At 35.4% G+C, this 60,948-nt stretch overlaps 2 protein-coding genes across 3 annotated transcripts; one reads left to right on the top strand and one right to left on the bottom strand.

Annotated features, from left to right (window-relative positions):
- Positions 1 to 447: 447 nt before the first annotated feature.
- Positions 448 to 8,424, bottom strand: LOC141558860 (pulmonary surfactant-associated protein A-like). 2 transcript variants are annotated; one of them, XM_074296676.1, is made up of 5 exons: positions 8,317 to 8,424; positions 7,588 to 7,799; positions 6,779 to 6,886; positions 4,280 to 4,357; positions 448 to 1,365 (listed from the first exon to the last, which is right to left on the bottom strand). In XM_074296676.1, exons 2-5 carry the CDS (start codon positions 7,784 to 7,786, stop codon positions 989 to 991), a joined length of 762 nt encoding a protein of 253 aa, XP_074152777.1. In that variant the 5' UTR covers positions 7,787 to 7,799; positions 8,317 to 8,424; the 3' UTR covers positions 448 to 988. The 2 variants fall into 2 exon arrangements, with proteins under 2 accessions (XP_074152777.1, XP_074152776.1); XM_074296675.1 differs by having other exon boundaries at positions 7,888 to 8,324.
- Positions 8,425 to 33,043: 24,619 nt separating this feature from the next.
- Positions 33,044 to 43,698, top strand: MBL2 (mannose binding lectin 2). Its single transcript, XM_074296674.1, has 6 exons — positions 33,044 to 33,246; positions 34,914 to 35,109; positions 37,195 to 37,311; positions 39,083 to 39,157; positions 40,395 to 40,469; positions 42,748 to 43,698. The coding sequence occupies exons 2-6, from the start codon at positions 34,923 to 34,925 to the stop codon at positions 43,125 to 43,127; spliced, it is 834 nt and encodes a 277-aa protein (XP_074152775.1). The 5' UTR covers positions 33,044 to 33,246; positions 34,914 to 34,922; the 3' UTR covers positions 43,128 to 43,698.
- The last annotated feature ends 17,250 nt before the right edge of the window (positions 43,699 to 60,948 follow it).

The raw sequence follows: 60,948 nt of genomic DNA, 5'->3' as shown, positions 1-60,948 counted from the left end.
CCTATGCTAACTTCAAACATTACTGTCAGAGAGATGGTACAAGTCTGTATCTTCTCCAACAGATTAATCTGCAAGGAAAGCGAATTCACATTTCTATTAGAGATTGTGGTTGTAGAAAAAAAAAGTAGAATGAGCAGGCATTGAGAACAGAACTGGGGGATACAGTGGGTGGCAGGTGTTTGCATCTATGTACCTGCTTCGTTGTTGTCCTTGTTTTTGAAGAAGAACAAAATGACATATGTTAAAATAGAATTACCAACTATTTCTAATCGGACTAATACAGGCTTGGAATGCTCTAATGGCTGATTGAGTGAAAGCACAAAACATTTTACCCATGTTGGTGACCATCACCTTTCCATCAGAGGGATCTTGTAAAACTGTTCAGGAATAATGATCTATGTCCCTAGGATCATTTTCCAGACAAAAGCAGATAGGAGTTCAAACCAGTAAAAAATGAATTTGTTTTTATTCAATTATTCCACCAGGCTTTGCAAAGTGACTTCTGTTTACCCAGCCCTCTGTAATCTAAGGGAGGAAAAGACAAATTCTTATCCTTTCAAGAGTTTAAATTCAAGACAAAGAGATAGATATATCCACTTGAAAAATTAAGTAACTTGACCAGGCAGTAGGTGATAAATATTAATTTGTGGGATAAAACTCATATAGGCTCCCAAGTGGAAATTCTTGTAGAATGACAATCATGTTTGGCCACATGGGGAAGAGACAGCTTTTTAGCTAAGCCTTAAACAAGTAGGACTTGGTTAGGGAGAGAAAAGGGATCGAGATGGGCAGTCCTAGAAGGGGAAGAAGAAATGATTTTTATTTTTTTATGGGCTAAAAATAGGATTCATTAACATCTCTTCCTCATAGACTGCTACCTGAGAGGGAAAAGATTTAAAGTCCCTTTGGGCCACCAATTCCTGAGCTAAATAGTTCATCCAAGTTCATCACTGAGTCATCCATGCTTTTGTCCAGCTCTTGTAAGGGGTCAGAACTCACAGAGAGTGAGGCGGTTCTTGGAGCAGGATCTGTCGTTCCATGTACCATCTGTGTACATTTCCACACAATTTTCACTTCCTTGCCCATCTGGGGTCCCTGAGTACCAGTTGCTGTAGCGCAAGGTAGTCCCATCCAGATAATGGAAAGTCCCTGGTGTTTTCCCCTCCATTACACCAATGAAGCCATATGTGTTGTGCTTTACCACGAGCTTCAGAATAGCCGCATTCTCGTCCGCGTTCCTTGGAGTGGCGATAGTGCCTCCCAACATGTAGCAAGTCTTATTGGCTGTGATGAAGTTAGAAGCCAGACCACTGGTGGCAAAAAACTTTTTTCCCACTTGAACAGCACTTCCATACAAATCAAGGGCTGGAGATTAGAGACAACAGTAAAGTCAGCTTTCTCTTTGTCCTTCTTATTCTATTTCTCTGTTTTCATGAACATATTTGAATATTTCTTTTCATGTAGGTCTCTTTATCCTTGTTTTTTTTCTCCCTATTTCTATCACTTTATTTCCTCACTAACTTTTTGTGTACATCTCTGTATATCCCACTCCACACAGACAAATGGAATCCTCCACTTGGCATTTAAAAGAATCTACTGCATTCAAATACTACTTCTGACATTTACTTAAATGACCATTATGAATGTTCTTAGACATTACCTAATATTCCCTGGGCCTCAATTTCCTTATCTGTAAAATGGAGATAATAATAGTCCCTAATACCTAGGGTTGTTGTGAGATAAATTGAAATAATGTAGAGAGAGTGCTTTACAAACCTCAAAACACTTTATTACTAAAACTATTAATGTCAAAGGAATGGTGTGAGACTCAAATGAGGCATGAAAATAAAAAGCTTTGCAAACTTTAAAATGCTTTATTTATTGCAGTTATTACTGGACCTTGCCATTGGGGCTGTTGCTTTGTTTTGTTTGATATGACTCTTGCTACAATTGTAGTCTTATTTTCTATTATTCGCCTTCATGTACTTTGTACTGAACCAGTAACTGATCTGCCTGGATGACATTTTTTTTGCATAGTTGGTGGGCCCCACCTCCCTGTCTGAACTGTGCTTCTGTGGCTCCTTTGCCTATTAAAATTTCAAGCTCCCTTTAAAGCACACTTGGGTGCTCCCTCCTCAAAGAGTCCTTCCTTGATTGTCCCAGTTATTAATGCTCTCTCCCTTCCGAAATTTCTTGGAGATATTGTATGTAATTATCTCCATGCTTGCCACTTCCTTCCATTAGAGTGAAAGCTCCTTGAGGGCAGAGGCACTTCATATTAGTCTTTATGTTCTGAGCACCAAGTACAATGGCAAGAGATTCATAACTATTTGTTCAATTTAACAAGTGCTTACAGTTATTCTAGGCCCTGAGATTATAAAGATGAAAATGAAATTGTTACTGTTCTCTAGGAGCCAAATTCTACTTGGCTAGAGGGCAGGGAGAAACATCCTATAGAGAGATATAAAAGACACACAATAAATAATTGGGGGCAGTTAGGAAGAGCCTCTTCCTAGAACTGAGCCTTGAAGGAGATGGCCTCTAAATGGCACAAGAGAAGGGCATTTGGGGATAAGTGAAGTAGGTAAAATAGAGCCTGTGAAAAAACATATATATATATATATATATATATATATATATATATATATATATATATATATACATGTTGCAGTTGAACTACTTCAAAAAATCAATTTATCTGGAATGGAGAGTGCATGGGAGGAGAGGGTTGTGTCTGGAGAATAATATGAAATCAATCTGAAAAGAGACATTAGAGCCATATTATGATGAACCTTAAAAATCAAAATAGTTTTATTTCCTGATGCCTTCTGAATAGAAGAGGTGTATCAGAACTTTGCTCTAGGTATCTAAATTTGTCAGCTGAGTGGGTGATAGATTGGCATCAGGGAGAGACTAGAGGCATAGGGACCAAGTAATCATCCAAGAAAAGTGTTTACAAAAACATGAGCAAGACTAGTGAATGTTATGTGAATGGAGAAAAAAGAATGGCATTTGTCTGGGCAAAATGTGGAGGAATATTCAACAAGACATAGCACCTGAGGAGGTATGAAAGTGAGGGAGAGAAGAGAGGTAGGTTGGACTCTAAGGCTTTAAAACTGTGTTAAAATGGGGGATGCCAGTGCTTTAGCAAAGAAGTTAATGGATTCTTCTTTGGACATGGCGAATGTGAAGAATTCATCTGGGAGCTGATGTGGGATTATTGCTCACAAATAAAATATGTAGATTTTGGAACTATTTGCATAGTTAAACTCATGACATAAAAGGTCACTAAAAAAGGGAGAAAAGAAAAGAGGTTCTATGAGAGCTCTAAGTATATCCAAATATAGGAGGAGAAAGAGAGTAGGAAGGGTACAATTGATAGTCCTATAAGACAGATAGAAATGAAATGAATTGTCACAATATTTATTATACTTAATCTCTCTATTTGTGTTTCATGCTGCTGAATGACTATGAAGTACTGTAGTGTGGAGGAAAATGTGTTGGTCTTTGAATCTAAGTGAGGTCTAAGTTCAAATATCATTTCTTACACTTAATGGCTGTTGCACCATGGATAACTCACTGAATTTCTTTGAAACCTAGTTTCCTTCCCTATAAAGTTGGGATACTTATACCTGTGTTAAGTACTTCACTTTGTGTTTGGGAGGATCAAATTACATAAGGCTTGTAAAATATCTTCAAAACTATAAAAATAAGTGGCATGATATAAACTTTCACTAGTTATAATTATTAGAACTGGTTTGATGAATTGAGAACTCTTTCTGAGTAGGTCAGCCAAGATAATTTTCCCAGAAGCTGCCCTGAGTGGCTAGATCTTACCATCTACTGCCTTTTTTTGTGATATATTAGGGAAAGGGAGGCCTTTTATTTTCTTCCATTATCTGGAAGGTCAAAAGAAATATTTGACAGTTGGCTTGCTCTGCTTAAGCCTTTTTCCAAAGAAGTAATTAAATAGTCTACTTTTTACTCAAAAGGTTTTCCAACAACAACAACAGCAATAAATCACAACCCTATTTTAATCAAAATAGAATATAATTGGGACAAAAATCACTTTGTTTTCCTCACATTTTGTCCTCTGTTATCTTTTCTTCTCTCTCAGTGAAGACCCAAATCCAAGAATCAAAAGATAGTTCTTAGTATATGGGTATTTCATATGCCCCCTAGTTCCATACTCAGCCTGAGAACAGGCACCCTCTCCTCTCTTGGACCTGAAATGGTCTGTTCTAGAACCTTGTTCTAATGAAAAAATGCACATACTTACCATTTTCTAATTTAAGGACACGAATTTGTAATCCTGAGATGATTTTCAGTTGCTCATTAGTTATAGAAGATTGCTTTTCTAGGAAGAAGAAAATCTTTCTTTGAAGCCACTGACAAGGTAAAGTGTCAGTTCAAGTTAACAAATCACAACACAGCATTCATGTACATCCAATCAATCCATCAATAAGCATTTATTAATTAACTCATATACCAGGAAAATATGTATAATATGGACAAAATAAATAAGAAATAATTTTGGGAGGTATAGTGCTAGCAGGTAGAGATAATAGAAAAGAATTCAAGTAGATTTAAATTTGAACTGCTTTCTTCAGAGTTTTTAGAAGGTAGCAATAAAAATAGAACATATTCATGAATGGGGGAAAGCAAAGACATGGAGACAGGAACTAAAGGGTTGTGTGTGAGGAATAAGAAGAAAACCAGTTTAGAGAATACATGGTGGGGGAGGGAAAGAGTGGAACCAAGATGGTAGAGGGTAGACAGGACTTTGCCTGAGCTCTTCCTGGCTTCCCTCAGACTCCATAATAGATCAAAGCTCTGAACAGATTTTGGTATAACAAAAATAAAATATTTTGAGGGCAAGACAGGGAGTACAGGGAGGTCCAGAGTGGAGAGGCCCCACAGAAAAAAAAAAGTGTAGATACAAATTAATTTTAATATGATGGTATAAAAAAAAGAAACTAGGTTGGAAAGAGGATTGTACATTATGTAGCCCTTTGTTTATAAAAAAACACAAAATACAAATTATATTAATGACTGAAAAAAATAAATTGTACACTTCAACATTTCAGCTTTCTTTCATCTTGAACTTTTATGTTATTATAAGATCATGATGATCCAGTGATTCCATAAAGTGAAGTCCCTGTGGCTTATTATCTTTAAAACACAATGGAATATTTCCTACAAATTGTTTTAAAAAGGAATATTGGAAAATCAATGAATAGATCACTGAAATCTTGAATACTGAGCCATCTACTATTGACAGAATTTGTTACCAGAATCATTAAGTCTCAGTAGTTCACAGAGCAACTAGGTGACTCAGAAGGTGCTGAGCCTGGAGTCATGAAGACCTGAATTCAAATCCAGTCTCAGACCCTTACTAACTCTGACTTACTATTTCCTCAGTTTTCTCTTTTGTAAAATGGGATAATAATAGATTTAGCTCCCAAGGTTGTTGAAAGGGTTGAATGAAATAATAATTATAAAGTGTTCATCAGAGTGCTTGGCCCATATTAAGCACTATACAAAATTATCTAATATAGCTATTAATGGATAAAAATGAACAAATCGCTTTTTTGGGTACCCTTTTTCCGAATGTTCCCATGCAATGTAGCTCTCCAGTCAAACTGCATATTTGTCTTTGAATTAATGTTTCCCTGAAGTAATCAATATTTAGATGACTCCTCTGTGTGCAGTAAATACTATGTTACTAGTTAACATTTGTCTTCTGTGGCTACACTGTCGTCAAGATCAAAAGGGTCTTGTAGAATGGGTGTGATACATAATATCCTTAGAAGGATGGTTTAGTTTTGGGTTCTAGATGAGGATGAGAAATACATCTTGGCAGAAACTCACTATCCCTTCCTTCCCTAGAGTAGGGATCCATTTATCATCAAAATGTGCTTTATCATTGACTTCCCTGCTCTTTCTACAGATCTATTTGGTTTGGTGGTAATTGTGAAGGGGGAAAAGAAACACTTTTTGTCCCTTTTAATCTGCAATTGAAGGAGCTGGGATTTTGCAAATTATATTTATATATATCTTTTATTTTCCTTGTAATATTAAACTGCTATTTTAAAAAAATTAATCATCTACTATGAGATCATTTGTCTATGAAGGCATGGAAAGAGACTGATAAATAGATAAGAATTGACAGAAGGGAGAGCTCATATGAAAAAGAGAATTTCATTAGCATACATCTCCCCATCCCCACCCCCAACAGTATATGCTGGCTGGGTAAGGGTAAATCAATTAGAAACTTCCTGTAATGTGTTAATATATATAAAATTATTCATCCTACAGATTTATTTCACTTTGTTTTGAACCTAATGGGAAAAAAGCCCACTAGGTTCAAGCCTATTTGGATTTCAAACTCCTAGGTGGGAGTATGGAACAGGATAGGTGAGGTTGGACCTGATTTTGCCTGAGTGTGCTTTTGGGCAGTATATTGTTCCACAATGCATTTAGATATGGAAGCTGCTGGCTACCTTGGCTGGACTAACATTAAAAAAACACATGGTATTCAGCGTCTCCCCCACCTTATCCCAGTCATTCTTCTCTCAGAGGATATCCTTGCCCCCTCTCTGGGTATTATATATTCATTCTGGAACAATTCTGGCTTTCCTTCACCTAGTTTATAAAGTTATCCCATTAGAGTGGTCTGAACACTCAAAAAACTTGAGAATACTTCCCATTGCTCTACATATAGTCCCTTCCCACCTACCCAGAAACCCATTAAGATAGAAGGCATAGAATTCCTTACCACCTGGTTCTCCTTTCATGCCCTTGATTCCCGGAGGTCCTTGTGGACCTGGATTTCCTGGAGGTCCAGACTGTGGTGGATGTGCCTGGGGGCAGCTAGGTATTTCACCTATTTAATATAAATTTTTATCATATAAATTATATATATATATGCATATATATGTAGTATATACACATAGTCCTTTGCCTATAAAATAAGCAAAATACAATATAAAATTTATTAATTTTTCCTTTAATGAGTTTGAGGGGAAAAAAGTATACTTCAACAGTTAATCTATTTTTCACCTTGCTGTATAGTTGCTGTATAGGATTCTCATAAGGGTTTAGGAATCCAGTAATTGTGTAAAGTGGAGTTGCTGAGCTCTATTAACCTTAAGACCCAATGAAATGTTTCATAAGGTTTTTTTAAAAGAGAAAAGATTCCAGAAAAAATCATCGAAACCTGGACCACTGAGCCACTTATTGGAATATAATGACATCTGTTGGCAGAATCTGTCCCTAGAACCGTTGTATCAGATCACAAGGTATCTGGGTGACCCAGGAGAAAGAGTACTGGGCCTGGAGTCAGGAAGACTTATGTTGTAAAAATGCAACATGATGTGATGGGAAAGGGGTCCAGAGAACTGAGTTCTAATTCTAGCTTGACTAACAGTTTGTGATTCATTTTGCAAAAACCACTCCCCTTCTTTGGACTGCATTTTCCTTATATGTAAACTGAGAGTGGGGACATGTTTCATAAGATCCTTTCTGTGACTGATACTATGATCTTACACTTTTACTCTTACTTGTGCACTGTTGCTTTTCACCTACCTGGGTCTCCCTTTTCTCCCTTGAGTCCATCCCTCCCATCTCGTCCATCTCTTCCACGTAATCCAGCTATCCAAGAACCCTGGCAATTAATGGAAGAGACTATCAGTGGCTGCTCTTCATTTTCTTCTGATTCTAAACAGGATCCAATGAATGGCCGCTCTAGGAGCAAGAGACTGAACAGGTGCAGCAGAATCATCATTTAAATCCCAGACCTGAGAAATATAAAGGAGAATCATGTCAGATGTCTCTTGGGTCAAAAAGATGTTGATCTCCTTTCCCCTTTGCCAGGATAAACCTAACCTCATCTTCCAAATGGAGGTCTGATCAGGAAAGGTCACTAAAAAAAAAGACCCTGAATGAAAACAATCTTTCACACTCAGAAGATCTACCCAGGGAAGAGAAATTTCTTAGAAATCCCCTACTCTGATTTGGCTAAGGAGCCAGGTCAGGCTTCTATTTGAACAAGATTTAAACAGAAAGGAAAAGACAGGAAAAGAGTCTATTCCCAATATATGGTCCTTCACCTTTTTAAATTTGTGTCATAGACCCTTTTGACTTTGGATGAAACTGATGGAACCCTTCCAGAATGTTTTTAAATAATTAAAAGAAATGTTAAAATTCAAATAGGGTTAGTGAAAAGAAAGATGTAATTTTTCCCCTCCAAGTTCACAAACATTCTGAAAATTGGTCCATGGACCCAAATGAAGAACTCTTGCTCTATCCTCCTACCTCTCTGTGATTTCAAAAAAGGAAGATCAGATTCAGCAGGACATGTTGAGGCACCTCTGCCCAGGTCAGTCTGATTAAGATCAAACTTCTGTCCTTGTACAGCTGAACTTAGTACCCTCCTCTCTGTTTACTAGGCCTTGTTGGAAAGCTAACAATGTATTGGGGAGAATAAATATTCTCTCTCTCTCCATCTCCTATACCTGACACAACTTTTCTATTTCTTTTCCTTGAAACTTGTTTTTAACAAGTCACATCATGAGAATTTGCTTCTTTTACTTTTCCTCCCTTCTCTCTTTCATTCATTCCACAATATTCTATGAATTCCCATTCTCTTCTCTAGCACAGTAGAGCATCCAAGAAAGGGAGGAGGCATGGAATCTACTCTCCAGGAGCTAGTTGAGGAGGTAAAAGATAGAAGAAAACTAACAATTCAAATAAGCATCAGGTGACACAATAGAAATGGGACCCAATTTGGAAATCCTATCTCTCTTACTTTTGTATCACCTAAGTAATCTTGGTTACATACATTTACCTCTTTGCAATTCAGTTTCTGCATTTCTGAAATGAAGGCTTGGAAATTATGTCTGAGATTCTTTCCAGATTTAAATTGGTTTGTCTTGTAAAAAGCATTATGAAAACAGAGTTCTTTCTTTTTCCCCTCTGTGTGTGTGTGAGCCCAATACACTGGTAAATCATATCAGTCAGTCAACAAATTTTTTAAAGCACCTGCTCTGTATCATGTACTGAGTTAAGCATTGGGGATACAAAGAAAGGCAAAAGACATTTCCTGCTCTCAAAGAACTCCCAGTTCAATGAAGGGAGATACCATGCAAGCACTAAGTCTACACAACTATTATGCAAAATAAATAGGAAATAGTCAAGAGAGAGAATATACTGGAATTAAGAGGGATTTGGGAAAGGCTTTTTAGAGAAGATGGGACCTTATGGTATATGAAGGTTATGGAATATTATTGCTCTGTAAGAAATGACCAGCAGGAGGAATACAGAGAGGCTTGGAGAGACTTACATCAATTGATGCTGAGTGAAATGAACAGAACCAGAAGATCGCTGTACACTTCAATACTGTATGAGGATGTATTCTGATGGAAGTGGATATCTTCAGCATAAAGAAGATCCAACTCACTTCCAGTTGATCAATAATGGACAGAAACAACTATACCCAGAGAAGGAACACTGGGAAGTGAATGTAAATTGTTAGCACTAATATCTGTCTGCCCAGGTTACTTAGACTTTCGGAATCTAATACTTAATGTGCAACAAGAAAATGGTATCTACACACATATATTGTATCTAGGTAATATTGTAACATATGTAAAATGTGTGGGATTGCATCTCATCTAGGGGAGGGAGTAGAGGGAGGGAGGGGAAAATTTGGAAAAATGAATACTAGAGATAATGTTATAAAAAATTACTCATGCATATATACTGTTAAAAAATTTATAATTATAAAATTAATTTTAAAAAAAAGAGAGAAGATGGGACTTTAGCTGCAACTTGAAGAAACCCAAGAAATGAGGAGAGAAGAAAATGCATTCTAAGCATAGGGGGCACACAGAGAAAATGCTCATTCAGAAGATGGAATGTCTTGTTTGAGTGGATGGATACTATCTCTCCTCAGGCTTTTTAGAAAACTCTGAAGGGGTTGGTGATATCCTTATAATGCCATAGCTCATGAGGCTCTGCCAATGCACTTCCTCTCTTAATTATCAGTTGATATCAATTAATTATTTAATGAAATTAATTATTGATTAATTAACATCAATTAATTATTATTTACTTAAATATTCATCAAGCTTGACTTAATTAGAAATAAATATTTAGTAATGACACAATACATAGTGAGAACAAATAGTGCAAAGAACCCCCTGCTGGGAGTATTTCTATTGTTGTTGTTTTTTTCAATTATATCTGACTCTTTTTGATTTCATTTAAACTTTTCTTGTCAAAGAAACTGAAATAATTTGCCATTTCCTTCTCCAAAACATTTTGAAGATGAAGCAACAAAAGCAAGCAGGGTTAAGAGACTTGGATCAACTTCCACAACTAGTAAGTGCCTGAGGCCATATTTGAACTCTAGAAGATGAGTCTCTAACTTCAGGTCTGGTGTCCTATCCATCCTATCACTTAGCTGCCCAAAATGGAGGGACACATTCCCAGTAGTATATACTGAGTGCAGGGGCAAGTGAACTCAAACTTGGAATAATGTATGTGGCAAAAAAAAAAAAAAATCTCACAGTTCCTGGAAGTCCTTTTACTCCCCCTTTGTGGGGCAGGCTCAATAACATGGCTTCTTTGAAAAATTCTAGAGGCTTTCTTTAGCTAGTCCAATTTTTCCTTGATTTCAGATGCAGACCTTAATGTGGGCTGCTCTGGGGACATTCCTAGGAAGCTGAGGAGTTCAAATCCTCTAAGTAAAGTCCTTAAGGTCCTCTTTTTTTCCAGGAAAGTTGAGGAGATAATAGATTCTTTTCTCCTGTCCCCTCCCATGATTCCTTCTCAGTGACTTAACTGAGCAGATTAGTTTAATGCCTTTAACTGATTAATTGATTGATTAGAAGTGTTCCCATCTGATAAAGTCATTAGGGCTAGAATATCTTGCTAATTGCTTTAAGTGGAGTTGAGATAATTGATTGACTTATTTGATCCATCCCACCTCTATAAGGAAAGCAATGTTTAAACTTTAAAACACTATATAAATGGGAGTTAGTAGTTATTGGGTCGTAGGTTATATAATAGTGAATGTGAAACCTATCTCTGCTTCTTTCTTCCCTTTTTTGGGAAGGCAATTAGAGTTAAGTGACATACCCAGGGTTATACAGCTAGTAAGTATCAAGTGTCTGAGACCCAATTTGAATTCAGATCCTCCTGGTTCTAGGAACAGGGCTTTATCCACTATTCTAGTGAGCTTATTTCTTTTATTTCTCCCTCTCTCAAAAATCAGTGATGTGGCTCTTCCCTATGAAATCTATGAAAAAGATGTAATGACTTGAATAACACTGAAGTGCTTTTAATTAATACTGCCAAGAGGAATGTACATTTTTTCATTTTTCTTGACATATTTTATTTTTATATTACATTCATTCAGATTCCCCCACTTAGTGAATCATATCTTGTAGCAATCTCTCAGATCATATCATACAAATAGAAGCTACATGAGTTTCTAGGTAAAGTATAACCTTAAAAGTACAGGATTCTTACAGAGTGAAGTCTAAATAAAATCTCTTCCATCAACTAAATTTGTTAAGGCTATCCCACAAGGCAGAAGATGGATCATTGAATCATAGGACCATAGGTTTGGAATTGGAAAGGACATATGAGATCATCGAGTTCAACCCCCACATTTTATGGATGGATTATTGGTGCTCAAGTAATTTTCTCAGGGTCACACAAATAGAGCCAAGATTTGTAAAGTTTTCTGCTGCCAAGTCTAGTATTCTTTTCATCATATTACATGGCCTCTCTTAAAAGACAGAGGTAGTTTATTGACATCCCTAGTGATTGTAAACTTTGGGGTCCTTTGTATTTGTTGACATCATAAGAAAATTCTGTTCTCTGTTACTTGTTCTATATGAGATGGGTTCAAGCTTTGAAAATCAATGCAAATCCTGTTTTTGTTTTTTTGTTTTTTCCCAAAAGCCTTCCCTGACCATCCCAATCTGTGGTAATTTCTCCTTCCTCTTGCCTTTGGCACCTAGAGTTTCCTTTTGGTGCTAAATGGAAGTATATGGCATGGCTGAGTGAATAGATGGATGCAAAAACATTTCTTAAGCTTAGTATACTGGGCATAGAAATACAAAAGCAGAAACAATGGTCAGTAAACAGTGACCTAGAGGCACCTTCACTGGACCCCCATGTCCACGACTATAAAATGAAGGGGCTTGACTGTTTGGTCCTAATGTTCTTTGCAGCTCTATTTAGCTTTGAAAATGTCCTTTTGTGGATCTCTTCAAAAGAATGTTGGAAAAAAGATATTTTGCAAAAGTGGACTATTATGATTACCCCTCCTCCATTCTGTCATCCAGCCACATTAGCCTAATTTCTGTTCCTTGAATGTCATCCCCAAACTCTCCCTGGACAAAGGAACAGAGATGTCTGCAATGCTTTTTCCTCTTAAGTCTGGCTCCTGGCTTCCCTGGTTTCCTTCAAGATCCAGCTTTGGCCTTTCCCATTCTCGGTGTGCCAGCTCCTAATGTCTTCTTTCAGATTACTTTCATCTATTCTGTAAATATCTTAAATTTACTTAATTATTCACATGGTATCTCTCCCACAGTAATGTGTGCCACTTGAGAACAAAGACTGTTTTTATCTTTCTTTGAATCTCCAGTGCTTAGTACAAGGTCTGTCCCATAATAAGAGCTTAATAAATGTCTTTTGACTAATTAATCATATGCTGTGCTGTTTGGTTAAAAAAAAATTTAAAGGTGAGTAATTTAGGCTCCATTGGTCTTCAGACTGCACAGAGATAAGTAATAATGATTTCTTGATTTTTTATGAACTTTTTTTCATTATCATAGCTGGCAGAAGTGCTGGGAAGCCCACTGGCTTCCCAGTGTTCCTCACTTGTGTTCATCCAGACTCTTAAGTGGAAACATCTGGAATAATTCAAGGGGAAGGGGAAACAGTGAGGTGGCAAAGTGCTGGCAGTCTGCTGGGGCAATAAACTATGGATTAAGACAAAGAAGAAAAGGAAAATGAATTTTTGATTAAAATTATGATAGTCCTTAGAAAGTAGAGAATTTTACATGGAACAGATCTGGGTTCTATTGAGTTTGCCACTAATTATTAGACCTTGGGCAATTCACTTTCTTGATTCAGTTCACTTAATCAGAAACATTTATTAAATGCCTACAATATAATGGGCACAGAACTTAACACTGGAAATACAAAGGAGAAGGAGAAGGAGAAGGAGAAGGAGAAGGAGAAGGAGAAGGAGAAAGAAGGAGAAAACAAAAAAACAATCCTTGCCCAGGAATTCACAGTCTAATGAGGGAGATAACAAATACACAAACATATGGAGGATTAACTGGAAATAACCGAAGAATTCTGCTCTGGAATCAAGAGGAAAAAAGGAAAAGAATGTTTCTCATAGCAGGTGGGATTTTAGCTGAAACTTGTTTGGATTTAGGGGACAGAAGTGAGAAGACAGAGCATTGCAGGAATGGGAGACAGCCAGAGAAATTTCCTGGAGCTGGGAGATGCAACTTGTTCATATAATATCAAGTAGGCTAAAGTTACTCTATCAAAGACTATGTGACAAGCAATCACATGTAAGAGTATTATGAAGAACTTTGAATGCCAATCAAAGGATATTGTATTTGATTCCAGAAGCAATAAGGAGCCACTGAAGTTTATTTAGAATGGGTGACATGATCTGACCGATGACATGAGGATCCTTAGGTTCCCATTTATCACATGAGTGATTTGGATGAGATGAGATCTAAGATTCCAGAGATTGTATTCAATACTCTCAAATAAGGATCAAGCTTGAGATTTAACTTTTAAGAATGGATCAAGGAAACTCTTATTGAAACATACCATGAATCAAGATTGCTCACAAATCTAGCTTAATTAATAAAACTCTTGATTATGGAATTATATTTTCTTGGTTATTTTCTTTTCACCTCAGAGTGTATGATCCCCATCTGGAAAGCTTATATATTTGCATATTAATGAGGCATCACTGCTAATATGGATCTTCAAGAGAAAATCTATGTTATCTGAGTTAGGCAATTAATTAGATGCTTTGATACAGAAAATGGCACCTGAAGTTGAAGCTTACAAAATTCCAGCATTTATTCTTTGTTTCACTGATGTGAAGTCACAGACAAAGGACCTCAACATTGAATCACTTAATCAGGCAGGTAATTTGCAGTCAGCAAGCAAAGACTTCTTAGAGGAGATAATCCGTTATTCTGCAATAACATAATCTTTCCCAGATATGTAATTAGTGGCTTCATCCTTTTTCCAATTGGTGCAGGTCACTCTTTTTTCACTATTTCTCCTGTCAAGTATGCAAACTATCCTTTTTGCACTTTATTTGTAATACCTATGAAAGTGTGTTGCCTTTGGCCAAGTCCTGAATAGTTTTATTCTCCCCATTCTTTGAAGTTGCAATGGTAGCCCCTAATTGCTCACAAAGATCTTTTATTCTGTAAAAAAATGTTTATTTCTCTATTCACAATAGTTTTTAGGAGATGGTCAAAACTGTAGGTGAGATTCACATGGTTGACAAGCTTAACTTAGAAATGAACAAACATGTTTCCTGGAAATGGCTGCCTTGGGATAGACATAATCGCATTTGTTCAGACCAGAAATTCTTAACTCTTTTTCTGTGTTTTAGGGACCCCCTTCTTGTTTAATAATTTTAAATAATGGAAGAAAATACTAAATTTCTGATAGATGAAAACAAACCCCCTGAAATCTACCCATAGACTCTTTGACTATCTATGAACCCTGATTTAAAAACTCCTGGTTTAGTCATAAGATTCTATGCCAATAGTATGAGGGCCTATTCCATACATTCTAGGGGCCGTGTGACTGGGATAAAGACCATAATTTAAGTGTTGGAAGGACTTGGTTTGTGAACCAAAGGAAAACCTTTAGCCAAGAGCAAGGAGTCTTTACCCATACAACTGAAACCATGGGAGGAAAAAAACATCAAGGAACTTCTGTCCTAGGATAGCCAAAGAGAAGAGAGCAGATTCATTGCAGCCATTGTGGCCAATAGATTGGCTACCTTGAGAAGGGAACATAATGTAGCTGATAGGAGGAACTGTGATTCAAAGTCATTTTGTAATTGGAACTCTTAGCTATTTACAATCCCCTTTGTTAACAAAAACAATAATGAGAAGCAATGTGGTGGAGTGAAGAGAGGACTATCCAGGGAATAAAAATTTGGATTCAAATTTACCTTGAACACATTCTGGTTATGTGAGCTTGGGCAAATCTCATAACTTCTCCATGCCATAGATATATCTCTAAAAGTCTCCATTATAGAGAAACCGAAGTGGCCATTGTTGTCTTGTTAACAAAAGGAATTTCTCACCAGCATTTCCCCCACAATGACGATATCACAGATATAAACTCACTCCTTTTCTAAATCTCCCTTCCCCATTCCCTTAGAAACCAATCCTGGCAAAAACAGCTCACAGAGAATATGTCCCAGTTAGTAAAACACTTGTCTCATTGTGGTCAGTATAATAAGGAGATTGTTAGAATGGGAGTCAGGCAAGACCTGGATTCAAATCCCACACATTAGTTCTGTGACCCTGGGCAAACTATTTAATCTCTCTGAGTCTGTTTCCTCATTTATAAAAATACGGATAATTTTAGGTGTAGCTCCTAGATTATAGGATTGTTATGAACCTCCAAAGGGATAATAAAGATGAATTAACTTTGCAATATCAGAACTCTATAAATCACTTACTACTACTACCTATTACTACTAGCTACTAGCTATTCCATGGAGTTGGATGAAAAGCTCAAACAAAATAATGTATTTAAGGATTTTGTGAAGTGTTCAATTTTAGCTACTATTCATATAGTGATGATTCTGTTCATATAGGATGATGGAAAAAGTCTATTTTAAGGCCAGTTGACTATTTGACTGCTTTTCTCATGAAGTTGGGTGTTTGGGAGGGTTTTTTGGTGTTTTCCCCCCCCTAACAAGTTGCTGCCTCAGGCTTAAAGTCTTCTGAAGAGCAAGTAGGTATAAAAGGACACCTTCATCCTGAAAAGCTAGCTTACAATTTTTGTGTCTGTCCACTTGAGCTTGAAGGAAATGGATTTGTTTTTGTGAAATTGTGACTGTTGAGAAAAGTTAGAAACAAAAGAAATTAAACATATTTATAAACATAAAAATTTATTCTGTGTAGCAGTACAGGGCAGCACAGGGCATGGACCCAATCAATGGAAGTTACAGGAAAGTTAATTTTTGCTTAATATAAGGAATCGATTCCTAACAAAAGCAATTAATCATAATTTGCATAAGATGTCTTTCATGGAAATGTTTAGATAGAAGACTGGGTGATCACCTGTTAAGAACATCACTAAGGGGACTCCTGTATTTGGATTCAATTCAATAAACTTGTCATATACCTAGCGTGCTCAAAAAATTATGTTGGGTTTCATAGATGACCTGTCATTTCCTTCCTCCTCTAAAATATTATGATTTTAGAGGCCAATTTATAACAGGGTTCAAAGACCTTAACTAAGAAAGGTGGATGGTTCTCTCTACTGTCTCTCCTTCCACCCCTTGACTCATCACTTTTTTTTATTTCATTTGTTTTCATTTGCCTGAATTGCCTTAAAATTCAATTCAAAGTCTGATCTATTAAGCACTTCAATAGCTATTGAAGAATTCCTCAAACAATGTCAAATGATTCCAGCAAATTAGATATCTTCCTATTCCACAATGGGGATTTTGGTAGATGGAACATATTTCTGATTTGAAAAACATTTACCTCTGATTTCATTAATGTAGGAAAGTGCCAAAAATGAAACTCACTCTGTCAATGGTGATTGGCATTGATTTGGCAATTTACAATCTTAGAGAGTAGCTCAGGACCTAAGAGATAAGGAAATATTATAGTGACTTGCCTGGAATCACATAGCCAGTATACTACCAGGTTACCTTGCATCTATGGCTCCCTCTTACATATATTACTAGTTCAACTTCTTAAGTATAAATTTTATCTTTTCTATTTTAAGTACTACCAAACTGAAACTGAGGCAGAGAGAGTCCCATAGCTAGTAAAAAGCAAAACCAAAATTTAGATTTTTTTTCTTTGAAGTTAATTGCTTTCCCCAATATATGTAAAATACTATGAATGTTTCTATAATTTACTCAGTATGAAATTATTTTCTCTCAACAACCCAAGAGGAAGGAACATGATATAGTCATCATAATTCTCATTATCCAGATGAGGAAATAAAACATTCTGCCTTCAAGGAGCTTCCTCTATCAACAAATATGTTGATATATCTAAAATATGTACAAAGTAATGTATGTACGTGTATGCATATATGTATATTTGAGAGGAGGCAGGTGCCGGTAATGGGGATAAGGAAAATTTTCTTATAGAAAGGATCACTTGAGCAGAATTTTGAAGGAAAAGAATTTTAAAAGATAGAAGTGAAAGTGACAATGTATTCCAGACAAAGTCATAGAGCAAAGAGAATGTCATATGTGACAATTTGCTTATTTATACTTCTGAAGTTATTGAACTTTAAAACTTCATGGAGATTTTAGGCCCTTGTTTAGCATGAAATCAGAAAAAGACTTTAATTGTATTTTGGCTTTCCTTTCCTCTCTCTTTTTCTTTCTTCCTTCCTTTTCTTCTTTTCTTCCATCCTTCCTTATTGCTTCTTTCTCCTTTTTCATTCCTTCCTTCTTTTCTTTCTTTTCCCTTACTTTATTGTTTTCTCTCTCCTTTCTTCCCTCCCTTTCTTCCTTTATTTCTTCTTTGATCTCTTCCCTTCTTCTTTCTTTTCTCCTTTCCTCCTTCCCTTCATTTTTATCCCAACTATCTTCAGCCTTCATCCCATATCTGAAAAAAAGTTTTGTAAAAAGTGTTTGTCTTTATCAGGGAGTCCACAGGGCAAAAAAAATGTTGCCAATCCTTCAGCAAAAGATCAGGCTGGTTATATGTCCCTTTTCTTTTAACTTCAACAAATCTGGCCTATTTCTTAAGGGTGGCATACTTCCAAAGGAACCAAGGGACCAAAAAGGAGATGCAGAACGCCAAAATGGAAAGGCTCTTTTCATAACTCTCTAGTTACAGATAAAAATTTGCCTGAGAATCTGATGATAAGTTCCCTTCCTGGAACTCAAGTTAAACACACAGATCTTTGACCCAAATTCCACAGGTTGGATTTCTGATCAGAAACTTGCCTGATGTCTAACAGGAAAGAAATAACAGGACAGAGTGTCCTCTATTTTAATCCAGAGAATGCAGGAACAGGCTGGATTCAGCAGGATGTAAAGAATCAGCTCAGTTTACAGGGTAGAGTACTGCTTGCACAGATGAATAAACAACTGAACCAAATAGTGAGCTGCTATTCTCACAGCTCCAAAGAGATACTGACATATTTGGAGAGAAACACAGAGAATTTCAGAGCTGAAAGAATCTTAACTGACAATCCATCCCCAATACCTAAAATTATTTCCTTCAACAACATACTTGAAAAATGGTTAACCAGCTGCTGCTTAAAGACCTTCAATGAAGAGAAGCCAATCACCTCCCAAAACTGTCCAAGCCGTTTTTTTGGTAACTTGAATTATTAGTAAGCTTTTCCCAGCTCTACACTGGAATCAATCTAACTATCCCATCTTATATGTGTAGGAAATAACTGTCTGATACCTAATTCTTTAGATGTGATCAATCTGGATAGTTGAGCCAAAACTAAAAACTTTAACTGCTATAGTTGGAAACAAAATGAGCTAGAATATGAGAAATGGATTCTGCCCTCTCTCAGAGACCAGACTCTCCAAGGCTGATCCTGCTTGGACAATGTACATCAGTTCAGAACTAAGAGGGTCTCTTCAGTGAACCAGAAAAAATAATAACAAAATTCATCTGGAAGAATAAAAGATCAAGAATATCAAGGAAATTGATGGGAAAAAATGAAAAGGATTGTGTCTTTGCAGTACCAAACATAAAGTTGTATAATAAAGCAGCAGTCAGCAAAACCATTTGGTACTGGTTGAGAAACAGAGTGCTGGATCAGTGGAATAATTAGATACACATGATACAATAATCAAGGCCTATAGTAATCTAATATTTGATAAACCCCCAAACTCCAGTATCTGGAATAAGAACTCACTATCTGATAAAAATTGCTGGGAAAACTGGAAAATAATGTCAGAAACTCAGCATATACCTACATCTTACACACCATACCAAAAGAAGGTCAAAATGGGTACATGATTTGGGCATAAGGGATGATACTATAAACAAATTAGAAGAGCAAGAGATAATTTACCTATTAGATCTTTGAAGAAGGGAAGAATTTATGATCAAAGAAGAGCTAGAGCACATTATGAAAGGCAAAATAGACAACTTTGATTACATTTAATAAAAAGATTTTGCACAAAGAAAGCCAATAGATACAAGATTAAAAGGGAAATAAAAAATTAGAGGAAAATCTTTAGAGACAGTGTTTCTGATAAAGGTCTCATTTTTAAATATATAAAGAACTATGTCAAATTTATAAGACTAGAACTTATTTGCCAGTTGATAAATGGTCAAAGGATATGGACAGACAATTTCAAAGGATGAAATTAATGCCATCTATAGTCACATGAAAAAATGCTCTAAATTGCTATTGATTAGAAAAATACAAATTGAAACAACTCTGAGTCTTATACCTCTCAGATTGGCTAAAATGACAGGAAGGGGTAATGATAAATGTTGGAGGAGATGTGGGAAAAATTAAAACAACTAATGCATTCTTGGTAGAATTTTTAAATGATCCAACTATTCTGGAGAGTAATCTGGAACTGTGTTCAAGGATCTATAAAATTCTGCATACCCCTTGATGTAGCAGTATCCCAAGGAAATCATAAAGAAAGGGAAAGGACCCACAGGTACAGAAATGTTTGTAGCAGCGCTTTTTGTGGTAACAAAGACTTGGAAAATGAATAGATGCTCATCAATTGAGGAATGGCTGAATAAGTTGCAGTATATGAAAACAATGGAATATTATTGTTATATAATAAAAAAAGATGAACAAGCTGATTTTAGAAAAGCCTGGAAAGATTTACATGAACTGATGCTGAGTGAAACAAACAGAACTAGGAATGTGTTGTATACAATAACAGCAAGAAAATGTGATGATCAGCTTTGAAAGACTTGGTTCTTCTCAGTTGCCAGTGATCCAAAGCAATCCCAATAGACTTTGCACAGAAAATACTGTCTGCAGGCAGAAAAAGAACTATGGAGATGGAATGCAAATCAACACATACTTTGTTTACTTCTTTTTTCTGTTTTTTTTTTTTTTTATCTCCCATGGTTTTTCCCTTTTGTTTTGATTTTTCTCTCCCAACATGATTCGTAAGGCAATGTGTATTAAAAGTAAAGAAATAATTTTTAAATAGGAATGACAAATTCACTGTCAATGAAGAGAAAACTAAAATAATTAAGAGCCATTTTGCCTAATTATATGTCAATAAATTTGACAAACTAAATTAAATGTGGGAATATCTACAAAAACGTACATCATTCAGATTAACAGATTAATTAGTCTCAATACTATAGAAACCATTTGGAAAACTAGACAAAGAATGAGTCTACCAAATTTATTTTATGACACATATATGCTACTGCTATCAGCCAGGAAGAGCCAAAACAGAGAATGAAAATTATAATCATTTCCCATAATTTATGCTGATGTTAATTTTTTTAAATAGCAAGGAGATTACAGAAATATGTCAAAAAGGATAATGAACAGATGGAATTTATACCAGAAATCCATGGCTAGTTCAATATTAGAAAAACTGTCATCATAATCAATTATATCATCAATGATAAAAGCAATAAAAATTGTCATTTACACCTCTCAAATCTTGCCATCCTATAAAAAAAAGAAAGAAAAGAAAAAAAATAGAGGTATTCTGAGGAGCAATACACCACTGTATAGCAAAATACAGTAGAAATTCCCTTCCTATCTGAATAAGACTAGATGGCAGCTGAGATCTCTTCTGACTCAAATTCTGGTTGGTTCTGGGATCAATGATTCTATGAGTTAGTTTACCATTGATTTGAGTTATAAAAATAAATGGAAATTGATCAATTTTGGATGAGTTATCACAAGGAAGGTCATTGTGGATGTAGACTCCAGTGTGAACAATGTCACAGAGATAAAGAACGCATAAGGATACATGGGTGGACTGAGGGGGAGGGCTGATCTGGTACAAATAAAGTTTAGAAACAAGGGTAGAGTTTTTGGGAGACTGAGCCTGTGTGTGCTGGAATAACATAGATAATGGTTCTATTAGCTGCAATTCTTATACTTTCCAATTCAACCCAAGATGAGTCAGTTGCAATGTCTTACAGTTTTGCAATCTCTGGAATGAGTGGAAGTATAAAGCAAATGTCTTTACAGACTTTTACTTTACTAAAGTATCTTTGTCCTATCCTGGAAAAATGTAGCTTCCTTTTTTGTTCTAGTCCTTTTAGAAAGGGAAATATATGCAGACTTGTTTGGGTCATTCCTAAGTGATCTCCAGGAAAACCTTCTGCTTGTGAAATATGCAAAAGGATTCTTGGAGCCCACACTTTGAGCTCTGACCTGCCTTGAGGTCTGCCAGATTCCCAATGGATTCCCAGCAAGTTGTTGTTGTTGATCCTTCTTTTTGGAGGATCATGGCATCAAGGAGGTAATACCATGACATACAAGTGAATTAGATTTAAAAATGAGGGAGAGTTGTACAAGGTCACTGGCCTCACTTTCCTCTCCAGAACTATCTGAATCCAGTTGCAAGATGTCGCCAAGGTACTAGACCAAAGATGATCACCAGTCAGTCTCCCTCAATGTGTCATCTATAACCTGCATCAACTGAGATCACAAGCTTAAATGATAAAATTACTGGTTTGCCCCCCAGCCAAAAGGACTCCAAAGCTCTAGCTCAAACTGACTTGAGTGTTTGTGATGTATTTAGTGATGGACCCAATCAGTGAATTGTTTATATTGAGCACACCCAGACCTAATAGGGCAAGATAACAACAAATAAAGTTGTGTATGTTTCTTTTTAAATGAAAAATTCTGTGTGGTCACAGTACAATGGTGTATAAAATTGTATTTAAACCATTCAAACCAGGACTGATTTTTAAGTGTCAAGTAAAACTTCTTTTATAATACTGAATTATTCTCTTATTCATTCAATAATAGTAAGAATAATTTTTTCTGCTATTATAAGGTTTACAAAGCAACTTACAATCAAACCATACATTTTTGTATCTCAGCCTCAGAAGCTGCATTGAGCACATAATCGTCTGTGGACAAAAAGTCACATATCAACTCTCCCTCTACTTTAGTTTTGGCTTGAAGCCTTTTCTAGTTAAATAATTTATCATCAGTTCAATCACTGACATTGATGTCATTTTCATCCTTGTTGAAATCATTCAACAACATTGCTGAAAACATCATACTAAAAAGCATGGAGAGCAAGTACACAGCCCAATTTCACTCTGTTGATGACTTGGAAAACACAAAAGCAGCAGGTATTCCAGAGCCCATTATAGCACTGGCAAATAATACTAAGAACTTCTCTGGGCTACCAAATTTTGCTATTGTTTTTCACAAGCCCAAGACTAACATCATCAAATGCCTTAGTCAGGTCAACAAATGTTGTATATAGACTTCTCTTCTGCTTCTGACAATTTCCCTAAACTCATTGGGCAGCAAAAACTGTATTGGCTATTCCTTAGCCTTTTCTGAAGTCACACAGGTAGATGACCATCTTCCAGATGAGGGATAAGCCTATTAGGGAGGACTTTGGCAAGAATCTTGCTGGCAATGAATGAGAGACACTCTCTGTAGTTGTTATAAGACAACAAATTTCCTTTTCCTTTATATAGATAAACAACGGAAGATCCTTAAACACTTAGGGATAACATCCTCTTGCTATATAACCCAGAAAATTTTAGTAATACTTTTGATGAATAATGGACCCTCGGCTTTTAAATCTCAGATGGAATGGAATCAGGAACTTTGCCACATAATAGAAGACTAATGTTATTCCAAACTTCTTCAGTTGCAAATTTGGGTAGAGAAGTAGTGACTTCAACCCAAGGCACACAGTCAATGACTTCAGCCATTGATCAATGATAGTCTATTGAAAACACTATGGAAGTGTTCATACCACCTCACTAGAATCATATTCTTAATTAATAATTTAATAATAATAAATAATAATACATTAATAAATTTAATAATACATTAATAAATGTGGCTCCATCAGCACTGAGTAGTTGAGATGTACCTTAAGTATTTGTCCCATAAAAAGCCTTCAGGGCATTATAAAATCACTTTGGATTGTTACTATCAGTGTAAAACTGAATTTTATCAGCCTTTTTAACTGAGCCAAGAATCCTTTATTACTCTAAGTTTCACTTGTACTTTATTTTTTTACTGCCTTCTTAATGATGGGCAAACTACTGTCGATAAACTCTGTGGAGTTCTAATATTTTTTGTTTAGCATCTTCTGAATTTCCCCATCATTGTCAAACCAATCTGAATGTCTATGAATGTTATGGCCCAGATGAGTAAAATATGGTGCTGTACACCAAATCTCTGAAAGCTGACTACAACTTTTCTGCGCCTCTGTTGCTCACTGTGTGTTGGCTCAATTTTACTTTCAATTTAGCAACAAACATTTTCACTATTAGAAAAGCAAAAACCTTAGGTCAGCTTCATACCCTAATAAAACATTTGATCATAGATACTTATTGTGTGTCATGGACCATTTTGATAGCAATCTGATGACATTTATGTACATTTTCTACAAATAATGTATTATAATTATGTAAAATACATAGGATTACAGAGGAAATCAATTATGTTGAAATAGTTATCATTTTTTAAAAGCAAGCTCATGGACTTCAATTTCAGAATCCCTTTATAAAAGAAAATTGATGTTCAGTGTTGCCCAATTTGTGAGTTACTGACCCCAGATTGCAGAGACAACAAACCTAGGCCAGGGTGCCAGAAGTTTTGACCTTAAGTTTAGGCCCTAGAGTACTAAAATTTAGAGGGCTTTGATAATATTTATATATTTTCAATGAATAGAAATCACTGAGTTTATCACCTAGTTAGCAAAAACTATTTGTTAATATAAGGAATTGACAGATGATAATGGTTAATTATCCCAAATTTTACTAGGTAGATTCCTCCTCAGATCATTCCAACCTTGTCCTGCTTCCTTCCATTGCAGCAACATCACTGAATAATACCTTAAAGCGTTCTGGAGTCTCTATTATGGAGGCCAAATTTTCTGTCTCTACCCAAGAGGTCTTATATCCTAAAGTCCAAGTTCTTCTTTCCCTACCCCAGCAGTCACCCCATTCTTTATTCCCAGCTGCTTTCTCCTGGACAGATTATCAAGAATTTCAGAATTTCTGTCCAGGGCTTTGTAGAATAATTGCTAGAGATCTGTATATCCATAGTTCTTGATTTATGACATGTTCATTCCTAGGATCCCTAGAGTAAAGCTACAAGGAACCTGATACCTTTTCCTACAACACCTGTTTATGAACATGGATTTTTTGAGTACTTGCTTTGAAATCTGTATTCTAAAACCAGAAGGTTATAGAATGATATTTAAGACCGTAATCAATTCAACTAGGCTTTCATTCTCAAAAAGGTCCAGCAACTTCAGTCAAGGACTCTACAAGAAATAAATATACATTCTGGAATCTGATTACACAAGTTTCTCATGTCTCTATATTAATATATTTAAAAATGTAGGATCATAGGGTGGGAACTTAAGAGGTAATTTGGTCCAACACTTACCTTTGATAGATGAGGAAATTGAGACTTAAAGAACTCACAGGATCACAGATTTATAACTGAAAGGGTCTTACCTTTCATCTAATTCAAGGATTTCAGTTCAGACTGTGTGGAACAGGGAGTGAAGCCTATAGAGATGCTGCTGAACAGCATAATGGCATACTAGATAAAGTGACTTAACTTGTCAAAACTTTCAGAAGCTTCAAAAGAAAATTATATTTGGTGCCTGGCTGCTGACATGAGGAGGGCACTGGGTATATGAAAAACATTACCCTACAGAGGAGAGTAGCTTGTCAAAAAGTTCAGGTATTTGCAAATCAACTTATTCCTTTCAAAGCAAACATGAAGAAAGAAACTGACTTTTGGCACCCTGCAGCTTGCAAAGGAAAAGCTAGAAATCTTTTTGAAAAGAATGCTGTCACAAGTTTACACTTACCTGGCATGGATGTGACAGTAGTCAAGACAGATTATCAGAAACAAACCAAGAAGCTGTTGGAAATCTGTTGATGCTGGTAAACCTCTTCTAAGAATAATTTTTGAAATTCATATTTGAAGGGAATGCTAAATTTCAGTTAGATGGTATTGAAAATGAAGATATAATTTTTCCATTAAAGATCGCAGACTCTTAAATCTACTCATAAACCCACTGGATTTTAGGTTAAGGTAGAAATGATTATTAAACAACACATTATTGTGGAGATCCCTCTACTTTCCCAAAACTATGCCCCATCTAAACTATCTTATCTAGGTGAAAGTATTGCCCTACCTAATTAGAAAACCTTACAAAAGCAGTTAATCTAAGGTGAATTTTGCTGTGTTCCCACTCAGGTTGGTGTGAGAGGGGGGATAGATGCTTTGTCTAGATTGCCCAGGGCAGGGAGTGATTTGGAAGAAAATTATGTGCTCAAAGTTGTCCCCAGACCCTCATTAGAACAGGTTTAACACATATTATAATATTCATTCTTTTCATTGTTAACCAATCAGAGTTGATTGACAGCCTCTAGAACATCCATTCTTCCAAAAGTATATAAGCATGGAGAGGGTTCTAAGAAAGGTATTTGGCATTGGAGAGTATCACTGATTCCTATTATTCATTACATGCTGGCATGACTAATGAAATGATTAATTACCCAGAAACTATATCTTTCTATATTTTTCTATATCAAAGTTAAGAATTTCTTGATCTATCATTTCTCAGAGTGATCGATCCAATGTCACACAAGCAATGAGTATTGAATCCAGGCTCTCTAAGTTGATATATAGACCACCTTTCACTGGGTCATGTTGACTATAGATGCTATAGTGCTAAACAATAAATAAATTTATTTAAATAGTTATAAATTCATTTTTATACTTGTGTTTTTTGTTAATCAATGCATGCTCTAAGTAAAACTACTATCATACTGGGGACAGAGTGTAAAATTTTCTTTTTATTAAATTTTCATGACATTTTTGGGAAAGCTCAGTGATTTCCCCGATACTTTGTTATTTAATAATCATTTCTGCCATAATCTAAAGTCCATTGGGCTCATGAGTAAATTTAAGAGTGTCTATGAACTTTAATGGGAAAAAAATTTACATCTTCATTTTCACTAGCATCTAACTGAAATTTAGCATTTCCTTCAATTATGAATTTCAAAAATTATTCTTAGAAGACATTCATCAGCTTCATCAGATTTCCAACAGCTTTTTGGTTTGTCCCTAATAAGCTGTCTTGACTACTGTCACATCCACAAACTTGTGACAGCATTCTTTAAAAAAAAAAAAAAAAAAAAAAAAAAAAAGTTTCTGGTTTTTCCTTTGCAAGTCGCAGAGTACAGAAAGTCAGTTTCTTTCTTAATGTGTGCTTTGGAAGGAATAAGTTGATTTCTAAAATAGGTTGGAACTATGACCCAACTCAGGACATAGGCTCTAGAGTCAGAGGACCGGGGTTGAAATCTTACCTCAGATACAACACATAGGAATTTGAGCAAATCACTTAATTTCCCCATACTTCAGCTTCCTCATCTGGAAAATTAAGGAATTTGAAGAAATGACTTCTGAGCTATTTCTAGTTCTAGATCTATGATCCTATGTTCTCTCCTCATCTCCACTCTCTCTTCTATCCCATCCCCATTCATAATATTTAGCTATAAGTCCCTTAAAAGCTGCCCTTTGGATGAAGATAATGATATTTTTTCAAGTTATGGGTTAAGAAGAAAATCAGATTCAGTGAGAAAAGAATAATTGTTGCTAAACTATGCATGTTCTTTGGCCCAGAAAAACCATTGCTAGTTTTATAACTCAAAGATAATCTATTTTTGTGTCAAGGAACTTAAAACAAAGGGGATACCCATCTAAAGGAGATTGGCTAAATCAATTAGAGCATATGAATGCCATAGGAATGATAAAGGGAGGGTCTCAAAGAAATCTAGGAGACTTATAGAAATTGATTCAGAGTGAAGTGAGGAGAACCAAGAAAACAATTTATACAAAAACAACATTGTTATAAAGAAAAACAAATTTAAGAGAATTAAGAATGCAGATGACTATAATGACCAACTATAATTTTAGAGAATTAATGAAACTCTGAGCATACTTCCTGATGCAGAGCTAATGGATTTAAAATATAAAATAAGAAATGTTTTTTACATAAGTTTGTTTATCCTGACTAGGCACATTTGTTATAAACACTTTTTTATAATAACTTTTTGTTTTTCAAAATATGTGCAAAGATAATTTTAACATTAACCCTTGGAAAAATCTTGTGTTCCATATTTTTCTCCTTTCCTCTCTACCTCTACAGTCCTCTAGACAGCAAGTAATCCTATATATAGATATATATATTAAATATGTGCAATTCTTCTAAACATATTTTTACATTTATCATGCTGCTCAAGAAAAATTGGATCAAAAAGGAAAAAAACAAAAGAAAAAAAGCAAGCAAACAAACAACAAGAAGAACAACAACAAGGTGAAAATACTATTTGTAATCCACATTGAGTCCCCATAGTCCTCTTTCTGTATGCAGATGGCTCTGTCCATAACAAGACCATTGGAACTGTCCTGAATCATCTCATTGCTGAAAAAAGTTAAGTCTATCAGAGTTGATTATCACATAATCTTGTTCTATAAGAAATGATATAATAATAATATTTTAATTTAATATAATCAAAATTGTCCATTTTGCATTTCATAAAGTTTTCTAATTTTTCTTTGGCCCTAAGTTCTTTCCTTCTTCACAAGCTGAGAGATAGACAATCTTGGTATAAGGTGTTAGATATTGATCAATGCCTACTTACTACCATATTATTTTCCAATTTTCCCAGCAATTTTTGTCAGATAGTGAGTTTGTATTTCAGAAGGTGGAGCCTTTGGGTTTATCAAACACTAGGTTACTATAGTCTTATCCTGTGATCCTAACTTATTCCACTGATAGACTACTCTATTTCTCAGCCAATACCAAATATATTTGATGACCACTGCTTTATAATATAATTTTAGGTCTGGTTTAGCAAGGCCACTTTCACTTGCATTTTTTCCCATTAATTCTCCTCAAATTCTTGACCTTTTGTTCTTCCTGATTAATTTTGATATTATTTTTCTAGTTCTACAAAGTAATTTCCTGGCAGTTTTAATGGTATGGCACTGAATAAGATTAATTTAGGGAGAATGGTCATTTTTATTATATTAGTTCAGCCTATCCATGAGCACTTGAGAGTCTTCCAATTTTTTAGATCTAACCTTATTTATGTGAAAAGTGTTTTTCTAATTGTGATCATATAGTTCCTGGCTTTGTCTTAGTAGATACACTTCCGAATATTTTATATTATCTACAATTATTTTAAATGAAATTTCTCTTTCTATCCCTTGCTATTGGACTTTGTTGGTGACATATGAAAGTGATGATGATTGATGTGGGGGGGGGGTTGTTCTTATTTTGTATCTTGTAGCATTTTTTTCCTGTTGAGGTAGTGTGAGACAGATGGGGGTCAAAGATATGATAGCTGAAAAAGAAAGAAAGGAAAATAATATCATTGAAGTATTTTACATGCCCAGAGAGGAATAAAATGAAGGTCCAAAAGAATCAAAAATAAGAACAAAAGCTTTGAAGCCATATTGAGTGTGTGTATATTTGTATATATAGATGTATATTTATGTATATAAATACACATAAACATATACTTGTACATATATGCATGGCCAGTAGAAGTTAGTTTGTTTCACTAATATATTTACTACAAGGATTTTATTTTGCTAGGCTTTTTCCAATGAGGAGGAGGAAGATGAAATGGAAAGAATATATATTTTTGTCAATTGAAAAAAAAAACACAATAATTTATTGAATAGCTCACAATCTCAAATTTCTAAGGCTATTAGTTATGTAGAAGAGACCTACTTACATTGATAGAGGTAATACCTCATTAAAAAATCTCTACATTTATTAAATCACACTTCTTACAAGAAAAAAAAAAAAAACTTATGATGAAGCTGTTAGGGAGGAGAACCATAGATACATCTATGCACAACAAATTTGAGAACCTCTTGGGAGACCACCAGAGGGAGCACTTGACTTGAAGGAGAGTTGAGAGAAACAGATTTTTCTTTCCTCACTCCATTAAGTGTCTTTTAGTTAAAGAAACTATAGGATGCTGTTAAAGATGTATAAAAGGGAGAAGAGGAAGGGAAGGAAGAATGTATTATCTTTAAAGATTAACTTATTTCTTGTGTTGAAATACAATCGTTTATAAGTTCTTTCTATGAAGAAGAAGAAATTGAGATTTTTAAGAAAGGTTGCACAGTAAAATATAGATATATCAATGAACAGAAAATAATTTATTAAGCAACTACAGTGAAAAGTTCTGGGAATGCAAATATACAATGCAAAGACCTTTAAGGATCTAACATTCTAATGAAGGAGACAACACATAAGAGTATTCACCATAGAGAGACACTTTGGGTCAGAAATTTTTAGGAATGATGAGTGGAATGAGCTTAAGAGGAATAGACTGATTAACCATATAAGAATTGATATGATCATTATCAATAGTTCTACAGAGTTGAGGGAAAAGAGATGAAAGAAAAGGAAATCAAAGGGAAAGACATAAGGAAGGTAGGTAGTTGGTCAGTATATAATTCTTCATTCTCAAAGAAAATCATAGCATCAGGGAGGTGATGCCATGACATGCAAGTGAATCAGATTTGAGTGAGGGAGCATTACACAAAGTCAGCAGCCTCACTTTTCCCTCCAGAGCCATCTGAATTCAGTGTAAAGCAGATGTCCCTTAGCATTTTTGAAATGGTGGTCCACAAGAAGAAAAATTTTTAAAAAAGTTGATGTCTGAATTCTCCAAATCAAGCTACCATTTTCCTTCCTTAGCTCTACAAGGGAATGGGTAACAGAATAGTCTTGGTCACTTATCTAGGTCTTAAAGATCATCTGGTTTAACTCCTTTATTTTATAGTGAGGAAATTGAAGGTCACACAAGTAGTAAATATCAGAGGTGAGTTTTGAAACAAAGTCCTCTGACTCCAGAATCTTTGAAAGATCCAGGCACATACTCTATCTATTGACTCAAATTGCAGTCCCTCCTCCAATTCATGTCCATGAAACTCTTCTACAAAGGACTTATAATTGCTTGGATCTTGTTCAGTTAAAAAAAAATGTTGGCTACATCCAAATACAAACAGCCCAGACAAATGGATAAATTGCAGAAGTATATATCAATTTAGAATTACCTGTGAGTAGAATGAATTACTTCAGAAAGTAATGTAGTATCCCATGGGAAATCGGATGCTTACTTGTCAGGGATATTGTTGAGAGGATTTCTATTCATAGAAGCATAGATCATAGATCCTTGGAAGCCATCAAATCCAACTTTTTTCATTTTACTAATGAAAACTGGGGACTAAAAGAACTGTTCTGCCCAAGATTCCTTCCACTGCATTACCCAGGTTTCATTAAATGGCCCATAAAATCCCCTTTTACCTTTGAGATTTTATGAATGGCAAGACCTAAGGTCTCCCCAAAAGTGAAAGCAGGAAGAAGAAGAAGAAGAAGAAGAAGAAGAAGAAGAAGAAGAAGAAGAAGAAGAAGAAGAAGAAGAAGAAGAAGAAGAACAAGAACAAGAACAAGAACAAGAACAAGAACAAGAACAAGAACAAGAACAAGAACAAGAACAAGAAGAAGAAGAAGAAGAAGAAGAAGAAGAAGAAGAAGAAGAAGAAGAAGAAGGAAGAAGAAGAAAGAAGAAGAAAAGGAGGAGGAGGAGAAAGAAGAAGGAAAGAAAGAAAGAAAGAAAGAAAGAAAGAAAGAAAGAAAGAAAGAAAGAAAGAAAGAAAGAGAAGGAGGAGGAGAAACTTCATATGAAAAACAAGAAGAAATGGAAGAGTAGAAAGTAGGCATTCAGGAAAAAGCAGCCACTTGGTCTCCAACAAAAGAAAAAAGGTAAAACTAAAAGAAATGATGGTTAAAAAAATTTTATTTAGGATTAATCAGAAGAAGAAGGGAGGCAGAAAGATGGTTTTCTACTTTTCCTTCTTCTAGGAAATACATATGTGTAAACTTGATACTGACAATAGAGGCAACTGCCATCTTTCTTGTAAATCTCAACTGTAACAGAATCATTACTTCACTGTGTATGCTTGTGGAATCTGGATAGTACACCAGCGCCATGCCAGGAAACTAAATTGCTTCCATATGAATTATCTTAGGAAGATTATGAAGATCACCTGACAGGTCATCACTTTATAATTTAGAATCTTGGAAAATTAGCTGGAGTCCATGCTCGAAGTAAGTGACTTTCCCAGGATCACATAGCCAGTATATATATCAGAGGCAGGATTTGAACCTGCTTCACTTGGCTTTGAAACCAGTTTTCTATCCATTATACTATAGTACCTCTTTTAAGTCTCATCAAAAAGGTCTTGAACTGAAAGGGAAAGGAGAAATAAAAACTGTTCTATATAGAAAATAGCTACAATGTAGGGAAAAAGAGTGGCAGTTAAAACACCCAAAATGTCAAGACTTAAAATATAAAAGATTTTATTATAAAAAAGAAAAGAAAAACAAAAGTTATATCTTTGAAAACTATGAATAGAATAAAGTATTCTTATTAAACAGGAGTGAGAAATGATAATTTAATAAAAGATAAAATGGATAATTTTTGCTCCTTAAAATTGAAAACTTGCACAAAAGCCCCATGATATATTGATTGTGCAAGTTAGAATGATCAAGAAAATAGTCTATTGGGTAAAATCTTTAGAGCTAATTTCTGAGGGAAAAAATGTGCTCTTAGTTTATTTTGTTTGACTATACTTATTGGTTATAAGAGAGAGCTTTGGTAATGGTAGGGAAGCAAGAGATGGGCAGTGCTACAAAAATAGAAGAAAGAAAAGAAAAGTCCATCAGTGAATCATTAGAAAAAATTACAAAAGACAGAAGAATATAGAGGGTAACAGGGATTATGGACAATTAGGAAAGATTTATTGTTATCATGTTAAATTGAATATATACTTTGAAAACATTGTATGAAACAATTCAATTTTCTATACTATCTGCCTTTTTGTTCTTTGTCTATTAAAATGTTCACTCTCCGTTAGGTCTTGTTAAATTGATAATTTAACATTAACAATCTAGGGTTGGAGCACCAGGGCTGGGGCATGGAACTCCCTTTTTTGCACTAAGGTATTCCTCTCAGCTCTAGATCTATGCACATGGTCCTACTAGAATCAGTCTTAGAGAATCTAATCTCTAATAAGAGAGAGGATACAATCTTGTTTCTCACTCTACTCCCTCTCTGCCCTATTCCCACTGTGCCTCATTCTAGGCTTTAAGGTTTTTAGTTTTTGCTCACTAGAACAACTAGAGTCATGAAGATTCATTTCACCTAGGGTCTGCCCAAAAGTGAAAGTAGGAATTAGGTTTTGGACTATTATTTGTTTCTTATGCACAAATGATTGTCATATGAACTTAGACTGGTCCCAGAGAATAGAGCCAGACAAAGCTTATTAAAAATGTGGGTTACCAAAAAATGGAATAAAATTCCATCATGGGGAGATGATGGACTTCCTCTCATTGAAGATCTTCAAGCAACAGTTGAGTTACCAGTTTTCAAGTATGTTGTTGAGGGAATTCTTTTTTAGGTATGCGTTGTGAACAGTCAGATAGGACCTTTTCAGCTCTGAAATTGTTTCTATACTTTTCTCCCGATCTGCCAGAATCCCTCAGGAGCAGTAAAAATGAGAGCTGGATATTTGGTCCAGTTGTTTATTAATCTGTGGAAGCAGGACAAGGACAGAACTCTACCCTTATAAACTAACTTGATTCTTTATATTCTACTAAATCCAACCTCCTCCTGAATTCTCTGAGCTAAAATAGAGGACATTCTGTCTTGTTGTGTCATTCCTGTTGAATCCCAGGTAAGTTTCTGATCAGAAATACAGCTTGTGGAACTTGGGTCAAAGATCTCTGTATTTTAACTTGGTTCCAGGACCTCGACTTTATATCAGATTCTCAGGCAAACTTTCTATCTGTAACTGTAACTTATGATCAAGGGTCTTTCCATTTTGGTGTTCCTCATTTCCTTTTAAGTCTCTTGTTTCCTTTGGAATTACTTTTTAGAAACATGCAAGATCTATTGCAGGTAAAGGAAAGAAGGACGTCAAATTGGACTTTTCTCCTGCTGAAGGGCTGGCAACTCCCCTACCCCAATCCACCCCTGTGGATTTATTGGCAAGAACAAACAAGATTTACATAACTTTTTAAAGGTCTAAACCATAGGTAGGAATGAACAAAGTAGGAAAAAGGAAAGAAGGGAAAGAAGGAAGGAAGGAAGGAAGGAAGGAAGGAAGGAAGGAAGGAAGGAAGGAAGGAAGGAAGGAAGGAAGGAAGGAAGGAAGGAAGGAAGGAAGGAAGGAAGGAAGGAGAGAGGGAGGGAGAGAAAGAGGGAGGGAGGGGAGAAAAAAAGAAGGAAAAATGAATTTACAATTTTAAATTTATTTTCAAATTTTCTGCTATACAAAGGAGCTCAAAAATCTCAGTGTACTTTTAAAGTTTATTAATTTCAGAAATATAAATGACCAGAACTTATAAAAGTCATTTGAAGTTTTAATTATTTATTATCCATTACACTTAGTTTTGTGAATTTTAAATAATAAATTTTAATAGGAGCAGCCTTTATTTAATTATTTGATTTATTATTAATAATGTAATAAAACCTGTCATATCCCATATATGTGACTTTGTCTGGATGACATTTTCTAAAATTCCCATATCAGTAATTAAGTAAATACTAGAATATTTTTGCCACCACAGTAACCTAATCAATCTCCTTTAGATTGTGGGGTTTTTTCCCCTTTATGAAGTCCATCAAAACTTCATTCTTTGTATGAGCTTAAGGCTAAGATTCTGAATGAATCCTTTGTCACTAAATAGCTGCTGATGAAAGTCTTTACCAAGTTTAAAAATTGATTGGAGAGATGTGCAACATAAGACTCTGCAAATGATTATATATTAATTATTTTAATTAATTGATATTTTAGTTAATCTTACAAAATTTTTGTGAGTTTGTGGCATTTATGTTTCTGAAGTAATTAAAACTTAAAACTACACTAAGATTTTTGGGATGCTTTCTATGTCCATTTCTGTGCTAGGCACTGTAAACAATCCTAATAAATAGAAGTCAAGTCAAAGAAAGCAACCGGACTAGCCTGGGCAGTGATGAATTGAGTTTACAATGTGTGGATTGGAAAGTTAAGAGATGTGCCTATCTAGTTTTCATTAGGACAGAATGAGAAAGAAGCCAGGATAAAAGGATGGAGACTAGCTTGCATAATGGCATCCAAATCAGTTTCGATTGATTCATCTCTTAGATGATCAGGAGTAAATAAAACACTGATCAAGAGACTGACAGTATCCAAAGCAATGAAATTGGATTATGTGTACAGGCTGGTTTGGAGGAAAAATAGATAGCAAGAGACAGTATCACGAGGAGGAAACAATAGTGGGAGGCAATAGTGAGGTTGATTGAAGACTCTTGCAATTTATCTTTCTAAAACAAATGCCCTCAACTTTCTCTCCAACCAAGGTTTGAAGGATGGATATCTTTTCCTGGTTCCTACTCTACCTCATCATCATGGTAAAGACTGACCACTCTGAACCAATTTTGAGTGAGAAGACTGAGCAAACCTGCTGCTCCCTGGTCTCTTGTGGTACCCCTGGGGCAAATGGAGCTCCTGGAAAAGATGGAAGGGATGGGCTCAAGGGAGAAAAGGGAGAACCAGGTATAGGTCAATTGGAGCCATTCTCCATGAATCTTCATTTCTATCAGGTGCTTTCATATGATAACTGCCTCTTTACAGGAATTCAGACTCAACACCTGAGAATGTCATATTTATTAATGATATTAAATTATTTTTCTAGATTATATCTCATCCAATTTTTTTTCCAAATAAGGGAGCAAGATGATCAAAGCCATTCTATATATTCAAGTCTGGTAATGTGGCACCTTCAATTTCCAAAGAGTCAAAGAAAGAAGTATGTTGGTGCCTTATGTTGGTTGGCAGTATATAGTGTATAGTACACTTTCAAAGGCTTTCACATGAGAATTTCTCAATCCACTTTGGGTAAATCCTTGGAACACTGCTTGCTTAGTAAGATTTAAAGTAAACATTGAATACTAGGAAGAAAATCTAGGTACTCTTCCATAAGATCACCAGTTTGTTTTATACCCCATGTATTTCCTCTGTGGAATGTTTTTTGCTCATTTCACTCCATTTTGTAGAGAAGCAGAGGATTATGTGTTCCAAGTACTGTATATGCTTTTGTACAATAATTTTGCTTATATTATCAAATAATTATTTGGAACAATTTACAATAATTACATTTCCTGGCATATAAGCCATAATGTGCAACATGTCCTCCATTTGTTGTGATCTTTTGTTTTACATAATTTAGCATTGAGATCTTAATTCATGAAAACTTTCTTTCCATATTAGATATTAATTATACCTTTTAAAATATTTATATTTCAAAATTTTTCCTTTATTATAGCCTATAGATTCTTAATAGGGCTTCAATCAGAGAAGTTCTAAAGCCACTGAAGTATATTTCTCTCCATTTCTGAATACATTTCTTAGCTTTTCATGACCTGTGGTATGGGGCAAAGTTGTATTGCTATTAAGGAGTTCCTATAATTATCAAAACAATTTTGTTTATCAGTATATCAATAGATTTTTCAGTTCATAATTTTCTTCAATTGGGAAAAAAAAACTTCAAAGTTAGCTTAATGTACAAAATTCCCAAAATTTTGGAGTAGATGAATGTTCTACAATCTGATGAAAATGTCTGGATGTTGCAAGCTTATTTGATCTTCTGAAAATGGTTTGAAATTAAAGAATATTAAATGAAAATAAAATAAGGTCATTGTAAAAATTAATTTTTTTTCTAACCTTTAATCTATTAGTCTTTCCCATGAGCATTTTTATTGAGACTAAGAGTTAGCAACTGATTTTCAACTAGTCATACTACTGTTCTTTCAACTTTGAGAAATACACTTTAGAGAGATTAGGAGCAACTCTTCCAGGGGGCAGCTAGGTGGCACAATGGATAGAGCACCAGGCTTGAATTCAGGAGTTCAAATCCGGTCTCAGACACTTAACACTTCCTAGCTGTGTGACCCTGGGCAAGTCACTTAACCCCAGCCTCAGAAAAAGAAAAAGAGGAGCAACTCTTCCAGATAAGAGGTTCCTACAAAGTTCTTGTTTTCTCCCTAGGGATTAATCAAGACATTTTGAAGCAACATTTTGTCAGCTATTAACATTTTTTTTCATTTGAACTTCACTATCATTTGTGCTTTGGTGAGAGTAGTTCTGTTTCTTGTGAGCTTTAAAGATCCTTGAAATGTTTGACTTCCCCATATCAATCTCTACAGTGCATATAGTTATTGAAGTGTAATCTTTGAGAGCCACACTTTTTGCATGTGTCTTTGAAGTAATAGGAATTCTTTAAAAATTCTATAGAATTAAAAACACAAGAGAATAATGAAAGATCTATGTATGGTCCCAAGTCTACCATTCAGCTGACAAAAAAAAAAACTAAATCAAAGTGGGGAAACCAGCTTGTCCTGGTCTCATCTGGTCAAAGTAAAATATTTTGAGCCAATCTGGTATCGTTAAAAGTGAAGACATACCATTGTACCATCACAACTTTCTTGTTTCAAGAATAGGCTGTTGATAGGTGATAAGGAAGTAGAGGGGGCATATACAAAAATATCACATATAAAGCAAAAACTTAACAATAAAATTCATTTTTTCAAATATTTTTAAAATACTGAATACAAAGATAAGTTTGTTTATGCTCAATAATAGGCCAAGGGCTCAGAGGTATCCAGGGCCCTCCAGGAAAAATGGGACCTCCAGGACAACCAGGGCCACAAGGAACTCCAGGACTACAGGGATTGAAAGGAGATAGAGGAGACAGCTCAGGTAATGTTCTATCTACTTTGTCCTTATCCTGGATGGGAGGAGGCCATTTGGGGATTCTGAGATAGGATACAGAAACAGATGATCCCTTTTCCGGTGCAGTTAAATTTCCTTTTCCAATTGTATCTTTATTGCCAGAATCTCTTCTATGACTCAATAGCTCTCCCCTTCCCTAATTTTGCTTCATTGCAGAAGAAACTATGACTAGAGAACACTACAGATAATATTAGACTTTTTAATGAAGTGGTTAATTTGGCTCATCCTTTTTTTTCTTTTTTTACTTTTCATTATTCTTAATTACAAAAGGTATTTCTTTGCAAAGGACAGGAAGGTAGGAAATGTAAGAAATTTTAAATTTTTTAAGAAAAACGTTATCTATGAAAAATTTATTTTCTTTTAAAAAAGACCACAGTACATAGGGGAACCATAGTCCCATCACTTTTCAGCAATTATTTTAGAAGCATTTTCCACATACATACAAGCATATAAATCCATATACACACTTTTCTTAATGCAACATTTTTCATTGTGCTTTGACTAATTGTGTCTGAAAATAATTATATAGGAACTAGTTGGAGTAGTTTGACCTCATTCAAGTAATATTTCTGTACCTATTGGAGTATCAAGAGCCAAACAGTGAACTGAACCTTAAAACAATTCAGGCAGTGATAAAACTTTAGGAAACATTGATTCAATTAAAAAAAAATAAACCTGGAAAAGAAGAAGCAGGAGGAGGGAAGAGAGAATCCTCAAGTTTTCTTAGGAAAATTGAATCCCAAATCATAGAATCTTAGAGATAGAAGGAACCCAGAGATCATCTAATACATCCCCTTGCAGTGTCTTGGACATAGTAATGTGTATTAAACACTAGCTCATGTTTTAGGACCTGTAACCCGGATTATTGAGATAACTTTTTAATAGGTTATCTTGTCTCAAGTCTCTCCCCATTCCAATATGTACTCCATACAACTTGCAAAGTCATTTTCCATGCTAGTGCTGAAGAACCTCCAAACAACTATGAGCATGGCTTTTACAATAGTTTTGGTGAGAGGCAATGAGGAGCTAAATCAAGGTTTTGGCTAAATAAAAAGTGTATTTATGAAAGAGGTATTATAAAGATAAAAATTTCAAGATTTGTCGATGAATTGATTGGATATGGAGGTGAATGATGGTGATGACACTGGAATTGAAGGTTGAAGTAAGTGGGAGGAGGAGGATGCTCTTGACAGGGATAGGAAAATCAGAAGACCAGAGGACTTGGCAGTGAAATAATGAATTCTGCTGAGATTGAAATTTTTATGTGACATCTACTTTGAGCTTTATGACGATTAGTTAAGAAGAGTGACTAGATCTAGATATAAAGCTCTGGGAATCATCTGTACAGACATGATAATTAAATTTGGGAAACAGATGAGAACACAAATAAATTAGTATAATATAAAGCAAGATGAAAAGAGGGATCCAGACAGAGTCTGGGGGACTCCAGGTAAGAGAATTGATACATTTTAATACCCAGCAAATGGAACAAAAGGAATAATCAAACAGATAGAAGGAAAACACCAGGAGAGAGTAGTATCACACTAAAAATACAGAAGCTATTAATTGGCTCTGAGAAATCAGTAGTAACTTTGGAAAGGGAAGTCACCTTTGAGTGATAATGCTAGAAGAAAGCTTGCAAGGGTTTAGAAGAAAGTCAAGGAAGAAGCAGACATTTCTATGATAACACTCTCTTAATTTTTTTTGTTTTGTTTTGTTTTGTTTTATTTTATTTTAGTTTCTTTGAATAAGCTGTCAACCTTGGAAAGAAAAATCCAGTATCTTGAAACACAATTGGAAAATATCAATGAGTGTAAGCCAACCATTCACGAAAATGGTATTCCTTCTCTCTAGTATGCTCTTCAGATGACTCTTAAGTCAGAGGCAGAGATGTTTAATGTAAAGAATAATGGGCTTAGATTTGTAAGAACTGAGACTTAACACCAATTAGCTAGGTGACCTTAACGGAAGAATCAAATTATCTGGCACTCTGTTTCCTCATCTGTATAATGAGAATTATGATGATAATATCATGTTCCTCCTGAGGTTATTGAGACAAAACAATTTTATAATGAGGAAATTATGGAAACATTCATACTATTTTACATGTATTTTAAAAAAGCAGTAGACTTTCAAAAAAGGTCTGGATTTTGGTTTTGCTTCTCACTAGTTATGGGACTAGCTCTCCGTAAGCTTCAGTTTTATAATACTTAAAATAGGGGAAGTAAAACTTATACTTACAAAGTTAAAATAATAATATATGTGAGAAGGAGCCTCAGAAGCAGAGTGACCTGATCTAGTATACTGGCTTTATGATCAAGGCAAATCAATGTAATCTTTCCTTATTTCTCAGTGATTCCAAACTACTCTCTAACATTATAAATTGCCAAGTGCATGCCAATAACCACTGATAGAGTGAATTTAATGAAATCACAATGAAATCAAAAATGTGTTCCAACTAGCATTGTAGAATAGGAGGATACCTAATCTGCTGGAGAAATTTGACACCATTTGAGGAAATCTTCAGCAGCTATTGAAGTATTTAGCACCCAGATTTTGAACTTAATCTCAAGGCATTTCTGGCAAAGGGAAATATGTAGAACTCATTCATTCAAAAGAAACAAATGAAATTTGAAAAAAAATGGGACAAGGAGTGGAGGATTATAGAACACCCTTCTTTTTTATTCAAACTTGAATCCTGTTATGAATTAGCTTCTAAAATCATAGTTCTTAGAGGCAGAAGTAGACGGAGAGATCACCTACAAAATCCCATATAATTTTCTGAATCCAGTAGATCCAAATATAGGGGTCCTCTCAGTGATATCCTTAACAAGAGATCACCCACTCCTCTGCCTGAATATCTCCAAGAAAGGAAACCTAGACAGATTATGATTAATTGGTTCTCGTAGGAAGTGCTTCCTTATATTGAGCCCAAATCTATGTCCCTGTAACTTCCATTGATTGGGTCCATGTCAGTTCTGCCCTCTATTGCTTCATAGAATAAATTTCTGTGTCTCATGATAGCCATCTTTTATTTCTTTTCTTTCTAGCTTTTCTCAAGCAGGTCACAGTCTCTCAAAAACAAATCCAGACCCTTCAAGCTCAAGTGGACAGGAATAAAAAAAGTAAGCTCTTGATTATGGTGATGTTCTTTCTTACCTATTTATTCTTCAAAGGCCTTTAAGCCTGAGGCAGGAATTTTCAAGGAAGGGAATAACTGGGCTTAGTGGAAATAGCAAGAGTTGAGCCACAATCTGATATCAAATTGTCAAATGGCTTTAGGAAAGCCACTTAACTAACTTCTCTTAAGAGTCTATGTTCTCTGGCAAAAATGGGAACAAGAATACCATCTAATTCCTGCAGTTGTTGAGAGGAAATCACTTTTTAAACTGCAAAACTCCCTAGAAAGATTTGTTAATAGTGTTTGACAAAGAATAGACACAGCCCTGAACTCATAGTGAGACCTAAATAATCAGGAAAGCAAACTAATTCTGCAGCCCTGGGTTCAAATCCTGCCTCTGATACTTTCTAAGGATTTAACTTTGAGCATGTCATTTAAGAGACTGAGATTAATTGCAAAATTGAGCTTTTGAATGAGGTGACCTCTGAGGTATTTCTAGGTCTAGATTTATGGTCTGGGTTGTGGTTTTCTAGCTATGTGATTATAGGTAATTCTTCAAACTTCAGGTATATATAATCTTTAAAGTACAGACAATAATTAATCTTAGAGCATAAATCCAATTCCCTAAGAGGCACTCCAGTCCAAGAAATCAGGGGGTTCTTTCCCCACCTGAACTCCATGAACAGTGAGAAAATTTAATACTTTAAAGTTCAGAAAAAGTTTCAATGCATTACATTTTGGGCCTTTCAGTCAATTCTATGAAGTAACCAATACTATTACTATTACTACTACTACTACTAGTAACCAGTGTTTATAGAGTTCAGAGATTACAAAGTTAATTCACCTATATTATCTTATTAGAAGCTCATAGCAACCCTATAAGCTATGAGCTACAGGTAATATTATCCTTATTTTTATAAATGAGGAAACCGAGGCTCAGAGTGGTTAAATGATTTGTCTAGAATCACAGAACTAATATATGGGATTTGAACACATGTCTTGCCTGACTCCCATCCTTACATTCTCCTCACTACACCAACTGCACTGCGATAAGTGTTTTATTAACCTGAAAACCTATCTGTGATCTATTTTTGCCAGTATCAGTTTGTAGGAGAATAAGGGTGAGCTGGCCTGGAAAGGGGGTGAGTGCACATCTGGGATATCATCATTGTGGGGAAATACTAGTGAGAAACTCCTTTCACTGACAGAGATTAGCAATAGCCAGTCCAAATTCCTTATAATGGAGAGTTTTAGAGATTCATCTACAATGTTGAGAGCTTAAGTGATTTGTCCAGGCTCACATGACCAGAATGTGTTCAAGATTAAACTTGAATCAAAGTCTTCTTTATTCCCAAGCCATTCTTCTCTCCACTATACTATACTACACTGCCTCTCATTATTATTTTTATTTTTATTATTTTTATTTACTTTTATTTATTATTTAAATTTTATTTTTATTTATTTATTTAGTATTCATTTTTATTATTATTTATTTATGTTATTTTTTATTTTTTAATATTGTTAATTTTTATTTTATTTTATTTTGATTTTTAATATTATTACTTATTATTATTAATATTATTAAATAAATATATTTATTCTTATTAAAAGGAAGGAAGAAGATACCAAAAAGCTAAACATTTTAATCAGAAATTGAATCACAGTTCCTCCTATGTCCCATTCCAAGACTAGATAAGGAATCTGCTCACTTCTCTTTAATCTCTCTGTCCTAGGACAGATGTTCCTTGTTGTTGTTATTATTGGTTTTTTATACGATTTATTGTTGTTGTTTATCATGGTTTCATTTCTATAGGGAAAGACTCCTTCACCTTGGCCAAAAGTTTTCCTTTGCTTCACAAACCAAACCCTTCCAACATTTAAATAATGGTTTTCATCTAAGTCACACTGCCCCTTAGAAAGTGGACTTTCCACTGCCACAACAGAATCTTATGGCTAAACCAGGGGTTCTTAACTCTGCAAAGCCACAGAGAGCCAAACGGTCTATGGATAATGTCAAAGGCTCTGTAATGTAGGATGAGAAACAAATTTTCATCTATATTTTTATCTGCCTGAAATTTAGTCTTTTCTTTAATTATTTAAAAATATTTATTGAAGAAGGGATCCATAGGTTTCCCTAGATGGCCAAAGGATCCACAAAACACAAAAGGGTTAAGAACTTCTGGGCCGAACAAATGTGAATATGTATCTCCTAAGACAACCATTTCTAAGAAAGGTTTTTGTTCTTAGGCTGAACTTGTCAACCATATTAATCTTACCTACAGTTCTGACCTTCTCTTTGAGCAAAAAGACTGAAAAAAAACTCTTCCTAACAAATGGAGAAGAAGCTACTTTTGACAGAGTGAAAGTCCTTTGTGAGCAATTAGGGGCCATCATTGCCACCCCAAAGAATAGAGAAGAGAATCAAGCTATTCGGGATTTGGTCAAAGGCACCCCTGCTTTCCTGGGCATCACAGACAAAGTGCAAGAAGGACAATTTGCATACCTGACTGGAGAAAAAGTGATTTACACCAACTGGGAGAGTAATGAACCCAATAATTATAAATCTGGGGAAGACTGTGTGTTATTGCAGAATGAAGGAAAATGGAATGATATATCTTGCACAACTCCCCTGCTTACTGTATGTGAATTACCTGTTGAATAGGTCCCTTATTGTGGATTGAATGGTGAGCTCCTTCATTTGTGACTTCATATTAATGAAACCAAGAACAAATGCTGAAACTTTGTAAGCTTCAAATTCAGTTGCCATTTTCGGTGTTAAAGCACATAATTAAAATACCTAACTATTGATTTTCTTGTGCAGATTCCTTCTAGCAATGATGGATCATTAATATGCACATGTACATGCTAGAGAGATGGAGAACACATACTTTAAGGTAGAAAGAAAAAAAATCAAGAAAATATAATTCCATAATGAAGAGTTTTGTTAATTAAACTGGATTTGTGAGCAATCTGAGTTTATGGTATATTTTAATAAAAGTTGCCTTGAGTCTTACCATCCATTCCCAAAGGCTAATCTCAAATTTGATCTTTATGTAAGAGTATAGAATACAATCTTAGAATGATAGAGCACTGTCAGGAATCTTAGATTTCCTTTCATCTATATCATTCGTATGGTAAATGGGAAAACTGAGAACCCTCATGTCAGCAGGTCAAGTCATGTCACCCAACTATTCAATAAACTTCAGTGTCTCCCTATTGCATATAGGATCAAATACAGAATCCTTTGACTGACATTCAAAGTCCTTCATCATTCAGACACCCTCCTATTTTTCCAGTCCTTTACACTTTATTGCTTGTCATATAATCTTTGATTGAGTAACATTATTTATTCATATAATTCATATAACATTTCCTTGATGTTATATGAACAAGACACTCCATCACCCAGTTTCAGGAAATTTCTCTGGCTGTCTCTCTTTCTTGGAATGCTCTGTCTTCTCACTTCTGTCCCCTAGATCCAAACAAGTCCCAGTTAAAATCCCACTTGTTCTGAGAAGCTTTCTTTTCCTTTTTCCCCTTGATTCCAGAGCAGGATTCCTCTGTTGTTCCTCTGAGCAAATTACTTAATCCATCCATAAAATGTGGGGTTGAACTAGATGATATCAGATGTCTCTTCCAACCCCAAAACTATGGTCCTATGATTCAATGACCCATGATCCAATGATCTTGTGGACTGGAAGCCCTAGGCACACAAGAACCTGGAAAAATGTAACATGGATATCAAACCAGAAAGGCAGGGACAGTTGTTCCAAATGAAGACGATGAGAAAAAAGTTCTAATCTGGTCCAGTGTTCTGCCTTGTGGGATAGTCTAAACATCTTTAGTTGATGGAAGATACTTTACTTCGAGTTCACCCTGTGAGAATCCTGTGCTTTGGGGAGCACACTTTATCTGGAAACCCATGTAACCACTACCAGTTTGGTATGATGTGATATGCATTAGAAAAGCTTCTGTATCCCAAAATACCCCCTGTACCAACCCATCACAGTGCTTGAACTTCTACCATTGGAAAACAAAGTCTTTAACAGAACACTTCCCTCTTTTATTTATATATTCCTTTACTGTTAGTTCCTTTGTAGAATACTTGTGCTGAAATGTTTCCCTCACATTTTTTTATTCTCTGTTACAAAGGATGATTCATTAAATGTGGGATTTGAAAATAATTGAAAAGGAAGGTGATTCCAAGAAAAATGAAAAAAAAAAAAAAGAAAATGTACATTTCCCCATGCAGGTATTAATTGTGAACACTTCAGTGTGACTCATATCATTAAATCCCTTTCATAGATCTCATAGGGGAAAGCCAAATGAATGTACCATCTTTGGAAAATGAGAAAGTAAAAGAGCAATATGTGATTTGTGAAACTAATTGTGTGAGGAAAGTAAGAGAAAAAAAAGTAGGGTAATAGAAGACCAATTCTATAGTATATAGCTATAGTAGAAGAGTCCATTTACTAGGCTAGGTTCCACACTTTCTATCATACAACCTATGACCAGAATGAGCAGCTTCGAACTTTCTCCTAAACATCGATTGGGCAATGTGATCAAGGTTTGGAAAGTGTAAGAGAGAAACCATCACAGAACAGAAGAGTTCTCACTAATTCATTTATATAGTGCTTTAAAGTTTAAACAGAATTCTCCTTATTGTTTTTGATGGATTAAATGAGTCAATCAATCATCCTATATCTTACTTGAAGCAACTAGCAAGATATTCTAGCCCTGATATCTTTATCAGATGAAAACATCTCTACTCCATCATTTAATCAATCAAAGGAATCAAACTAACATATGTACAATCATAACTTATATGAGTTTTTTGTATTTTATTTGTATATTTGTATTTTATACAGCAAGTTAGCTGAGAACCCAAGTTTTTAGCATCTGCTGGCGTAGAAGAGAGAAGAATTAAGTTCCTGAAAAGGAATCACTTAAAAAGGCAGGGGAAAGAATCTTCTGATCCTCCTCACCTTGTATAGTGAAAGAAGGACTTTTTGGGTTTGACTAGGTCATCTTTGTTTTCACTAACCCTGTCTGAGATTTAACATTTCTTTCAATTATTTAAAAATATTCTGAGAAGGGCTTCATCAGCTTCACCCAACTGCCAAAGGAGTCCATTACACACACACACACACACACACACACACACACACACACACACATACAACACACACACACACACACACACACACACACACACACACACTCATACACAAAATATTAAGGACCCCTAGATTGGAGATAGATTCACTTGCTGTCTTTTCCTTTTTGTTCAGAACTTGTTCAAATGGAAAACCCAAAGAAGGGGAATGATTTTTACAAAACACACTACAAACTATTAATCAAATCAGAACTAGAACTCAGGCTCCCAGATCCCTTTCCCATTATCATCATGTTGCATCTTTACAACATATATTCTCTGAAGGACTTTCCATGCCTCAGTTTCTCCAGAAAATGTGTTGATTTGTTGTTCAATCATTTTCAGATAAGTCTAACTTTTAGTGACCCCATTTGAGTTTTTTTAAAAGATAATGCAATGATTTGCCATTTTGTTTTTCAGCTCATTTTACAGATGAAGAAATTGAGGTAAACAGGATTTGCTCAGGGTCAAACTGCTAGTAAATGTCTGGGGGCAAACTTGAACTCAGGAAGATGAATGTGTTCTTGACTCCAGGCTCCGAACTTTCTCCACTGGGTTACCTGGCTGCCCTGTGGACTAGTGAGAGTTAATGATTCTGGTGACAAATGCTGCCAATAGGAGATGGCTCAGGGGTCAAGGTTTCAATGATCTTTTTCCAATATCTCTTCCAATATTTCTCTTTCAAAGAAACTTTATGAAACAGACTATCACATTTTAAAATTAATAGGCCACAAGGACTTTACTTTATGAAATCACTGGATTTCAAGACCCTTATAATGATCCTATGCAGCAAGTTCAAGATGAAAAAAGATCAAAGTACACAGATTTTTTTCCCAAACTCATTAAAGGAAAAATAAAATTTAAAAATTTGTATTTATTTTTATAGGCAAAGGCCTATTGTATATAGATTATATATATATATATATGTAAATATATATATGCAAGGGAAATTCAGAGCCACAAGGACTTCCAGGAAATCCAGGTCTATCAAGATCTCTAGGAATCAAGGACAATCAGGTGGTAAGGATATGCCATCTATCTTATTGAGATATAAGGGAAGGAGTGGAAGAGGCTATCTGCAGACCAAAAAAGCTTGGAAATGAAATGGGTAGTAGTTCTCAAGCTTTTTGAGTCTTTAGACCATTCTAATGTGATTACCTCATAAACTAAATGAAGGAAAGCCAGAATTATCCCAGAATGAATATGAAATGCCCAAGAAAGTGCAGAAGCATCCTTTGAGGGAAAGATGCATGGAGTGGAGTGGGGGAGACTCTGAGTGTCAAGTGTCTTTTAATGTTGGTCCAGCCAAGGTAGCCAGCAGCTCTCATGTGTGAAATTGTTCTACACCCCAAGAGCAACCAGCTGCTGCCCAGAAGTGCCTTTAAGTCTAATTGCATCCATCCCCCTCCACATTCCCACCTTGGGGCTTGAAACCTTGATTGGTCTTTCTCCCACCAAGTTCAAAACAAAGGGAGATAAATCTATAGTATGAGTGATCTTAAATATATTAACAGAGCAAGAAGTCTCCAATTGGTTTACCCTCACCCAGCATGTACTGTTGGGGTAGGGAGAGGGATGTTAATGAAAATTTCTTTTTCACATGAGCTTCTCCCTTCTTTCCTTTAATCAATCTCTTTCCAAGCCTACATAGATGGTGATCTAATAGTAAATAATTATCTTCTTTAATAGCAGCTTAGTATTTCATGGAAAATAAAAAGGAAAGAGAATCATAAATATGACCTTAAAATGCCAACTGCTTCAAGCGGCAACTTGGAAGGAAAAAAATTATTTCTTTTCCATAAATTCCCCATCTTCCTTCCATCTTTCCCTCACAATGGGTCTGAGGAAAAAGCAGAGAATGAATGATAAGTAAATAGTCAACAATAAGTAAAAATAGAAAACATCTCCACTCCAGAGAAGGAATAGAAAGTTTCTGTCAGGATATATTTGGGGGAAAAGAGAGAAAAATCCAGACAGGTTAAGCAACTGTAGTCTAAGCCCTGCTATGATCAGTCAATAAGCCTTATCTGGAAACATAACTAACCCCATCATACCATGGACAAGTGTGTCACTCACCAATTGTACAAGGCTCTTTTGACCTCGAGGACAGTGTGTCCACAGTAGACAAACTATAACCAGTACACACACACACACACAGCAAAATTTCTTCCTTAAAGCAAGGAGATCTGTTTACTGAACACAGAGGATTCATCTAAATATTGATTACTTAAGGAAAACATTAGCTCAAAGGCAAATTTGCAGTTTGATTAAGAGCTGCATTGCCTGGAAATCATACAGAAAAAAAAAACATATGCAGGAAAAATGATTCATTCCTTTTTTCAGTAATAATAGCTATAATAGACAAACTTTGTATTGAGCTTTCTGTGTGCCAAACACTGCTGAATGCTTGATAATTATTATTTCATGTAATCCTTAAAACAACTCTGGGAGGAAGATGCTATTTTTATCCCTATTATAAAGAGGAAGAAACTAAGGCAAATGGCGGTGACTTGTCCAGGATCACAGTAAGTGTCTGAGACAGGATTTGGACTTAGTTCTTTCTGATTCTAGTGTATACCTCTATCCATTGGACCACCCCGCTGCCCTATTTCTGCTGTTTCTTTGAAATTAATAGGGGGAGGATTCTTAATTCATTTTAATGCTTGTGAGAAAGAGACACACATTCTCATATCCATAAGCAATAAAGTTTAATACAGAAACTGAGTGAATCCATAGTACATAACAATATATTTTGATAACTTTGTTTCAAATATCATCTTAAATGACTGCTTCCTATCTTAGCCAAAATCCTAGAAAAATCTACTTATTATCACTCCTCCACTTCCTTTCCTTTAACTTCTCAGTTCTTTTTTTTAGTGGTAAATTACAAAGATGGAGTATAAGTTTATCATTGTAATCAAATAAAATATGCACAAAATAAAGATATATTTAACAATCTGCAAAACTGTTAGTCTGTGCACATGCTTCTAGTTAACTTTTTACAATCAAACCAAATATATACCATTCTCCTTTTGTTTTGTTAATTCTCTTACACCTATGACCAGCAAAAATATTATTTTCTCTCTCTTTTTAAAATTTTATTTATAATTTTTGACATTATATATGCATGAATAATTTTTATAACATTATCCCTTGTATTCATTTTCCAAATTATCCCCTCCATCACCCTACTCCCTCCCCTTCATGACAGGCAATCCCATATATTTTACATGTGTTACAATATAACCCAGATATAATATATGTGTGTAAATACCATTTTCTTGTTGCACATTAAGTATTAGATTCCGAAGGTATAAGTAACCTGGGTAGATAGACAGTAGTGCATAACAATTTACATTCACTTCCCAGTGTCCCTTCTCTGAGTGTAGTTGTTTCTGTCCATCATTGATCAACTGGAAGTGAGTTGGATCCTCTTTATGTTGAAGATATCCACTTCCATCAGAATACCTCTTCATACAGCATTGAAGTGTATAGTGATCTTCTGGTTCTGCTCATTTCACTCAGCATCAGTTGATGTAAGTCTCTCCAAGCCTCTCTGTATTCCTCCTGCTGGTCATTTCTTACAGAGCAATAATATTCCATAACCTTCATATACCATAATTTACCCAACCATTCTCCAATTGATGGACATCCATTCATCTTCCAGTTTCTGGCCACTACAAAAAGAGCTGCCACAAACATTTTGGCACATACAGGTCCCTTTCCCCTCCTCAGTATTCTTTGGGATATAAGCCCAATAGCAGCAATGCTGGATCAAAGGGTATGCACAGTTTGATAACTTTTTGGGCATAGTTCCAAATTGTTCTCCAGAATGGCTGGATGTATTCACATTCTACCAACAATGTATCAGTGTCCCAGTTTTCCCACATCCCCTCCAACATTCATCATTATTTGTTCCTGTCATCTTAGCCAATCTGACAGGTATGAACTTCTCAGTTCTTTGAAATATGATTTCCAACTTCTTCATTTAACTGAAAAAGCTGTCTCCAAAGTTAGCAACAATTTTATTTTTTTTTAATTTTTTAATTGCCCAATCAAAAGTTTCTCAATTCTCCTCTTCTTGGTCTTTTTATAGCATAGGACACTATTACTCACTTTTGCCTTTTGGGCACTATCTTTTTTCTGAGATTTCATACTGGGTGTTCAAAGGACCTGAAAGGCACAAAAGGCTTTTGATACAAGACATTGGGCAGCACTAGGTCAATGTGCCAGCTGTGAATTAACTACTGATGCATTTGAAATTCTGGTGCTGGTAATTCAAGAGCCAATTAACAAATGGCAGCCATGTCTCAGAGCTGGTCTTACCCTTAATCAGATCAACAGCAATGATAATAATAATAACAATACAGAAGCTAACATTTTATAATGTTTACTATGTGAGAAGCACTGTACTAAACACTTTACAGTTTTTTTACCTCATTTGATCCTCAAATCTCTGACAGAAAAGGTATACTATTACCCCCATTTTACATATGAAAAAACTGAAACCAATAATAGTTAAGGGATTTGAACAAAATCATAAAGCTAGTAAGTATCTGAGATGGGATTTGAACTCAGGTCTTCCTGAATCCAAGCCTGATGCTCTATCCACAACATGAATTTAGAATGACCAGTTATCTGCAAAGTATAGACTAGATTAGTGTCCTTTGCTCAAAATGTCTTCCCTCTGAGAGCTAAAACATTTGCCTTTAAAATGTCTTTCACTAAAAGCTAAGATTTGACTAGTATTTATTCATTCTTTGGATTAGCACTGCCTTCTCCAGACTTCTCTTCACCAGGGAAAGGTGACAAGTAAAGTCTTGATTTTTCTTTGTGTATGAATGTTTGTTTCAGTTCTCCTTTCTCCCTGACAGAAGAAATAAGTGAGCTGAAATCACTGGCTTCCTGGGAGTGATGAAAATAAGATATCAAGATGTCATCACTTTGCTTATGTATAAAATGAAGATGCTAAACTAGATTATTTCTAATGCAGCTTCCAGCTCCAAGTTCTAAGATGCAAAACTATTAATGTAGAAAGTAGTAGTGATGGGAATTGTGGGAAGATGGTGCTATGTTGGGTCCTAAAATAATCCAAATTACTCACAAAATACCAGTAAAGTACTAAGGATGCTCTACCTCCCTCAAAAAATAAAATGAGAAGGGGAAATTAAAAGGGAAAAAGAACCAGAAACAACAATAGTGAAGAAAATCAAAGAGAAACAATGATAAATTTTGACATTTGCAAGACTTCATTTAAAGGCTACCAAAATCAGAAAGTAATGACACTATGAGGTAACAAGAAATAGTAAAACAAAATCAAAAGGATAAAAAGTTAAAAGCATGTAAGAAGATTGGACTGGTAGAAAAGGTAAGATTATTAAGAGCTTAAAATACCAAACCGAGAATTTTACATTTGATTCTGAGGTTAATTAGCAGCCAATGGAGTTTATTAAATATTCGTCAATATGTACCTTGGGAAAACACTTTGACAACCAAGTTGAAGATGTTTTGGAAGAGGGAAAGAATTGAGTTAGGAAGAACAATTAGAAAGAAATGAATAAAAGTATATTTCCTTTGTTTCTCCCACCTCCCTTTCACTATTGGAAAATGAAAAATAAAATAAAAACTGTAACAAATATGCATAGTCATGCAAAGCAAATTCCCACATTGCTCATGTCCAGAAATATATGTTACATTTTGCATCTTAAATCTATCACCTCTCCATCAGGGAGTGAGTATCTTGCTTCATCACTGGTAATCTAGAATCTTATTTGGTCATTGCATTGATCAGAATTCATAAATAGTTCAAAGGTATTTATTTTTAGATTGTTATTGTTGCTATATAAATTACTGGACTCTGGTGTTCTTTCTAGCTGGAGAGCTGTGGTCCTATGATTTAAGTTTCAAATTTTCTCTTTGTTATTGACAGTTTCACAAGTATTCCCATTCCTCAAACACTGTCTCCAATTTCCAAGCTGCCACCTTTCCCTCTTTTTTTTACTTTTTCTTCTTCTCCAGAAATTTTCCTTTGTCTCTCTATACTCATTGAACAGAAGGGTCATCCATAAAATTATTAATATAAAAGTTGGCTAGCATTACAGGACAATAGATTCATGGTAGAGATAGAAGTTGATTTGAAAGTTTAAAGAAAGGAATCCAAGGGGACTGGAGTAATCCAGAATGATTGCACAGAGAATGTGGATCTTGATTTGCACTTTGTAGGATGGAATGGGGATTCAAAAAGTGGGAAGAAATATGAACTTGGAAAAGGAAGAAGGATAGAATTAATAAATCATGCCAGCTTGATTCCACATAAGTTGTGGGAGTGAGGGTAACTTGTTCAATTACTTTTACATCTGAAGATCTTCAGGCTTTATTCTCTACACAGGCTTTTGCCATCTTCCACAGAAATTTCTCCTCCTTCCATCACATATAATCAGTGGAGAAGAAACAAGTTTTGCCAAAATGAAAATTCTGCATACAAGGCACAGAAAGTACACAATAAGCAGACCTAGAAAGAAATTTAATGATCAAAAAAAAAAAAAAAAGAAATTTAATGATCACTGAGTCTGATTTCCTCTGTTCAACAGATAGGGAAATTGAGATACAATGAGATAAGGATAACTTTCTAAATCTTTGGTCACTGTCTTTTCTACTGTCCTACACAGTCCTCAATCACTATTAGCTGTCTGATGGGTTAATCTGGGAGTGTGTCTTTGGGGGGATGATGTAAATATTCAGAAGCAAAGTTGAGAAATTTTATGTAAGCGGGAATGAATCTTTGGAGAGATACTAGAAATTTGTTTTATCCAAACTCATCTAACCATCCTGGAATCCCAGCTGTGGCTGTACTTTAAATCATTCATAAGTTAAAAAGAAATAAACTATCAAGCTTCTTGTCTGTTTTTAAAGTTATTTCCAGACAGTAAAGTAGGATAGCAACATTGTAATTATGAGTTCCTTATAAATTTTAATTATGAGTTCTACATACATTTTATGAAGAAAAATTGACTATAGAACGATGTTTAGAATCAGCCTCAAAACTTCAAATTTTTCCACCAGTGTAAAATACATAGAAATTACTTACAGTTTTCTTTTTTTTTTCAATGAACTTAATCCATAAAAATAATTCTTTGCCTCTTTTAAACTGGGTTACATCAAAATGGTTTGGGAAATGATGAATGCCTTACTTGCTTTTGAAACAGGCACAACTCTTTGGAGGCTTCTGCTATGTTCCTTTGCAGATTAATTTTAGTGACAGATCAGGATGAATATTCACAGTCAAAGAACAGACCCATTAGGATTCTGTCAGAAAGACTGATCATTGTAGAAATCTTGCAACCATGGAATATGTTTCTGTGCCAGACTCACTGATTACAAAATTCTGTGAGACCAGTGAGCTTTTAAGGGATTGAATGACATACACAAAACCTATGGAATGACTCAGATGCAAGAAATATGATCCCACTCCTCCTACTAAGTAAACTCCAGTGTCTTTCTATTGCCTCTAGTAGCAAAGACAAAAAGCTCTGCTTGGCACTGAAAGCCCTTCATAACCTAAGTCCCTCCTACCTTTTCAGCCTTCTTATACCTAACTAGCCAAATGTAGTCTTCATACTCTAACTGTTCCATGAAAAAGATTTTCCATCTTTCAGCTCTGGGAATTCTCTCTGGCTGCCCCTCTTGCTGGCAATGCTCTCTACCCTCCATTAAGACCACAAGATCTTCCTGATTTGCTTTAAGTCCCAACTAAAATTCCACCTACAGTAAGCTTTCCCCAACTCCACTTAATTTCAGCACTTTCTACTTTTCCTCTATATATTTTGCTTTGTAAATATCTGTTTGCATATTCTCTCCCCTATTAGATGGGAAGTTCTGTGAGGAGAAGGACTGTATTTTGCCTCTTTCTTCATTCCCAGGACTTATCACAGTGCCTAGCACAGAGTAAATGCTTAATAAATGTTGATTGATTGATTGCCACTTGAAACACAGAAAAATCAGGGTGTTTACACAAACTAGCTTGCATAAAAAAAGGTATGTGCCCATTGGTACTAGGCAAGGAGAAAACTTGTCCAAGTGGCCAAAGCTGGAAAGTCCTTCTAAATTTCAGCCTGCTATGCCATGTTAACACTCCTCTCGTCCTTACTAAATAGAACACCAATGGATCCAAGTAACCAAAGCTTACATATGGCAGTCATTCAGAAATATTTGTTTTTGCTAATAATTATAAACCAGTCAATCATCTAAATAGATCAGAAAGCCTGCTAGAGTATAATGTGTGCTACCCACAGAACTTCTGGCATAGTCCCTGTGGTCCAGGAGCTTTGGGTCATTTGCTTAGCTGATTCACAAGAAGCAGTTAATGCTTACTGTGAGGTAGTTATTCACTATGGTGAGATAAATCAGTACTAGGACTTCTAAGAGCTAAAAAGCTCCAAAGAAGACTTCATGTGGCCAGACGTTGGAGGACAAGGACTCCATTCTGCCTCCTAAGGGCACTTATCAAGGAATTAAGAGATGATTTCTGTTGGAGGCTTTACAACTAACTCAATGTGTGACCTTTCCTTTATGGGACTCAGTGCACTCATCTGTCAAAAGAGTCAGTTAACCAAATGGCATAAAGTTTCATTCAGTCCTAACAATCAATGAATCCATGATTTATATAGGCAGAGAGGAGGAGATTGGAATTGGTGTGGTTGAGATCAGACCATTTACTGAAATGTTTGAGTTTCCATTTGTCTCATGCAGAAGAAAGACAGACAGACAGCAGAGACAGAGAAACAGAAAAAGATAGAGACAGAGAGATAGAGAGACATAGGGACAGAGAGAGAAACAGACTAATCAAGAGAAATAGAAAGACAGAGACAGAGACAGACAGACACAGAGAGACAGAGACAAACACAGACAGACACAGACACAGAGATTAGTCAGAGACACAGAGAAAGACATAGAGAGAGACATAGAAAAATAGAATAAGGATGTGCTCCACAGAGAATTTTACAACTAGAGTATATATTTTGTCAGAACAGTTGGGGGTAAAAACCATAGAAAGAGAATTTTTATTTATAGTAACTTCCCAGAGCAGAGTAGGTGATTAACTTTAAGCAGTGAGTAAGAAGTTGTTTAGGGGGTAGACTGTAATTACCCCATACTCTGTCATATTATTTCTTTTGTACTGGTTTGAAAGGAATACTTCCCAAAGGATAAAAAAAACAAAGAAATAAAAAAGGAGACCACAACACTCATATAAAGTCAGGGGTGTTGGAGGAAGTAAAAACTCTATTCACCCAAACAACAGGGAACCACCTCACCCACCACTATGGAAACTGGATGATTTTTAACACACATTTATCTCTCTAAGATCCTCTTGTATGCCTAGATTTGGTATCTGCCTTCCAGATTCCTCTCAAATGCCACATTTCATCTCCATCAACTTTGTCTTTTTTCTCTAGACATATGTCTGTGTGAGCTACCTTCATAATCTGATGGTGTTTGATATATAAGTAAGCTTCAGAGGGTTCTAATCAGTCACCCAGGTATTTATTGAAAATAAGTACTGTGCTGGTTGCTATGGGGAATGTAAATCATAACAAGATGAGGTCTCTACCAGGAGGGAAGGTAGCAAATCTAATGAATATGAAACTATAGCAAACAATAGGAGAGAGTATTAGTAATAGGTAACTGTGCGTGTGACAGAGGCCATGAGCTAATGGGGCGCAGTCCCCCTACAAGGACTCTGTGACAGTGTGGGCACTCTAATATGGGCACACTGAGCATCACTATTTGGAGTTTTATACCACTCCAACAAGTTAAAGGATGTGCTTAGAGAATGGGTGGCTTTAAAGCATGCTGCTGTAATTAACAAAATACAAAGTTTACAAGCATTCCTGAATTTATAAGAACTTTCTGTCATCATTTCTTTTTTCTATCAATAGATACTAATTTTACAATTGCATTCATTCTGGGGTATACACAATTTTTTGATGTTGGAAGAGGGTTCAAAACCTCAGAAAGTTAGGAACCACTGGTGTGTTTGTATATGTGTATGTGAGAGAGAGACAGATAGACAAGGAGAGAGAGAGAGAGAAAGAGAGAGAGAGAGAGAGAGAGAGAGAGAGAGAGAGAGAGAGAGAGAGAGAGAGAGAGAGAGAGAAGAGAAGAGAAGAGAAGAGAAGAGAAGAGAAGAGAAGAGAAGAGAAGAGAAGAGAAGAGAAGAGAAGAGAAGAGAAGAGAAGAGAAGAGAAGAGAAGAAGAAGGAAGGAAGAAGGAGGAAGAAAGGGAGAGAGAAAAAGAAAGAGTGAGAGTGAAAGAGAGTGTGAGAGAGGATAGACAGGCAGACAGATACATAGCTAGATAAATGCGCTATGCAGAGATAAAAGAAAAATTTCAAATTCCCAATAACTCTACAGATTCCTATACCAGCTCTCTAAAAATCCAGATCCATTTCTAGTTAATGTGTGTCTAGCATATGTCTGTCCTATGTTCAACACAAGAGGCAATATGACACAAAAGATAAAGGACCAAAATCAGATTCAGAAAGACCTGTGTTCAAATGATTTGGGGCAAGGTTCTTAACATGTTAGTGCCACTTCATCATCTATAAAATGGATGATTGTATTAGATATAAACAAGTCAAATTACCACCAAGAACCCTTCATTTTATAGATGAGAAAACAGAAGCCTTGGGAAATTAAGGGGCCAGTCATGTGACTGGTGTCTGAGGCAATATTTGAACTCAGATCTTTTTTTTTTTTTTTTGTATTTAATGTATATATTTTCTTTTTTTTTCTTTTTTGTAAATTTATTTTATAATTATAAATTTTGACAGTATATATGCATGAGTAATTTTTTATAACTATCCCTTGTATTCATTTTTCCAAATTTTCCCCTCCCTCCCTCTACTCCTTCCCCTAGATGACAGGCAATCCCATACATTTTACATGTGTTTCAATATAACCTAGATACAATATATGTGTGTAAATGCAATTTCCTTGTTGCACGTTAAGTATTGGATTCCGAAGGTATAAGTAACCTGGGTAAATAGACAGTAGTGCTAATATTTTACATTCAATTCCCAGTGTTCCATCTCTGGGTGTAGTTGTTTCTGTCCATCATTAATCAGCTGGAAGTGGAACTCAGATCTTCCTGATAAGGGTCCCTTCCAACTCTAATGTCTGCTCTCATAATCCTGTTTTTTTATATTTATTTATTTATTTTAACACATATTGTGAATCATGAATCATGTTGGGAGAGAAAAATCAGAGCAAAAGGGAAAAACCATGGGAGAGGCAAATTTTTTTTAAATTTAAAAAATTAACAGAAAAAAAAAAGAAGTGAACATAGCTTGTATTGATTTGTATTCAATCTCCATAGTTCTTTTTCTGGATGCAGATGGTATTTTCTGCCCAAGGTCTGTTGGGACTGCTTTGGATCCCTGAACCACTGAGAAGCACCAAGTCTTTTATAGCTGATTATTGCACTTACTGAAATTTCTCTTTCTATCTCTTGCGGTGGGCTTTGTCAGTAATATTTAGAAATGTCGATGATATGTGTGCGTTTATTTTATATCCTGCCACTTTGCTAAAGCTATTAATTGTTTCCAGTAGGCTTTTGGATGATTTTCTAGGATTCTCTAAGTATATCATCATATCATCTGCAAAGAGTGATAGTTTTATTTCTCATTGCCTATTGTAATTCTTTTAATTTCTTGTTCTTTTCTGATTGCTAAAGCTAGTAATTCTAGTACAATGTTGAATAGTAGTGGTGATAATGGGCATCCTTATTTCACCCCTGAAATGAGGTGAATGAAAATGCCTCAAGCTTCTCTCCATTACAAATAATGCTTACTGTAGGTTTTAGATAGATACTGCTTATTATTTTTTTAAAAAGCTCCCTTTATCCCTGTGCTCTCTAGTGTTTTCAATAGGAAAAGATGCTGTACTTTGTCGAAAGCTCATTCTATATTTATTGAGATTATTATATGATTTCTGTTGATTTTGTTATTGATATGGTAAATTATAGTAATAATTTTCCTGATATTGAATTAGCCTTGTATTCCTGGCATAACTCCCACTTGATCATAATTATTATCCTGCTGATAATTTTCTGTAATCTCTTTGCTAGCATCAATATTCGTTAGAGAAACTGATCTGTAATTTTCTTTCTCTGTTCTGGTTCTTCCTGGTTTAGGTATTAGTACCATATTTGTGCCATAGAAGGTATTTAGCAGAACTCCTTTTTTTATCTATTTTTTCAAATAGTTTCCATAATATTGGAATTAATTGTTCTGTAAATGTTTGGTAGAATTCAGTTATAAATCCATCTGGCCCTGGAGATTTTTTTCTTAGGAAATTCATTAGTGATTTGTTCAATTTCTTTTTCCAAAATGGGACTATTTAAGTAATTTATTTTCCTTTCTGTTGACCTGGGCAATTTATATTTTTTGTAAATATTCATCCATTTCAGTTAGATTGTCAGATTTGCTGCAATACAGTTGAGCAAAATAGCTCCTAATTGTTGCTTTAGTTTCTTTTCCATTGGTGATAAGTTTACCCTTTTCATTTTTGATGCTGGTGATTTGGCTTTTTTCTTTCCTTTTTATGATCAAGTTATCCCATTTGTTCTGATTTTTCTCTCCCAACATGATTCATAAAGCAATGTGTATTAAATAAACTAATTATTTTTAAAATGAAGTAAGCTTTTTGAGACCAGAAATCATATTTTTGTCTTTATTTGTATCCCTAGAAGTAACCTATGAGTATTGGACTCTTATAAACCAGTTTCAAAAACACACCAGAATCATCCCCCTCCTATCCCTTTGGTTCTTTCATCCAGTACACATGGCAGTCCTTTCCTTGTGGTTATTCAATCTCTTTTAATCCTTACAATAATTTCAATGTGGTAGGTGCTGTCGTTATCCCCATTTTGCAAATAAGGAAAATGAGTCAGAGACAGGCTGTGACCTGCCCAGGCTCACACAACCATAGAGGGTTTAAGGCAGGTTTGAATTCAAACCCTCCTCCTTCAAGTCCAATTTTCTGTCCAATTATTACTTAACTGCCTGTAAGCATTTATTAATACTTGAAAACTGACTGCATGACTACTTCCCAATAACTCCAAGCTCTTTGTTCCTTCCTTAGCTCTCTCTCTGGAAGTAGGAACAACTCCTTAGTTGTCAAGGTGCCCTCATTTTCCTGGATTAGTTTTATGGAACTTTCTAATCCCCTTCATAGAATTTTCCCAGTAGGTTTTTGTTCTTTTCATCCAGCCTCTTTTCTGAAGCTCCACGCTCCAGTGCAGTTAAATCAATATCTTTGTGGCATAAGGCTTCAGAACTGGTCTCTTCCTGGCCAGTCCTGGCTCCTGCTCAGCACAGGTGGGTAACCAGACCTCAGAGCTTTGGAGGAGGGGCCCTTGAGGATATGAACCAGATGAAAGCACCAAAGCTGTAGGAGAGGGCAGTTCTAGAGAGTTTTTGGAAATGATTTATGAGTCCAACACTCATCAGCCACTTATTCTTTAAGATCGTGACAAATGGATTTATTTAAAGGGAAAAGATCTTTACCTACCATGATCTTAATTTAATTTAGCTTCCTCCTCAACCAAGGAAGACAAAATTTATTTTTGTACTGATTGCTGCCATGTTGTGTGGCTTAGAGAGTTGCTTATTAAAGACTAGCATCACCTGGCTTGTCCCATTTCAAGCCATCCTGCTTATTTCTGTCAGCCACATGGCCCCAGGGAGAGAGAACACTGTACCTGAAGTCAGGAGGACCTGAATTCAAATGTGACTCCAGACACTGACTAACTGTGTGATCCTGGGCCACTACTTAACTTTTATTTGCCTCAATTTCTTCATCTGTAAAATGGGTATTATAACAGCTCCTGCTTCACAGTGCCATTGTAAAGATCAAATTAAATGATAATCACAAAGCATTTAGCACAGCTAGTGGAACTTAGTAAGTTGCTATATGTTAGCCATTATTATTATGCAAGTTTTTAAATCATTTATCTAATCAATTAACAAAGATTGATTGAACACTCTGACCAAAAAACATTGACTGTAGAATCACATTACCTAATTTCAAATTTCATCTGACATTGATTACCTTTGTGACTTAGCCTCCATGAACCTCCACTTCCTCATCTATAAAATGAGGGGATTACACTATGTACTTTCTCAGGTAATTATCCTTTGCTTATTGCTGGTCAGAGGACTTGTTTCTTTGGCCTTCTTTCCTAGAACAGTATAGCAGTTATAAAAGGTCTTATAGCTACTTTTGGCTCAGCAAATCGACTCTGAGAAAGTACAAAACTAACTTAAACCCTCCACTCATTTTGTTAATTGAAGATTCTCCATTAGTTAACAATATTATGACTGAACTGCTATATGTGCCTCCTTTTGCAAGGAAATATAAGCACCAATGTATAAGACACTTGTTCAAAGTGGGATTAAGCCTTGTCCAAATTGACCAAATCAGTAAATATCCACACTTGTTCCTCTGAAGTCCAACAGAAAAAAAATCAGTGATAAGAAAATATCTCCCACCAACCACACTTCAGGAAATTCTGTCACTAAAGATTCATTTTTTTTTAGAATTTAGGTGAAGATATTTTTCAGTGCAATGCTTCCTGAGAAGGGTCGTACCTCACCATGGCCTGGTATTCTTCATTTCAATGCTATTCTGATGTTTAATTTTGGCATGAAATTGGTCCCAGGTTCTCATTGTCTATGCCAGTAGAATCCAAGACCTTGTGTGTCCCCAAGATGGAAAGGCTTCAGATAAGGACTCAGCAAAGATCATGTACGTGATCCAGATCAGCCTAGCTAAGGATGGTGAAATAACAAAAGTAAGTTAGGGAAAGATTACAGTGTATACTATGTAGATAACCCATAGCATAGATCTTTTGAAGTATGAAAATTAAAAAAAAATTAATTTGTCAAATCTTTTCAGACATACAACTTATTAGGAAATGTTTTTAAATGATCTTCAAATCTGCTGATAAAGAAATACCATAGGCAAAAAGAGGTCTGAAATTCCCAACCTTATTAGAAGGTCCCTTTGTACTCTGTCTTCATCAAAATATATTTATAATATAGTTAGTTCTTTTAATCACATCTTGGGAAGGATAATGATAACCTGGAGATCATTGGAAGGAGAGTAATCAAGATGATAAAGGAACTCAAGTTCAGGCCACAAGAGGAGAAGCTAAAGGATTGAGATTTTTCACCCAAAGGGGAAGAGATAAAAAGAGCTTGAAGGCTAATGTCAAGCATTTAAAAAGTGGTCATATGGAAAATTGACTAAAGTTGTTCTATTTTATCTTA

Source organism: Sminthopsis crassicaudata, chromosome 2 (genome assembly GCF_048593235.1).
Source record: "Sminthopsis crassicaudata isolate SCR6 chromosome 2, ASM4859323v1, whole genome shotgun sequence".
NCBI lineage: Eukaryota > Metazoa > Chordata > Mammalia > Dasyuromorphia > Dasyuridae > Sminthopsis > Sminthopsis crassicaudata.
The sequence above is the reverse complement of the archived record's forward strand: the minus strand, read 5'-3'. Positions and strand labels throughout refer to the sequence as shown.

Bases quoted from the DNA above. Each gene is read 5' to 3' on its own strand.
- LOC141558860 (XM_074296676.1), bottom strand. From the start codon at position 7,786: ATGATGATTCTGCTGCACCTGTTCAGTCTCTTGCTCCTAGAGCGGCCA. The intron at 4,358-6,778 runs GTAAGGAATTCT...TCTTCTTCCTAG, and splicing joins CATGAAAGGAGAACCAGGTG to AAAAGCAATCTTCTATAACT. The intron at 1,366-4,279 runs GTAAGTATGTGC...TCTAATCTCCAG, and splicing joins TGTCCTTAAATTAGAAAATG to CCCTTGATTTGTATGGAAGT.
- MBL2 (XM_074296674.1), top strand. From the start codon at position 34,923: ATGGATATCTTTTCCTGGTTCCTACTCTACCTCATCATCATGGTAAAG. The intron at 35,110-37,194 runs GTATAGGTCAAT...GCTCAATAATAG, and splicing joins GGGAGAAAAGGGAGAACCAG to GCCAAGGGCTCAGAGGTATC. The intron at 40,470-42,747 runs GTAAGCTCTTGA...TCTTACCTACAG, and splicing joins AGTGGACAGGAATAAAAAAA to TTCTGACCTTCTCTTTGAGC.